The sequence below is a fragment of the Triticum urartu genome, chromosome 6A (genome assembly GCF_056163025.1).
Source record: "Triticum urartu cultivar PI428250 chromosome 6A, HENAU_Tu73, whole genome shotgun sequence".
NCBI lineage: Eukaryota > Viridiplantae > Streptophyta > Magnoliopsida > Poales > Poaceae > Triticum > Triticum urartu.
Window position 1 is genome coordinate 479,986,679 of NC_141878.1, and position 71,497 is coordinate 480,058,175.

A 71,497-nucleotide genomic window follows, 5' to 3' on the forward strand; every position below is an offset into this window, starting at 1 on the left:
GCCGCAGCGGCGTGGGCGTGAGCCGGCGTGTTCCGAGATGCCGGCGGGGATGGAGCCGACGATGATGGTCTTCATGCCTTCTTCGGAGGGAGAGCGTGGCCAGAGCAGCCACACAGACATGGTGGACCTCGACCGGGAGGTCGTGGTGGTTCAGGAAGACACCCTGCCGCGGACCGACATGGTCGCGTGGACGGGGGTTGAGGGAGGCGGCGGTGATGCTGTCTTGGAGGAGGCGCCACGGACGGCGCCAGATGGAGCGCCTCGGGCGCCGGTGGGCAGGGCACCGCTGGTGGTGGCACCGCAGGCTACTCCGGCCGTCGTGCCGGAGAGGGTGCTGGATAGGGCGCCGACGTAGAGGAGGCGGTCAGTGGAGAGTACGCCCTGGTTCCCGGGCCAGGGGGTCGCCGGGTCATCGGGTCGCAGCCGGCTCGGGCTGGGCCCCACGAGATCTTCTTCGAGCCCTTGACCCAGGAGGAGGCGGCGATGGCCGCCCTGAGCCGGCGCCTTCGAGGGCGAACGGACAGGATCCAGGCCTTCACCTAGGCCGAGGCAAAGCAGATGCGAGAGCTGGAGCGTGTCGTGTTCGTAAGTTCTCCATTGTCTTCTCTTTTGTTTTTGTTGCTTCTTTTTGGTGGGGGCACGCTAGCGCACCCGCTGGGTGTAGCCCCCGAGATTCGGGCCAACTACCACTACAAAAAAAATACACTTCCGTGATGATACGTGTTTGTCACGGTAGGTCGCTTTTTTTGTCATGCATGTACATCCATGACAAATTTATGACAGAATCAAGATAGTCATACCTGTGCTGTCGTAGAAGTGTTCCATGACATTACCAAAATTATCATCACGGAAGTGTCCACTTCCATGACGATAAATTGCTTGTCACAGAAGTGCTTTCGTCAAGGGTGACTGACACGTGGCATCCATCGTAACGGAACGCCATTAAGCTATCGGGTCGGGTTTTGGATCCGATAACCCGTTAACAGCCCCGACCAATGGGAAATTTCCACGTGTGAAATTCTTATTGGCCGGACGAAACACGTGTCAGCTCATCAGTGGGTCAGATAGGCGCCTATGATACGTCGACACGTGGCACGGCCCAACAGAGGCCCATTCCTGTGAAAAGGCCAGCCCGTTTGACCTGGTCAAAAGGTGGCGGGCCGGCCCATGGAAAGCCTGTTAACGGCATGTTCGCATATAGCCCATTTACAGCCGCTAACCCAAGGCCCATTACGCCCTATCCGAATTAGGCCCAGTAGCGTCATCTAGGTCATCCAATATGATTCCAGCCTGTTTTCACTTCTGGCCCATGTATGGCCCATGACGTCTTTCGGCCCATATGAGGTCCTATGTAACTCTTGGCCTATTAACGTCCCGTGGTGAAACTGGCCCGTAATGAACAGTGTATCACTTTACACCCATTAACGGCCCGTGGTGAAACTGACCCGTAATGAACAGTGTATCACTTTATACCCATTAACGGCCCGTTATTCCGTTGGGCCGTTTCCATCCCATGTTATCTTTCGGCCTTCTCAGAGCCCATTTATTCTTGGGCTCATTTCCAGCATTCGTTTACTTACGACCCGTTACTGTCATTTTCTGCTTGTGGGCCAAATTCAGCCCGTGGTTACAGTCGGCCCGTTTGTGGTCCGTTAATACGTTGGGCCATTTTCATAGCGTCATCAAATACGACCTATTAATGATGGCCCGTTACGGTTGGCCCATGAACGGACGATTCCAACTCTAGCCCATTTATGGCCATAATGCGGCCTGTTATTGGCCCATGTTTGGCCAATCGATCATACGGCCCGTATAAGGCCCATTGATGATATGACCCGTAGAAGGCCCATTGTTTCTACGGCCCGTAGAAGGCCTACTGTTTCTACGGCCCGTAGAAGGCCCACTGTTTCTACGGCCCGTAGAAGGCCCACTGTTTCTACGGCCCATAGAAGGCCCACTGTTTCTACGGACCGTAGGAGGCCTAGTGTCACTACAGTAAATATTAGCCCATGGTTATTGTGGCCTAGTTTTAAAAAATAGGTTATTGCAGCCACTAGTTAACCGCGGAAAAAGAACTGTAATGACTACAAGCAAACAAATAAACAAGACAACAAGGAAATAAATAAGCAAGCAACTAACGCTAGGCTATCACGGCTATTACACATATTACATCCACTGGGCATCAAAGTTCGCCACCAGTGCAAATATAGGGAACAAAGCAGCATATCATATACACTGGCCATCAAAATTGGCCACCAGTGCAAATAAACGCGGCAGCAAAACAAGAGCATAACTGAAACAACTTCAGAAGAGCTCAAGAAACGTTATCCTGGGTATCCACCATGCTGGCAATAAGCTTAGCAAGCTGATTAGCTTTGTCCTGTTTGGCGCTAAAATCCTCCAACGCTTGCTGTTGCACCAGAAAGTATGCATCTGAATGCTCCAGGGACTTTTGCAGTCCTTCCGCTTCTTGTCGTAGCACAACTGATCGATGTCTTTCAGCTTGTAGTTGAGACTCAAGAAACCGAACTGATTCAGACAGTGAGTTTGAATAGCTTGTGCAAGCAGTAGTGGCTAGTAACTCCAACACTAAACCAAGACAGGATGTGTCACTATCCTGAACCTTATCTGCATTACTTCCTTTACCGTTGCTTAATAAGGCACTCTTCCCCAATATTCTGTCAGCATTCTAAAAGAAGAAACAAGCAGACACATAACAAGTTTAGCATGTACTAGTATATGAAACTCATTTCGGTGAACCAGTTCATTAGTAAGGTGGACAGGATTAAACTACCAAGTCTTCTATTGCCAAGTACTAGTACATAATAAAAGCATCAAACAAACATATATCTATGTCCTATGGTAGCAATGGAATCTTAAATTAGAACAGTTGTTCTTCAGGTTTAGGCACTTGTTCTACATGAACAGAGTAAAGTAAGACACAAGAATATAATACTTAAAAATAGAAAATGAGCTCATAGACCTTACCACATTCTTGGTTCGGGACCAGTACAGAACAAGGCGTTCCCAGTCATTGTCCAGTAAATGTGTCTCAGGAGAACGTAAGGGAATTTGATGAGTTTCTTTGCCGGTGAAGTACGTTTTCTTTAGGTAATTCCGATACTGCCACCAAGCATTCTTGAAGATAGCAGAGGTATTAGCACAGGTTACCTCATCCCGAGTTTCCAAATCGGTCCTTCTCTATAGAGAAAAATGGGAAATTTGCTGTATTATAACCATCATGGAGGTAGGATGTATGGGACGAAGCAAAGTAATTGCCATGAATAACATTACTTACACATAACTCCTAGACAAACACTTGCAACTGGCATTTTCCTTCATCTTCAGTATAATATTTCCAAGATGGGAAGATACGCACATACGATTTAACAACATCAAATGCGATAGATGCTAAACTATGACTAGCTGGTTGTGCTTCCTCCACAGGAATAAGCGTACTAACTGGTGGAGTTGGGGTTCGCCGTGATAGTACTGGCCCTTTGGGCACTGGAGCTGCCTTACTAACTGCTCTTGTTTGGGAGCTCTGTGGTGGAGATGGTGTTGTGTCAACAGGAACTGGGTTACTATCGGCTGGGGTTGGGGTTAGATTGGGTGAAGCTGGTTCTCTATCCATCGTAGTAGGGGTACAATCTGCGAGAGTTTGGGTTATGTGTGGTAGGGCTGGTTCTTGTGCATGTACAACCGGGGTGCTACCTCCACCAAGAGGTAGCACTGTTTTATTTGAAGACCGTGTTTTTAGTCCGCTAGATACTGGCATCACCCGCTCCAATTCAAATGGCTGATAAACAGGAAACATAGTTGAATGTACAGACATTGTATGAGAGACAGATGCAATAGATGTTGTGGAAAAAAGAGGGCATGAAATAGTTGACATGTATATTGTTTAACTAAAACGGATAGCATGACATAATTTCACATATATGATGTCTATCTAAACTGGATAGCATAGCATAACATAATTCAAAGATATGATGAATAACTAAACATGATCGCATGACATAATTCACCTACATATTATCTAAGTAATCAGGATCGCATCATTTAATTCACATATGTGATTTATATGCTAAATAGAGGGCATTCGATATGATTTCTGAACTAAGAACATGGTGTTGAATATTGTGTATATGATGTCTAAACTATGCAACGCAAGACACCGTATGCATGATATGAGCAGTATAACCGTGCCAAGTTAGAGCATACACCTCAGTGGGGGAATAGGACTGGTCATCTGTCTCTGAATCCATCTCTGAGGAGCTATCGGGACCCAATAAGAGATCTGCTTCGACAGGTAGCACTGTCTGCTCTGAAGGCCTTGTTTTCACTCCAAATTTTTCCATCTCCCACCCAAATGGCTGATTCACAGGAAGAGTATTTTAATGTACAAACATTGTCGACAAATGGAAATGTAATGAAGAAAAGGATGGGCAAGATATCATTGAAATATATGATGCCTGGTTAAACAGGATGGCATTGCACATTTCACATATATTATGGCTGGCTAAAAGACATGAGACTGCAAAATTCCCATATATGATATAGAAACTAAACAGGTGGCATTACATAACATGTCTAAACTAAGCAGATGACATATATGATGTCAAAAGTAGGCACTGCAAGGCAACATATGCATGATATGACTAACATCATCATGCCAAGGTAGAGCAAACACCTTGGGGGGTAAATAGGAGTGGTCAGCGGCGTCCGAATCCGCCTCAGAACAGATATCTTCCTTTGGATTACAATCTGGAGAGGGGTGGGGAGGGTTTGCCATTGAACCCACCATGGAGCGATGTCTGCATGACATTGTATTGCCGCGCAAAACTCTTCTCTTTTTCTCTACATGTTCAGCATGACTGTGTACAATATCTGACATGCATACGAAAAAAATATGGTGAGATTATGTAAGGAGAGCATGCAGAAATTTAGAGTGATGGTAACAACCAGTGGATCAATGTTTTTCTGTTGAACCAAAATAGCCCTAATGGATCGACGTGAATGTATAGTAATAAGTGATGCAACAAGTGTACAACCTCTTTGCCGTAGCCGTGTCGACCTCAGCATCATTGGGTTGGTCGCTGAAGCAGTTGAGGCAGAGGTGGCTATCGGAGGTGTGGAGGAAGATCTAAGGAATCTGTAGAGGGCGTCCAGGGCACTGCTCTGTTGTGACGGATCGTTCTGTCGTTGGAGCAGCTCCGGTGAGCCGTAAGACGTCAAGGCTGAAGCAGCACAAGACAGACGTCGTCAATATCAAGTGGGATTCTAATAGCATCTCCAATAGATGATGTAAAATGGATGTAAAATTAACATCACCAAAAACCACCTGACTACAACAGATGAGGTAAAAACTATTGACTCTGAACTTAACTGTCGAAACTGAAATTTACTGTGGAATCTGAATGCTACTGTCGAAACTAAACGCAATGGTAGCAGAGAGGCACTTGACATGTAGTTTAGGGAGGGCCTGCAGTTCATCTTCAACCTGCACCCCCCTGAGCCGCCAGCCATCACCGGCCTCGCCGCCAGCCCCAGCGCCGCCTCGCCGCCCCAAAACAACTCGCCACCGCTGCCCGGCCAACCCTCTAGGCCCCCGCCCCACCCTGAACCCTAAGATAGATAGTGGGGTACCTCTCCGGTGAGCCCCCGTCCCCGCTGCGGGTGGTTCTTCCTTAACTCCGGCGAGCCCCCCAACCCCTAAAAATTGACTGACCCAAAAGTCGATTCAGTCGACTGAAGTGTGGCTTAATCGGAGCAGAGCAGCAGCACAAGCAAGGGGGAGAGCAGCAGCAGCAGCTAGGCGAGCGAGCGATCGAGCGAGAGCCGGAGCAGCAGCAGCAGATCCGGCTGGTATGGCCGCCGCCGCCGAAGGGGCCTCGCGCTGGGGGGAGCCGTCGTGGAGATGTCGCCCACGGCGCCGGCTTCAAGGTAGCTGCTCCATGGGGCTACGGGATGGAGCACCGTCGGCACCGGGAGGTCGAGTTAAGGAGAAGGTGCGATGCGATGAGTGTACAACCTCTTTGGTGGCACCGAGTAGGCCTCGGCTTCGTCCGAGGAGTAGGTGAGGATGATGCGGTTCCGATGGAGCAGGTTAAGGCGGCGTTGTGGGGATGGAGCAGCCGTGATAGACGAGGTGATCGTCGGAGCAGCTCCTTGGAGGTGGAGGACGGGGCGGCTGAACCGGCGGGACGACGAGATGGACGACGGATCCTCATCCAGGGAGGTGGACGAGGGACGTCGAGCTGTTGCGCTGGACGACGTCGTCGGGGAAGAGGCTCCTGCTGGGCAGTGGTGACATGGCGGACAGCGGAGGGTGGGGTTTCGCGGCTGGAGCAGAGAGGTTATGGCGGCCTGGGATTTCGAATGGCGAAAAGGGGGCGATGGGAAGGGGTGAAGCATGACTTAAGAACACGCTTGTCCAAAATGTAGGGTGTGTTACAAAAGTACCCCCCCCACCGATTTGAACTAGCGGCCCTTTCGGCTCAGGGTTAGAAGGGGGATTCCGTGTGTCGGGATTTGGCAGCTGGAGGGAGTTTTCGCGCGTGTTGTAATTTCGGGATAGCAAGGCGTGGGTTGTGAAGGCGCCAGTTTTGGGAGCACGATATCTGAATTTTCGGGATATAACAAGATGCGGGTTGAATTTTAGGGACAAGCCTAACGTGTAGTAATATTGTACTTGTACGTACCAAATCAATTCGCACTTCCCTCAACCAAAAAGAAAACGAAAAAAATAAAACTATTCACACCACACAAAGAGAGAGTCTTGCCCCATTTTACTATACAAATGCTATTCAAAGCTACTCCCTCCTTCCATCTATATAGGGCCTAATGCGTTTTTCGATGCTAACTTTGACCAAATATTAGAGCAATGATATATGACATGCAACTTACACAAAGCACACCATTAAATTCGTCTGTGAAAGGTTCTTTCTATGATATAATTTTCACATTGTGCATGTCATGTACTATTAATCTTGTCAATAGTCAAAGGCGGTCTTAAAAATCTCATTACGCCCTATATAGATGGAAGGAGGGAGTATGAATCCATGTTTTGTCCGATTAAATTTTTCCGCTTGCTGTATAATGCATGTAACCTACTCATACCAACATTTTAGTGCATTCCAAATGTCTATACTACCGCTGCAATTCGAACTAAATTTGAATTCGTTTCTCTATTTCAATAAGAATCTACAATCATGATTGTTGCCAACTTCAACCATCATAGTTTCCTTGCTATCCGCCAGATATAAATCAGACTGCCTATAATGCAGGATGGCAGGCACACCATCATCAACAACTCCGTTTTTTATAAGAGTAGAGATAAAACATATTAAATGTAGTATACCATGTTCATAACCACACCATGTGTATCACCGTTATATATATTCACACATCCATCGGTTTGAAACACTATGATAAATTCTTCAAATATCCGAATTCGCTTTTTATAATGAAGTATATATGATCTCTATTCGTCTTTTACACCCACACAACCCTCTTATCTTTGTAGGTAGTGCTAAGTTTTTCTTGTGCATGCACACGCCCGCATCCCTCTCACCCTCCCTCAGCATTCTCTAGCTCCATCACGCAAATTCGTCTTTTCACTTTAGGTCGTTCACCCATGGTGTGTGTAGGCCCCCCAGATCCTTCTTTACGGCACACATCGATCGATATGCCTCTCTAGCCAGGTGTGCCTAGCACAAACACAAGCTTCCCCTCTTCTCTTGTCACCGTCCATGCCTCACTCCCACCACTCTTTTCATCGTTCTCGTACTCGCACACTCCTCCCCCTCGATATAGTATGCCTCTCGTACCACCTCCTACATGCATCCCTCTCTCTCTATCCTTCTCCTCGTGCCTCATTTGCTTCTAACACACACATGCATGTATACCGATCGATCTCCCAACATATACCTAGATCGACTTTAACTACCCCCCCATCGATCGACGTACCTCACAAGTTATGTCTCTCCTTTATCTTACAAAGGGCGATTGATCTTCCTATGTAGTTACGTCTGCTTACCACAGCCACATCGCCCCCCTCATCATTCGTGCATGCCTCCTGACCCGTCTCTCACACGCACGTGCACAGACAATAAGCAGCCATCTCCTCTCTTATTGATATTGAGGGCGTGCCCTCCGTTTGTCTAGCAAGCCTATCCCACCATTTGTTAGAAGCAACTCCACTACCACCCCCTCCAACACTCTAGCTCTGTCTCTCTCCCAACCTTATTCATCTCCTGCACATATGCATGGATGCCGATCGATCTCCCTTAATACATGAGGCAGATCGATCTCCTTAATACATGAGGTAGGCCTCTCTCCTCCTCCACACATATACCAGCCATTGTACCTCTATAGTTAATTGGGCCTCCCTCTTCCCCCACCACACACCGATAGAAGAGCGCTGCAGGTAGGTATCCATGCAACAGAGACAAACTGCACATGTCCCATCTCACGTTCCAGTAGGCCAGCCACTCTATATCTTTGACGTGGGCACACACAAATTCGATGGCACTCTTTATCGATCGCGTGCGCGCGCACACACACACATCATCCCTCTCCTCGATTCTATGGACACCTCAAGTCGATGATACCTCCACTCTCTTTTCGTGGATCACCCCCTCTATATATATGTTATATCCAGGACTCTATTTCACACACATTGCATATGTTAAATTTTTTGATTGACCCCCCCACAAAAAAAACTCTCAAGAACCCACACACTATATCTTTCTAGGTTTGTATCTCTCACACACAACCCCACATAGGTGGTGTACGTATACAAGAAGAGAATAGGTGCACCGTGCATGTACTCACGCTTCATGCCCAGCCACACCCGCGCGGGTACACGGTGGAGCTCATTTCTCCGCAGAAGCTGAATTTGTTTTTGAAACATCAAGTGCCCAGAGACTCGAAAACTTATTTGCCCATTAGTGACTTGTCAGGGCGGTGGATTTTAGTTTGTATGATAATGCTGCATCCACCTAAAGTAACGAAAGTTCATACGTAAACTTCCTAGTAATTCCCTCTTCGTAGGTGCAGCATTACTCCTAACATTTGTAATATCAGTTTGAAACTTGTAATATTGCCGTGTCCTATTCCTGCGTTTTCAAAGTCCTGTGAATCAAACAGGCCCTGAGTTGGTGATGATGTTGTGCCTCCCATCTTTCACCAATAGCCGTCGGATCTAGATCTGATGCATACAAACCAAGCTTCTCCATTTTTGCAAAAAGATGCCCGCACTTGTTCCCTATTTACAAACAACTCCTTGTCTCTCACAATCTAGGAGTAGAAGGCCGTGGAAAAATCTGGCGCGATGGCCGCTGCCGGAGCCGTCCACCCCCAGTCTTGGTGTTCCGTGCAATGCACGGGCATCTACGCATGGGAAATTATGTCGAACAAGGCTAGCTGTAAGCAGGCTAGCTCTACAGCCATGATGATAGTGACTGCAGATGGTGAGGCTGACTATGGTATGCCGAACACGACGCCTATACTCAGGTGTCATCTCCGGCGCAGGGTCTTGTCACTTCACTGTGAGGAGCAGCACGTAATAATTTGACCAGCGGGTAGTACAGTGCTAGTACTCCTACTACTACATTGGTAGTACTACTACTAGTACTAGTAGCACCACCGTTTGGATTTAGGAGTACTACCATGTCCACCGGCACCGAGGAACGTCTCCAGGTAGTATTGCTTGAGGCCGCCAGGGCGAGGGGCCGCTTGGACGACAACTTTGTCTCCTTGTTCGACGAGGTCCTCGTCGGTTTCCTTGACAAGTTCACCATCGTCAAGAAGCTTGCGGACGACTTTGACGTAAGCCTCCAGCCGACGCGCCCAGGCTCTGCGATGGCCACCACCCTCAACGGCCACTATGGTAACAACCTCTTCGACGCACTGGTGGCCCTGCGACTGCCCGCCGTCGCGCCGGAGAATGTCCACCTCGAGGTCGCGCTCGCCACATAGCGCCTGGCGCAGTAAGACACCATTGACATAATCACCCACGTCTACGCGCAAATCGTCCACAAGGACTACTACATGCAAGAGGAGGACGATAGGACGCTGGCCTTCTTGGAGCGCAGGGCAACCTTCGACGGCACTGTTCAGAAGCACGTTGAGCTTGCCGCCAACGCCGCTGCTCCTCACACGTCGGTTGGTGACCCGGCGCACTAGGGCGTGAGGTTGTCGTTGAACGTTGATGGATCCGCATGTATTTTTATCTTTCCGTCAAATCCATGTAGTAGTATATGATACTACAGTAATTATCTTGTCGGATGGCTGAGAAAACAGGAGGGAGAAGAGATGGCTGTAGCATGGACTCCAAGAAAATTGGTGTCGGATGGGACTCGTGTGGGTGGCGTGTGCCGTACTGCTAGACGTGAATGCTACTGAGTTATGGCCCATGCCACCCCACTATATCGAGCCTACGGCCCTGTTTGGATACTCTAACACAGTTAGAGTTAGAGTAATTTTCTAACCCACTCTAACCCAAATAAGCACCTCTCCACCGGGATAGTTGGGTTAGATGAAACTAACCCACTCTAACCCTCCCTGTTTGAATACTTTTTGGTTATTTGAGCCTTCAACTAACCCAAACTAGCTCTAACCCCATGATCCAAACAGGGCCATATCGAGGTACGTAGAACAAATTTCCTGCAGTCCGTGCTCAGCCCTCCTCTATCTCTCTTCTCAGCCAGCCAGCGGACGTGCGGAGCCCATCGTCTGTTTGCTCACATGCGGCCCCGCATGTCAGTGAAAACGTAAGAGGACCCACTGAACCTTCACATCTTTCACCTCGACGTGCTGGTGATGAAAAACAAATCCAATAAAGATCTTCGGTGGCCTCTTTTGGAGTTACTGAAGAGTAGTAAGATTCTATTTGCAGTTTAACCCAAGATGCACATCTCGTGGCTTCAACTACCACTCTATTTTCTTTCATGACATGACCTGGATGCTGGATGTCCCACATGTCGGCAAAAGGAGGAAGAACCCGACCAAATCTTCGGTTCTGCTATCGGATGAGATTAGTGCACTTGTTGATACTCCTACTAGAATAGAGGCTAGACATGAGACTAGATGCGAGGAAGCAACGTCTACTTATTTACACTCGAAGAAGAAAGAAGCACGCAAGATCGAGCCTCCACAGATCAACAATGAATGCATCGAGAAGGCACTAATCCAACTTACAAGAGTAGTAAAATGTATTCTTGTGGTTCTTGTTTTCTTTGGTCTTGCTTTTCTAGTCAAAATTATCGTTGGAGTTCGTGCAAAACGGAGGTCCGTTTGGGGTCGTGCGTTGGAGTTGGCCTTACAAGTGGGACCGCAGTTAAGGAAACCGACTATCGACAAACCCCCACCTCGCCCGCCGCGCGATGGCTGAAGTTAGAGAAACGATGAGGTTGAAGAGATTGCTCTAGCACAGACTCCAAGAAATAATATGGTGTCAGATGGATGTCGTGGTGGCGGCGTGTGCCGTACTCCTGGACGTGAATGCTTGTTCTGGCCCATGCCACCCTACTACTCCTACTACTTACTCCTACTAGTATATAGTATACTAGTATCGAGGATTCGAGGTGCTGGTTACGTACAACAAACACATTAACATATGGCTACAGTAAAAACACCCGCCCGACGCGCGAAGCATGTGAAGCTAGTACAAATTTAGAGAAGCGACTCGAAAGCCATTCATAAATTTAGTAAGTTTATCACAGGCATATCATTTTATTACATACAACAGGTCATCAACCCACATCGACAACGAGGATACATTATAAATACTAAAGTTTTCACCACACAACAAATAACAAGCCATGAAATGAACTTCAACTCAACCATTCCGCGGTGTTGGAAATGCTTGCTTTGAACCATAAGTGATTCTCTGGGATGGGCCATCTGTTGTCGATCTGGAGACCAATGCAGGACCGATCATCCAGGCTGAAGCGGCCTACTATATCAGTATGAGGGTAGGGAACCACCCAAATGTCCGAGGTATAGACACAGTTGCTTCTCATAAATGTGTCAACAGTAGTTGGATCGCCTTTCACCATCACGGATAGTTTTGTCCAAGGAAGAGCGAGTTTTCTCCAAGACTATCAATTCTGTGCCAGGGAGAAGGAGTTGGCGCTAGCACACTAGTATCCATCCCGAATACCATGCAACGGGTGTTGGAATAGGTCCAGAGAGTGCGACCATGGGAGACACCTGCTTCCTTAGCAGTAACATCATCAGTGGGTTGTATACACACAAGAAGAGGTGATCCATGGGAATTAGTTGCCAGGCGCCACAGAGTATATCGGCGCTGCTCGTCCTCATGCTCTTGATCATCACCATCGTCATCCCCCCTTGGTTATAAATTTTTTCAAGTATAGGTGGTGGGATGCTCACAGGACCTTGGAAACACAAGAAGAAGGTTAATTAGTAAAGGGAAACTTGCTAACCCGCATGCATGTGGATGAAACAATTATAATTATGGTGGAAGACAAACGTAACGAAACTACTAGGATGCCATGCAAAAATAGTGCCACGAGTGGTGGCAGCAAACACAAGGCCCTCGTATTGAATTGCATCACAGTACTCATCCGTGTACATAAACCGATTTTTGAGCAATATCCATCAAGTCGAACCACGAAGGACGGCAACAAGCTTGTCGAAGATAGCAACAACTTGATAGTTGTTGTAATTCCAAGAGCGGTTGGGAACTCGACAAATTGCTATCTTCCATAGAAGACAACCACCATGATCGTATTTGAACGTGCGTACATTACCGGTGTGCTCAACCTCTGGGCAGTGTGCTGAGATTTTTGGAAGTGGAACCCGGTGACGAGTGTACACATTCACAAGTTCCCACTCGCAGTTGGACCCAATGTAAACAACCCAATCTCCATTTGCGCCCGCCCAAGCCTTGCCCTCGAGCGATGGCATCTTAACATCATACGTATCATTATCAAGCGGCATCAACTGGCACAGGGCGAGGCCTCTGTCATGCCGGCGCCAGTCATCAGGGTCACGGCGAAGAAGATAGGGGAGATCAAACCGCTCCTTAACTCTTGGGTTCTTTGTAATGATGTTATTAGTTGAGTCGACAATGGTCTTGAACGAACCTGCCATGCTAGCCGAGGTGATGACGTCGCACAGATCAATGAGTTCCTCCACCACGTCATCTTTCAGATCGGGGCAAGAATAACGGGGTCCTTTCCGGCCTGTTCCCTCCATGGAGAAGACGATCGAACAATGGCAGAAGAAGGGTGAAGGGCTGAAGGAAAATGGAGGAGGGAGAGGAAGAGCGTGCGACATCAGTTCCAAATCGAGAAGGAAAGGCGAAGAGTCGGTGGACGGTTGCGAGTTTGCCACGGTTCACGAAGAGGCGCCCCGGCCTACACGCCCGTTCGGAAATACTCCTACTACTCGCCATCGTCTCACTGATATGTTGGAACGAGACCACATGTCAACGAAGCATGGTGTGTAATTTCTCGTGCAAAATTCGATCTGGCCGCGTTGAACCGAGGTGCCGCATTAGTTATTGACCTTTATTTTTTTAATGGCGTGCCGATCAGTTTTGAAGCACGACTAACTGGTACTGTACGTGGAGAGGATGATAGCAGGGACCCGCCAAGGTCATGGCAGTATGCAAGCAAGTGCCTCCTTATTTCAAGCTAATAAAAAAATGGCTCCTCCTAGTGGATTTCTGACATCTGGGTCCCATGCCATTGTCAACGTAGTCAATAAACGAGAGAATTGCACAACGAGCGGCTGACACCAGGGACCCAGCAGCTCGTCCAGTTATTTTTGTTTTGGGTTAATTTGATAAATGCCACTCCAAATCTGGTGTATCCGAGAAATGCCACTGCAATTTCCAAACTTTGAAAAATGCCATTTCATGCCATTTCTAGTGGCATTTTTCAAAGTCTGGAGTGGCGTTTTTCAAAGTTTGCAAATTGCAGTGGCGTTTTTCAAAGTTTGCAAAAATTGCAGTGGCATTTTTCAAAGTTTGGAAATTGCAGTGGCATTTTTATGAATCGCCATAATTGGAGTGGCATTTATCTAATTTGTTTTTGAGACGGAAGCAGGGTGTCAACTGGGCTGTGCGGGACACTCTGGCCTGTCTAGACAGCCTTTTCTTTTATGTTTACCACAGACCAGCCCAGTAGTTTTTTTCTTTCTGAAAATGGCTAGCCCAGTTCTTTTGTAATTTGTCAAGTAAGTCGCTTTATCAGGCCTGCTGGGCTGCAAATCTTTCAAGACGAGGAGAGATTCATTCGGCTGGCCGAGAAAATGGCCTATCAGTAATGAGAAATGGGATGTACATTTTTAAAACACATCAAACCGGCAATTATTTTCAAATATCTTTTTTTCATTTTGAGATTTTAAATTGCATTGATTTTTATGCGTGGACAATTTATTGGATTTTATATTGATATACATTTATTTTTAAAATCAGTCTGAATGTGACTCGAAATTTCGGGATTAAAAATAGTTCAGACCGCACCGACATATGCAAAATTTTGTATAATTTTTTAACCGTGGCCACAATATGGGCTGTAATGCTAACATAAAGAATATGGGCTCCAAAAAAACCCGTAAGAATTAGCAAATGGGCTGTAAATTATTTGAAATAATGGCAGATGGGCTGTATGCTGTTTTCCACAGATTTGAGGCTTTCCACAGATGGCCTGTATACTGTTGGATGTCCATCCAACGGCCGTCGTGCTTCTTCAATCTCTGCTCTTCCTGCTCCAGCCGCTCAAACAAGCGCCGGCGGGACTGCCTGCTCCCTCCTCCTCGCGGCCGGCTGTGCTGCCGCGCAGGCCTCACCGCCCCACCATACTCCCACCGCTGGCCTAGCCATCCCTCTACTCACCCACACCTGCTGTTATTCTCCGGCGACGGCAGACGAACAAGTAAACCCTCGTATAGTCGTACTCCCCTCCGCGTGGGAAACAAAAACAACGGCCTAGTCTTCCCTGCCTCCGTGTCGTTCCCTTCCTAGGCCTCGCCGTCGTCCACCGCCCTGGTGCTATCGGCGTGGCGTGGTCAGCGTGGTCAACGACCGACATGCATCTGAAGTGGACTGTACGAGGAGAGGCTGACAGCTGGGTCCAAGGCCGCACACAAGGAAATGATTCCTTATTACGCGCAAAATAATGATTTCCTCCACCTGACATCTGGGACCCACCGAAACAGCCTCTGTATTTCACAAAAAAAAACGTTACCGCCGTTGACAGATCGGACCCACCAGCTATATCTTCGCACGCAAGGAAGTGCCTCCTTATTACGCACAAAAAAAATGAATACTCCCCCTGCTAGCTGGGACCCAGTATAGTGGGCCTACTAAGTTGACGGGGACGAAGGGCTTTGCCAACTTAGTCAATATGCACGATTCTAGGTCGACTGACCGTACGATGTCCATACAACGGCCGTAGTGCTTCTTCAACCTCTGGTCTTCTTGCTCCAGCCGCCCAAAGCAGCGCCGGTCGTGCCGCCTGCTCCTGCCTCCCGTGGCCGTCTGTGCTGCCGCGGAGGCCTCACCACCCCCATACTACTCCCACCGCTGGCCAGGCCATCCCTCCACTCCACTCACCCACACCCCCTATTATTCTGCGGCGACGGCAGCGCAGCCGAACCAGTGAATCCTCGTACTCCTCTCCGCGTGGGCATCCATTGCCGCGTCTTCCCCGGCTCCGCGTCGTCCCCTTCCTAGGCCTCGCCGTCATCCACCGCCGTGGTGCTGTCAGCGTGGCGTGGTCAATGTGGTCAACGACCGAATTCCCTCGGAAGAATACTATACGTGGAGAGGCTGACAGCTGGGTCCATGGCAGCCGCAAGGAAGTGCCTCCATATTACGCGGAAAATAAGTATTCCTCCACCTCACAGCAGGGACCCACCGGACGCCCACCAGTATATCGCGAAAAAAACGTTTGCCCCGACTGCTGGGACCCACCCGACGGGCCATCCTATTTCACGAAAAAAACATTCCCCCTGCTGTCAGCTTGGACCCACCGGAAGTGCCTCCTTATTACGCACAAAAAAAATGAATACCCCCTGCTAGCTGGGACCCACCTTAGTGGCAGGCTGACTTGTGGGCCTACTAAGTTGACGGGGACGGAGGGCTTTGTCAACTTAGTCAATATGCACGATTCTAGCTCCAGTGACCGTACGATGTCCATCCAACGGCTGTAGTGCTTCTTCAACCTCTGGTCTTCTTGCTCCAACCGCCCAAACCAGCGCCGGTCGTGCCTCGTGCTCCTGCCTCCCATGGCCGGCTGCGATGCGGCAGAGGCCTCACCGCCCCCTACTACTCCCACCGCTGGACAGGCCATCCCTCAACTCACCCACACCCCCTGTTATTCTGCGGCAACGGCAGCCTCACACCGCAGCGAACCAGTGAACCCTCGTACTCCTCTACGCGTGGGCATCCACTGCCACGTCTTCCCCGGCTCCACGTCATCCCCTTCCTAGGCCTCGCCGTCGTCCACCGCCCTGGTGCTCTCGGCGCGGCGTGGCCAACATTGTCAAGGAACGACTTCCATCAGACATGGACTGTACGTGGAGAGGCTGACAGCTGGGTCCACGGCCGCAGCAAGGAAGTGCCTCCTTATTACGTGCAAAATAATTATTCCTCCACCTGACTGCTAGGACCCACCGGACGGGCCACCGTATTTCGCGAAAAAAACGCCCCGCCCCGCTGTCAGCTTGGACCCACCAGAAGTGCCTCCTTATTACGCACAAAAAAATGAATACTCCCCTGGCTAGCTGGGACCCACCTTGCTGGGAGGTTGACTTGTGGGCCTACTAAGTTGACGGGGACGAAGGGCTTTGTCAACTTAGTCAATATGAACGATTCTAGCTCCAATGACCATACGATGTCCATCCAACGGCCGTAGTGCTTCTTCAACCTCTGGTCTTCTTGCTCCAGCCGCCCAAAGCAGCGCCGGTCGTGCCGCATGCTCCTGCCTCCCGTGGTCGGCTGTGCTGCCGCAGAGGCCTCACCGCCCGCTACTATTCCCACCGCTGGCCAGGCCCTGCGACGACGGCAGCCTCACACCGCAGCCAAACTAGTGAACCCTCGTAGTCCTATCCGCGCGGGCTTCCACTGCCGCGTCGTCCCCTTACTAGGCCTCACCATCGTCCACCGCCGTGGTGCTCTCCGCGCGGCGTGGTCAACGTGGTCAAGGAACGACTTCCATCGGAAGAGTACTGTACGTGGAGAGGCTGATAGCTGGGTCCACGACCACATCCCAGTTTTTTTTGTGATTTGCCAAGTAAGTCGCTTTGTCAGGCCTGTTGGGCTGCAAATCTTTCAAGATGAGGAGAGCTTTCATTCGGCTGGCCAAGAAAATGGCCCATCAGTAATGAGAAATGGGTTGTACATTTTTAAAACACATCAAACCGGCAATTAGTTTCAAATATCTTTTTTTGTCATTTCAAGATTTTAAATTACATTAATTATTATGCATGGAGAATTTGTTGGATTTTATATTGATATACATTTATTTTTAGAATCAGTTTGAATGTGAGTCAAAATTTCGGGATTAAAAATAGTTCGGACCGCACCGAAATATGCAAAATTTCGTATAATTTTTAATCGTTGCCACAATATGGGCTGTAATGCTAAAAAATAGAATATGGGCTCCAAAAAAAACCTTAAGAATTAGCAAATGGGCTGTAAATTATTAGAAATAATGGCCGATGGGCTGTATGCTGTTTTCCACAGATTTGAGGCTTTCCTAAAAAAAGGTTGACGCACAAGCACTGACTGTTGGATGTCCATCCAACGGCCGTCGTGCTTCTTCAATCTCTTCTCTTCCTGCTCCAGCCGCTCAAACAAGCACCGGTGGGACTGCCTGCTCCCTCCTCCTCGCGGCCGGCTGTGCTGCCGCACAGGCCTCACCGCCCGATCGTACTCCCATCGCTGGCCTAGCCATCCCTCTACTCACCCACACCTGCTGTTATTCTCCGGCGACGGCAGACGAACCACTAAACCCTCATACAGTCATACTACCCTCCGTGTGGGAAACAACTGCCAAGTCTTCCCTGCCTCCGTGTCATCCCCTTCCTAGGCCTCGCCGTCGTCCACTGCCCTGGTGCTCTCGGCGCGGCGTGGTCAACATGGTCAAGGAATGACTTCCATCAGGCGTGGACTGTACGTGGAGAGGCTGACAGCTGGGTCCACGGCCGCAGCAAGGAAGTGCCTCCTTATTACGCGGAAAATAATGATTCCTACACCTGACAGCTGGGACCCACCAGACGTACGAGCCACTGTATTTCGCGAAAAAAACGTTTCCCCCTGACTGCTGGGACCCACCAGCTACATCTTCGCACACAAGGAAGTGCGTCCGGGCAAAAAAAGAAATGATTCGCCCCCTGACTGCTGGGACCCACCAGCTACATCTTCACAGGCAAGGAAGTGCCTGACAGTCAGGACCCACCTGGTCGAAGCGTACGTAGCATTGTCATTCTGGTCGCGAACGTGTACGTACATACTGATCGATGTAGAGGCGCGCACGTGTCGTAGTAGAGGCGCGCACGTAGCATGTACACGTACGTACAACGGCCAGGGTGCAAGAAAGAAAATACGGCCATGTATGTGCACATACGGGCGGGGTCTCGAACGCCTACTCGCGCATACGTACGGTGAGGGCTCGTGTACATGGCTGGGTCGGAACAGAGAAACAACGTCTTCGTCGTGTTCATGGGGAGGCAACGGAATGCGTCGTGTTCATGGGGAGGCAACGAAATGCGTCGTGTTCATGGGGAGGCAACGGAATGCGTCGTGTTCATGGGGAGGCAACGGAATGCGTCGTGTTCATTGGGAGGCAACGGAACGCGTGGGAGCCAACCGGCTGGGTCGGAACGAAATGCGTGGTCGTGTTCATCGGGAGGTCTTGGATGGAACTGGCGATGGAAACGAGGCCTGGCGTACCGCACAACGGAGGAAATGGACCACCTACGTTTGCAACGGGGTCCTGTTGATCGGGAGGGGTCTGGCGTACCGAAAACGGAGGAAATAGACCTCCTACAGTCGAAACGGGGGTCCTGTTCATCGGGAAGGGTGTGGCGTACCGCAAAACAGAGGAAACGGACTTGCGTTGGAGCGCTACGGTCGAAACGGGGGTCCTGTTCATCGGGAGGGGTGTGGCGTACCGCAAAACAGGAGTCCACGGGATACTGTTCATCTCCACCATCGACCCCCTCCAGCCTCCACGAGCTACTGTTCATCCACCGTCGACCTCCTCCAGCCTCCACGTGTGACTGTTCATCCACGTGCTCCTGTTCATCCAGCCTCCACCGTGCGCCACTCCACCGGCTACTGTTCAACCAACCCTCTCCACGGGCTCCTGTTCAACCACCCCTCCATGGGCTACTGTTCATCCTGCCCTCCACCGTCTACTGTTCATCCTGCCCTCCACGGGGTGGTCCTGTTCATCCAGCCCTCCACGAGGTCCTGTTCATCCAGCCCCAACCGGCTCGATCGATCGGGGTCCTGTTCATCCAAAGGCAACACCACGGGGTCCTGTTCATCCACCCCCACCGGGAACTGATCATCCAAACCCCCCCGCAACGCTCACTGTTCATCCAGAGGCAGCATCGATCGGCTTCAGCTAGCAGCAGTAGAGAAGGAATCGCTCGATCGGGTTCAGTTAACAGCCATCGATCGATTTCTTGGGTTCAGTAACGCGTAGCCTGCAGTGCAATCGCTCGGGTTCAGTTAGAGCCCAACGCCTCGCTCGGGTTCAGTTAGAGCCAACGCCTCGCACACACGCGCATACGTGTACGAGAGAAACGCACATCGCTCGGCCCCCGACCTCCCACTGTAACTGGGAACTCCCCGAAATTCCCCCCTCGCTTCTACCACGGTTTTTTCCGTCATGGACGGCCCAAAGAATGTCATGCATCTGCGTCTCCGGCCCGCCTAGGACGAAAAGCCCATTTTCTGTCATGATTTTTTGTCATAGAAGTAGGAGCCCACCACATCTATGATGATACCGGGTTTTGCTACAAAGGAGCAGCTAGCAGGTGACAAGTGCCAGCACGAGGCCGAGGTGGACCTTCTCAAGGCGGAGGCGGCCAAGGTCGTGGAGGCACAACGAGCCCTTGCCGAGTCCGACCAGCAACGCGACAAGCTAGTCGACGACAAGGGCTAGCTCCAGGTTGAGGTGGAACGCCTGAAGGCACTAGGGACCATGGCGGAGGAGGCCCGTTAGGTGGAAACCCGTCGCCGCGAGGAGTCCTAGAGGGTGGCCGAGGCCAAGGACGCCGAGCTGAAGGCGGCCCTTGCCAAGGTTGCCGACTTGGAGAAGATGCTTCAGGAGCGTGACCGTGCCATTGCCAGGGAGCGGTGCGGTACGTTGCTTGAAGCGCAGCACCTTGAAGAGTCCTCAAGTAAGTGCTTATTTTGGGTTTTGCGAAGTCGGGAAGCCGTCTTGCCTTCCCTTGGTTATTGATTTGTCTTGCTCTTCTTTTTGATAGGGCACTTCCTGGAGACGCGCCGGCTGGCGGAGGAGGCCGTCCGCTTTCAGCGAGACCCGCAGGGAGTCGTGGGCTCCGGGACCGACCCCTGGATGGCTTGGACCCTCTCGGAGATCGTGACCGCCTGCGAAGCCCATCTGTGAGTCTTGGGCGAGCAGATGGGGCGGCTCTCCGAGGCCGGCGCGGCGATGACGGCGACACTTTGGCCTGGCTCCATTGCGCCGAACAGCTTCACGCGGCTAGCGCGGTGGTTGGAGGTGGGCCCGGAGCGGCTCCACATGTGGCGTGTTTCCGCCGCCCGTGCCGGCGCCGAGATGGCGCTTAGGTTCTTGATGTCTTGGCATCCGGATCTGTTGCTGGATGCGCTCATGGGCCAGTGAGCCGGCGTGGAGCGCCAGCTGCAGGCGGGGGCCGGACGGATCGCCGCTCAGGCCAGCTACATCGGCGGGTTCGCCATTCATGACGAGTTTCAGCCGGAGCGGACCGATGACGGTGGAGTCGTCCCTGTTGACAACTACGGCCTACTTCTGGACGACCTGGAGGGCAGCTCCGAGGAGACGGGCGTATATGGTGATGGGGACGCCGAGGAGGGAAACACCGGCGCCTCGGTGAACCTGGAGGCCACCGAGGGGGAGCCGCCGGCTGCGCAGCCCGCCGCTGGAGATGCCTGAAGCTGAGGCCGTCCTGCCTTATCTTAGTAAAAAATTATGTTAGGTAGCAGGTCCACCCGCCCACTGGGGGTGTTTGGGTGTAATGTAATGAACTCTGGCCTTGGGCTTGTTTAATTTATGACTTAAATATTTCGTGAATGTTTGCGCTTTTGCTTTTCGTCTTTTGAGTAATTTTCTTGTTTGCTTCCCCTCTTGGACCTCCCCCCGGCGAGTCAAACGGCCGGGCTCCGTTCCGTGACAAGGAGTTCGGCCTTTGAGAGGAATGCATGGTACTTAGGCTTTTCAAACGTTGAGCGTGAGCAAAACACCCACTGGGCCGGTTGGCGGCAATCCAGCAAAGCTAGTTGGTGAGCAGCCGATCGTGCGGCAACTTAAAGTGACGGGGCCGGGTTGGGAAATCCGGCGGTCTCCACTTATTATTCGTGGCATGTTGGCGCTTTGGTCCCTTTTTCTTGCCGGCCGACAGCCGAAGCCAGTTTTGTGGCGTAGGGCGAAGTGGGGGGCCGCGGCGACCCGAACACGCCAAGAGTTGCTAAGGAAGGCGACGGGTGGTGACCAAGCCGGCCAGCCCCCGAGCCCCCAGGTCGAGTGAGTCGAGTCGGCGGTGGGGGTTTTCAAGAGAAATTTGCATAAGTGTAGGAGACTCAATAATTTTGGTCGGAAAGGGTAGCCCCTGAGCGTCGTTCGGGGACTCCGTAGTTTCATGTAGTTCGCAAAAGGCAGTGATACATATGTGCACATAGACATAGCTAATTGTAAAACAGGAGGAGGAGTTCTGCATTTCACGTCGGGTTGTTTCTTCGCCGATAGTGTCTCTCTTGCGCTTGTTTGACTTGCGGGCGTCGATGAGGTAGTAGGCATTGCGGTCGCACAAGGCCTTGTTGACGATGAAGGACCCATGGGGAGGACAGCTTGCTGCTGGACGAGTCGGAGGACTAGGTCTTCCGCGCGGAATGCGAGGGGCCTGGTCTTCTTGTTGTGGTAGTGCCTTAGGCCTTGCTGATAGATGGCTGACCGGCTGAGCGCCAAGATCCGTGCTTCTTCGAGTAGGTCGATGCTGTCTTCGTGGGCTTCCTCGGCTTCGGCTTTAGTGTACATCGCGACACGCGGCGAGTCGAACTCGACATCAGTCGGGATGACGGATTCGGCTCCGTAAACGAGGAAGAATGGGGTGAACCCGGTCGACTAGTTTGGCATTGTGCGGAGACTCCAGAGGACGGCTGGCAACTCGTCGAGCCAGGAATGGACGAGCGGCTCGACAAGCCGTGGCTTGATGCCGGATAGGATGAGGCCATTGGCCTGCTCGACCTGGCCGTTGGACTGCGGGTGTGCCACGGAAGCCAGGTCGAGGCGGATGCCAGAGACGGAGCAGTATTGCGTGAGCGCCCTTGGCGAAGTTGGTGTCGTTGTCCGTGATGATGCTATTCAGCATGCCGTAGCACACCACAATATCCTTGACGAACCAGACGGCTATTGGCCCGTCCAGCTTCTCTATCGGCCATGCTTTGATCCACTTGGTGAACTTGTCCACTGCCACCAGCAAATGCGTCATGCTGCCTCGAGCGGTCTTGAAGGGCCCCACCATGTTGAGTCCCTAGACCGTGAAAGGCCAGGCGATCGGGATGGTTCGTGGTGCTGAGGCCGGCTGGTGGCTGCGCTTGCTGAAGCACTATCATCCCTCACACTTAAGGACAAGTGACTCGGCGTCTTGGAGGGCCGTGGGCCAGTAGAAACCATGGTGAAAAGCCTTGGCCACCAGGGACCTCGAGGCGGCGTGGTGCCCACACTCGCCCTGGTGTATGTCGAGGAGGATCTCAATGCCCTTGTCTTGCTCGACGCAACGCTGAAAAATGCCGGTGGAGCTGCGCTTGATGAGCTCGTTGTTGATGATGTTGTAGGCGGACGCCCGGCGCTGCACTTGCCGGGCATCAGTCTCGTCCGTGGGGAGAACCCCGTTCTCCAGGAACTCCGAGATGGGCAGGGCCCACGATGGGGCCGTCACCACAGCAAAGACGACCACCATGGCGGGTTCCGGGACGGCAGCCCCCGGGCTGGGTTCAGCATCCCCCGGGCCGGGTTCGGCAGTCCTCAAGCCGGGTAGAGGCGCGGCCGGGTTGTCCGGGACGAAGATGGACTCGGAGTCCGGAGACGGCTTGACGGATGGCTTATGCACGTGCTCGAGCAAGATGCCAGACGGGACGGACTGCCGGGACGAGCCGATCTTGGCTAGCGCATCAACGGCTTCGTTTCCACGCGCGGGACATGGAGGAACTCGCAGCCATCGAAGAAGCCGGACAACTACTGGACGAGGAAGTGGTAGCTCGCCATGTTGGAGTCACGGGCGTCCCACTCGTCAGAGTACTGTTGTACCACCAAATCCGAGTCGCCATATGATAGGATGCGTCGGATCCCAAATTCCTTGGCAAGCCAAAGGCCACGCACAAGGGCTTCGTACTAGGCGACATTGTTGGAGGCGACAAAGTGGATCTAGAGCGCGTACCGAAGCCGGTCGCCCTTCCGGGAAGACAACATGATGCCGGCCCCCAGGCCGAGGCGCATCTTGGAGCCGTCGAGTGCATGCGCCAGTGCGTTGAATCCGGCAGCGGTGGCAGGTACTGGGTCTCGGTCCAGTCGACGAGGAAGTCGGCCAGTGCTTGGGACTTGATCGTGGTGCGGGGTTTGTAGAGGATGGTGTGGCTGGCTAGCTCGAGCGCCCACTTGGCAACCCGACAGCCAATGATTGATACGTCTCCAACGTATCTATAATTTTTGATTGTTCCATGCTATTATATTATCAACCTTGGATGTTTTATATGCATTTATATACTATTTTATATGATTTTTGGGACTAACCTATTAACCTAGAGCCCAGTGCCAGTTTCTATTTTTTCCTTGTTTTTGAGTATCGCAGAAAAGGAAAACCAAACGGAGTCCAATTGACCTGAAATTTCACGAAGATCATTTTTGGACCAGAAGAAGCCCACGGAGTACCGGAGATGGGCCAGAAGAGTCCCGAGGTCACCACGAGGGTGGGTGATACGTCTCCAACATATCTATAATTTTTTATTGTTCCATGCTATTATATTATCAACCTTGGATGTTTTATATGCATTTATATGCTATTTTATATGATTTTTCGGACTAACCTATTAACCTAGAGCCCAGTGCCAGTTTCTGTTTTTTCCTTGTTTTTGAGTTTTGCAGAAAAGGAATACCAAACGGAGTCCAATTGGCGTGCCATTTTTTGATGATTTTTTATGGACCAAAAGAAGACCCCGGAGTAAAAGAGTTGGGCCAGAAGAGTCTCGGGCCATCCACGAGGGTGGGGGCGCGCGCACTTCCCCCTGGGCGTGTGGCCTGCCTCGTGGATGACTTGGGCACCTTCTTGACGTCATACCGACGCCAAAAATTCCTATAAATACAGAAACCTTTAGAAAATAACCTAGATCGGGAGTTCCACCGCCAGAAGCCTTCGTAGCCACCGATAACCAATCTAGACCCGTTCCGGCACCCTGCCAGAGGGGGAATCCCTCTTCGGTGGCCATCTTCATCATCCCGGCGCTCTCCATGACGAGGAGGGAGTAGTTCTCCCTCAGGGCTGAGGGTATGTACCAGTAGCTATGGGTTTGATCTCTCTCTCTCTCTCGTGTTCTTGAGTCGGCACGATCTTGATGTATCGTGAGCTTTGCTATTATATTTGGATCTTATGATGTTTCTCCCCCTCTAATCTCTTGTGATGAATTGAGTTTTCCCTTTGAAGTTATCTTATCGAATTGAGTCTTTAAGGATTTGAGAACACTTGATGTATGTCTTGCATGTGCTTATCTGTGGTGACAATGGGGTATCACGTGATGCACTTGATGTATGTTTTGGTGATCAACTTGCGAGTTCTGTGACCTCGTGAACTTATGCATAGGGGTTGGCACACATTTTCGTCTTGACTCTCCGGTAGAAACTTTGGGGCACTCTTCGAAGTTCTTTGCGTTGGTTGAATAGATGAATCTAAGATTGTGTGATGCATATCGTATAATCATACTGTCGGTTGAAATCGACACCTATGGGATCGTTGGGATCCCTTCTACGGTTGGCGGGCGCGGGGTTGTGGAAAGAGCGGGTCTGACAGGAAGAACACGGATCGTTTACCCAGGTTTGGGCCGCAAAGATGTGTAATACCCTAGTCCTGCTTTGGTGGATGTATTTGAGTGTTTTTGTGTTCTTGAGCTAGCTACGGGGTGCAACTTTGCCCAAAAGATCCGAATCCCCCTCCTGGACGCCTCAGGCCTCCTTTTATAGGTGAAAAGGGGTTGCCACAATGGCACACGGGAGGTGGAAAGGTCTACAGTAGGTGAGTCTATCCTCCGCCCCGTCGGACAAACGCATTTAATGCGCTGTCGATGTGCCCCTCTCACTTTATCGGGGACGGCAAGGAAGCACATCCCAGCTATCGCCGCCATGCCTGGCTTCCACACGCGTCTGAGCTGACGAGGCGTCGTGGCACCATGTTGGCTGGCTGCTTGGCTGGCACGGTGGTGTAGCTTTCACGAAGATCTGCATGTCTCCACGCAAGTGCTTGCTGAGTCGGTGTAGAGGCCGCTCGTCACCACGCAGGTGCTTGCCCAGCTGGTTGAGCTGGCAGCTGCTTGAGGACAGCGGTGTAGTCTTGGCAGACGTGGGCCTGGCTGCGGCCCTGCTGGTGTCCTCGGCAAGGGTCTTGCTGGGCCCCCAGCAAGGGTCTTGCCGTGGCGTCGTGGTCATCCCCGGCAAGGATCTCGCCGGGGGTCGTCTCTTCTGGTCCTCATTTGATCTTGCGTATCTAAGATCTCTACAAATATCTGCATGCCGCCACGGAAGTGCCTCCCGAGCCTTGGTTCCAACATGGTGTTGGAATCCCTTGGGCTCAAGGATGGTGTGCTCTGCTACCGTCAGGCAAGTTGCCCCGGCAAGGATCTTGCCAAGGCTGCGGAAGCCACCCCGGCAAGGGTCTTGCCGGGAAAGTCGACCTCGCCCTCTTGCTCTGTTTGCGCCTTGGGCTTGGCGTTGCTTTGGTTGTCTTATGCTTCATTTTCCCTCCGGCTTCCCTCCTCTTCCTTGTTAAGTGTGGCCGCGGGCGCGGCTATGACTGCCCGTGCACAAGTAAAGGGGTCAAAAGGAGAGCCCCTACTTTTGTACACCGACAGGAGCCCCCGGGCCTGGGCCACACATAAGCACGCCGCGTTGTTGGGCTAGGCCCAGAATGGTGCGCGGGCAGGTGGGGCGGATTTTACTGCAGTAACTTCTCGTCCGATGCGCTTCCCCATGACCTGCGTCGAACGCGCGACGTGGAGGGTCGTGCGTGATGTGGGGTTCATGTGTGGGGCGGTTCCTGCACGCATGCATCACATCATGGTAAAGAGGCAGCTCGTGCCTTCCCCATAAAAAGAGGGAGGCGCAGAGGCGCGGCTCATTTACTTGGGCGGACTTGGGTCGTGGTCTTTAAGGCTACAGTGCCCCACGATCACGGGGTGGGGAACGGTCGCCCCACCCGTCCCTTCGATTCTGCTTGCTTGCCACGTGTCCCCCATGCAGGTGGCAGGTGGCAGAGGCAAGAAACTGGGCCGTCGCTGATTTGGGCAACGGGTCAGTCCCGATCCCCTGCGCCCCCGATGGCCGGATTGGCCGAGTGGGGCGGCCAAGCCCCGATCCCGCACCTTTATAAGAAGGGGGAGGGGGATGGCATACCACATCCTTTCATCATCCATCTCCATTCACTTTGGCTCCTTTCTTCCATCTGCCATGGCTAGAGGAGGCGCCGACCCTTAAACGGTGGCGGCGAGGGTCGCTGCTCGACAGCGCGTCCCTCCTTCCCAAGAGCTCGTGTGGCGGAGTCGGCCACGAGAGGAAGGGGGAGGGGGCGAGGCCGAGGTCACCGTGGTGCTCGGGGGAGAGGGGGACGGGGCGGCGCACCGGCCTTGCCTCCGCCAGTGATGCCTCCCCCGATGGAGGGCCACATCGGGGATCAGCCCCGCGAGTTCTTCATCAGGCTGCGCCGGCCACCGCATCACCGCCTCCGTCTCCCTACCCCATTTTCTCGGGAGATGGAGCTCGATCCAACCCAGACCCTCAGGTTGCACATGAGGGGTTGTGGGAATGGCGGCACGCGGGTCGACGTCGACTTCCCCGCTCCTCACGTCATGTACCTCCGTCGCGGATGGAAGATGTTCACTCGTGTCCACAGCCTGACGGCGGGGCTTGTCCTCTACTTCAAGTTAATGGAGGGTGACCTGCTCTCCGTCAAGGTCTTTGGAGATCTTGGAACTCGCCTGAAGTGCTGCGTGGAGAGCTCCTCCGACGATGAAGATTCCTCTTCAAGCGGGAGTGACGAGGAGGGTAGCGACAGCGATGACGAGAGCGTCGAGCGAGGTCACGTCGACCTCATCTCCGACTGACCGCGTCGCCCCTCCCTACATCGTGTGGCCTGCCGAGGGCCTTCCTCGTCAAGCTCTCCATCGGCGCGTCCCTCGTCGCCTCCTTGGGTGGCTGGTGTAGGAGGGTTGGAGAAGGCGAAGAAGGCGGGTGGCGGCTGTCAAGTCAGAGTACGCGGGCACCGACACCTTCGTCGCGTATTGCCGGCCCGCTGCCTCATCTTCCAGTTCCCCTCCCGGCACCGGGACGTTCTCTTGGTGCCTTCTGCTCCTCACACCTCGCCTAGGTGCTCCTTTTTCCCTCCTGCTATCTTGTTCCACCTTCTGAGGAGAGGGACAAGAAAGGGATTACGGGCACCTTATCTCTTTTTAGTTTGTAAGCCCATGGGTACTTGTTAGATTTAAAATTTGTAATCCCCTTGCTCATGTTTTTATCCCGTATGAACTGTACCTGTATGGGACGTTTTTAATGAAAAGGGGTGCCTGCCGGGTTCTTTGTGCGTGAGCGAGGCTCATGCCAAGGAATGAATCCTTGTTATTTTTAAGATAAATACTGACGCTCAGTAACATGCCTTGTCGTCCTCTTGCTTCAGCCGACCATCCTCACGCTCTTGGCGGAGGCAGGGGAAGTAGAGTTAGGCCCCTTGTTCATTTCCTCGCCGTCGCGGCTACGACCTGGTTCTGACCCAGGGACTTGGGTACACGGAAAAAGGGGGAGCACGGTGGTCAAGGGGCAAAACAAGGTTTCATACTCCCCAATCTTCATACGAAAATACACAATAGAGGATGAAAGACTTATCTGAATCTGCAGCCCCCGGCAGCCTTGGCTCACCGCAGTTGGATTCTTGTATCTGCAGCCCCCGGCAACCTTGGCTTGCCGAGGCTGGAGCGCCAGCTCGTTCTCTTTCTTCCAAACAGCTCAGCAGAAACGTCCAAGTAGCCTGCGAACCTAAGAGGATGGAAAGGAACGGAGGAACGCACACTCGACCTCTATGCTAGGGGTTAGTCGCTGCTAAGCACTATCAACCCTAACCGGGGGAGAGACTTAACCTAGCATGCATGCTAAAACTTAGGGCGCCAGAGCTTCATTTATTTATGCTCAGGGTCTGCGCCTGGCTTTGTACAAAGGGTTACATGCCTTGTCGGCAAGGCTTGTACAAAAGGTGGTTTGTCGGGAGGCCCGGCAACCGCGCCTTATGGGTAAAACTTGAGAAGATGTTCAATGTTCCAGGAGTTACTCGCTGGAACAGCATCTTCGATCTCCAGGCGGACTGCGCCGGGCCTGGTCACTCGTATTACCTGATAAGGGCCTTCCCACTTCGGCGTCAACTTGTTGGAATTCTTGGCCGATTGAACGCGCCAAAGAACAAGGTCGCCTTCCTCAAAGTTCTAGGCATGAAACCTGCGGCTATGGTAGCAGCGCAAGGCTTGCTAGTAGCGTGCTGCTCTCACAGCCGCCCGAAGACGATCTTCCTCAAGGAGCGTTGCGTCATCTTGCCGCAATTGCTCTTGCTCAAGCTTGTCATAAGCGAGCACTCGAGGTGACCCATATGTGAGTTCCATGGGGAGAACTGCTTCTGCCCCATATACCAGGGCATAGGGTGTCTGGCCGGTGGCTCGATTTGGTGTCGTTCTGATCGACCAAAGAACCGCCAGCAACTCATCAATCCAGCGCCTTCCGCTCTTGTGCAGCTTGTCAAAAGTCTTTGTTCTCAGGCCTCGCAGTACTTCAGTATTTGCCCTCTCCGCTTGGTCGTTGCTCCGTGGGTGTGCCACGAAAGCAAAACAGACCTTGCTGCCGAGGTCTTGGATGTACCGCATGAAGGTGTGGCTTGTGAACTGCATGTCGTTGTCGGTGATGACCCTGTTGGGCACACCAAAATGACAGACTAGCCCCTTGAAGAACTTGACGGCTGATTGTGTTATCACCTTTCTCATTGCCTCCATCTCCGGCCACTTTGTGAACTTGTCGATTGCGACGTACAAGTACTCAAAGCCCCCGACAGCGCGGGGGAAAGGCCTAGTATATCGAGCCCCCAGACCGAGAATGGCCAGGAGAGGGGAATTGTTTGAAGGGCTTGAGCTAGGTGATGAAGCTTCTTTGAATGGAATTGACACGCTTCACACTTGGTTACTAGTGCCGTTGCATCCTGGAGGGTAGTGGGCCCGAAGAACTTGGTGCTGGTTGCGGTGGGTCTGTGGATCGGATGATGCTATGGAAATGTTATCACAAACATCATCACGACGGATCGACACCCGCGGCGGCTGGCGTGGAGGAGGAGAGTGCACTGTGGCCGCGGCACCTCCGCTCCCCCCGCTAGCGTGTGATGGTTCGACAGAGCGCCGGCCTGAGGGCCTTGCTGGCCATGGCTCGTCTTTGTTGGCGACGCCGACGAGGCTCCGGATGGTGGCTCTCCACTCGTTAAGCTTTTCCGCAGCAGGAGGGAAGTCGAGGACCAGTTGTGCGCCAGCCAAAGCTTCTACTGGCATGGGTGGCGGCGAAAGCTGCGTGGACCGTGGCGCGCTTCGACTTCTTACCTGTTAGAAGGAGCTCTATCATGGCCCAGCGGCTGTGTGCCATTTTCGCCAGCACTTCGGCGGGCATGCTGGCTTCCTCCATCCCGCGAGTGATTCACGGGACTCTTCCCATGGCGGCGCCCGGGGTCCCCAGCATGGTGGCACTGCTCGTTGCGCGCATCCTGAGAAGAGCGCGTCGTGGGCGCCGACGTAAGTGACTTGGAGGTCGTCGCGCCGCCCATAGGTGGCACGGTGCTGCCCTTGGAGGGCCCCGCACCGCCTGCGAGGGGCCCGGCTCCGTCTTTGTATTTGGCGGCGTGTGGCTCGTCGTCTCACGCGCGAACGACGTCGCTCGCTAGGCTCTGGTTGCCAGAGCGATGTTCGTGCTCGCGGGCCGCGCCTCGGGTTTTGTCCGTGACTGGCCCGCTGCTCACCCGCACCTGTATGGGTCGTCCAGCTCCCGACAAACTGATCACTATGACTGCCTTCTTCTTGGGATCCATGACGATGAAGAACTGCTAGGCTGACTATTAGACCAGATTTTCACAACTGCGCCCCCTACCTGGCGCGCCAAAGATGTCGGGGGAAATCGACACATATGGGATCACTTGGATCCCTTCTATGGTTGGCGGGCACGGGGTTGTGCAAAGAGCGGGTCTGACAGGAAGCACATGGATTGTATACCCAGGTTTGGGCCGCAAAGATGCATAATACCCTAGTCCTGCTTTGGTGGATGTATTTGAGTGTTTTTGTGTTCTTGAGCTAGCTATGGGGTGCAACTTTGCCCAAAAGATGCGAATCCCCCTCCTGGATGCCTCGGGCCTCCTTTTATAGGCAAAAAGGGGTTGCCACAGTGGCACACAGGAGGTGGAAAGGTCTACAGTAGGTGAGTCTATCCTATGGCCCTGTCAGACAAACACATTTAATGCGCTGCCGACGTGCTCCTCTCACTTTATCGGGGACGACAAGGAAGCACGTCCCAGCTGTCGCCGCCACACCTGGCTTCGACACGCGTCCGAGCTAACGAGGCATCGTGGAGCTACGTTGGCTAGCTGCTGGGTTGGCGCGGTGGTGGATCTTTCACGAAGATCTACATGTCACCACGCAGGTGCTTGCTAAGTCGGTGTAGAGGCCGCTCGTCGCCACGCAGGTGCTTGCCCAGCTGGTTGAGCTCGCAGCTGCTTGAGGACGACGGTGTAGTCTTGGCAGACATGGGCCTGGCTGCGGCCCTGCTGGTGTCCTCGGCGAGGGTCTTGCCGGGCCCCCGGCAAGGGTCTTACCGTGGTGTCGTGGTCGTCCCCGACAAGGATCTCGCCGGGGGTCGTCGTCTTCTGGTCCTCATCTGATCTTGCGTATCTAAGATCTCTACAAAGATCTGCATGCCGCCACGGAAGTGCCTCCTGAGCCTTGGTTCCAACATGGTGTTGGAATCCCTTAGGCTCAAGGGTGGCGTGCTTTGCAGGCGTCAGGCAAGTTGCCCCGGCAAGGATCTTGCCGAGGCTGTGGAAGCCACCCCGACAAGGGTCTTGCCGGGGAAGTCCACCTCGCCCTCTTTCTCTCTTTGTGCCTTGGGCCTTGGTGTTGCTTTGGTCATCTAATGCTTCGGTTTCCCTCCGGCTTCCCACCTCTGCCATGTTAAGTGTGGTCGCGAGCACGGCTCTGACTACCCGTGCACAAGTAAAGGGGTCAAAAGGAGAGCCCCTACTTTTGTACACCGACACATACCCACGGATACTTGAGGTGACTTTAGGGTTTTGGTTGATTTGCTTCTTAAGGTTTTATTTTACTACGAACTCTAGGGCTGTTTGTGGCACTTACAAGAATAGCCCAATAGATTGATCGGAAAGAATAACTTTGAGGTGGTTTCGTACCCTACACTAATCTCTTCGTTTGTTCTCCGCTATTAGTGACTTTGGAGTGACTCTTTGTTGCATGTTGAGGGATAGTTATTTGATACAATTATGTTATTATTGTTGAGAGAACTTGCACTAGTGAAAGTATGAACCCTAGGCCTTGTTTCCTAGCATTACAATACCGTTTGTGCTCACTTTTACCACTTGCTACCTTGCTGTTTTTATATTTTCAGATTACAAAACCATTATCTAGTATCCATATTGCACTTGTATCAACATCTCTTTGCCGAACTAGTGCACCTATACAATTTACCATTGTATTGGGTGTGTTGGGGACACAAGAGACTCTTTGTTATTTGGTTGCAGGGTTGCTTGAGAGAGACCATCTTCATTCTACGCCTCCCATGGATTGATAAACCTTAGATCATCCACTTGAGGGAAATTTGCTACTGTCCCACAAACCTCTGCACTTGGAGGCCCAACAACGTCTACAAGAAGAAGGTTGTGTAGTATACATCAGTGGGGGCGCGGCCCCCTACCTCGTGGCCGCCTCGGGGACTCCCCTGACTTGTTCCCGACTCCAACACCTCTTATATAACCCCAAACTTCCAGAAAGAAACCTAGATCGGGAGTTCCGCTGCCGCAAGCCTCTGTAGCCACCCAAAACCAATCGAGACCCTGTTCTGGCACCCTGCCGGTGGGGGAATCCCTCTCCGGTGGACATCTTCATCATCCCGGTGCTCTCCATGACGAGGGAGTAGTTCACCCTCGGGGCTGAGGGTATGTACCAGTAGCTATGTGTTTGATCTCTCTCTCTCTCTCTCTCTCTCGTGTTCTTGATTCGCACGGTCTTGATGTATCGCGAGCTTTGCTATTATAGTTGGATCTTATGATGTTTCTCTCCCTCTACTCTCTTGTGATGAATTGAGTTTTACCTTTGAAGTTATCTTATCGGATTGGGTCTTTAAGGATTTGAGAACACTTGATGTATGTCTTGCATGTGCTTATCTGTGGTGACAATGGGATATCACGTGATCCACTTTATGTATGTTTTGGTAATCAACTTCCGAGTTCCGTGACCTCGTGAACTTATGCATATGGGTTGGCACACATTTTCGTCTTGACTCTCTGGTAGAAACTTTGGGGCACTCTTTGAAGTTCTTTGTGTTGGTTGAATAGATGAATCTGAGATTGTGTGATGCATATCGTATAATCATACCCACGGATACTTGAGGTGACATTGGAGTATCTAGGTGACATTAGGGTTTTGGTTGATTTGCGTCTTAAGGTGTTATTCTAGTATGAACTCTAGGATAGATTGAACGGAAAGAATAGCTTTGTGTTATCTTACTACGGACTCTTGAATAGATCGATCAGAAAGGATAACTTTGAGGTGGTTTCGTACCCTACAATAATCTCTTTGTTTGTCTCCGCTATCAGTGACTTTGGAATGACTCTTTGTTGCATGTTGAGGGATAGTTATATGATCCAATTATGTTATTATTGTTGAGAGAACTTGCACTAGTGAAAGTATGAACCCTAGGACTTGTTTCAACACATTGCAATACCGTTTTCACTCACTTTTATCATTAGTTACCTTGCTGTTTTTATATTTTCAGATTACAAAAACCTATATCTACCATCCATATTGCACTTGTATCACCATCTCTTTGCCGAACTTGTGCACCTATACAATTTACCATTGTATTGGGTGTGTTGGGGACACAAGAGACTCTTTGTTATTTGGTTGCAGGGTTGTTTGAGAGAGACCATCTTCATCCTATGCCTCCCACGAATTGATAAACCTTAGGTCATACACTTGAGGGAAATTTGCTACTGTCCTACAAACCTCTGCACTTGGAGGCCCAACAATGTCTACAAGAAGAAGGTTGTGTAGTAGACATCAAGCTCTTTTCTGGCGCCATTGTCGGGGAGGTTAGCGCTTGAAGGTATATCTTTCGATCTTGCAATCGAATCTTTTTGTTTCTTGTTTTATCACTAGTTTAGTCTATAAAAGAAAATTATAAAAAATGGAATTGAGGATACCTCATATGCTTCATATTTTTAATGTCTTTCATGAAAATAAGGATTCCGATAATTGTGCCAAATTGTTAGAAGAAGAATGCATTAGAATGTTTGGCATTAAATCTTTGGATGATGATGAGCATGATTGCAATGTTGTTAGTATGAATTCTTTGAATATCCATGATCCTAATGATATGCAAAGCCACAAGCTTGGGGATGCTATGTTTGATGAAGATGATATTTTTTGTCCCCCAAGTTTTGATGAGCAAATTTATTTTGATGATAGCATGCCTCCTATTTATGATGATTATATTGATGAAAGTGGGTTTGGAAGAGTGCCAACTTTAGGAAATAATGATCCCCCTATTTTGGATGGTGTTGAATCCTATTGTGATGATTATGAAAGTGGGTTTGGAGAGGTCATGGCTTTAGTTAATGTAAATCCCACTATTTTGGAAGAGTGTCAACTTTGCATACATGTGGATCGTGTTAAGAATATGTTTTGTGATAAATATATTGTTAAATTTGCTTATGATCCTACATGTAATTATTATGAGGGAGGAATATATGCTTGTAGGAATTGCAATAATATCAAGTTTCCTCTCTATGCACTTAAAATCTTGAAGTTATGCTTGTTTTGCTTTCCTATGCTAATTGATTATTGTTCCCATAAATTGTTTGCTCACAAAATCCCTATGCATAGGAAGTGGATTAGACTTAAATGTGCTAGTCATATTCTTCATGATGCTCTCTTTATGTTTCAATTCTTATCTTTTATGTGAGCATCATTGAAATCATCATGCCTAGCTAGGGGCGTTAAAGGATAGCGCTTGTTGGGAGGCAACCCAATTTTATTTTTGTTCCTGTTTAGTAATAAATAATTCATCTAGCCTCTGTTTAGATGTGGTTTTATGTTTTAATTAGTGTTTGTGCCAAGTAGAACCTTTGGGAAGACTTGGGTGAAGTCTTTGCGATCTTGCTGTAAAAAACAGAAACTTTTGCGCTCACGAGATTAGCTTCCATGTTTTACTCCAGAGTGAATTTAGGTTGATTCCTTTTGAAGAGGATTAATAGACAAATTCCTCATGTCCACCAATTTATTTAAGAATTTTTGGAGTGACCAATGTATTCAAAACCTCCAGATTGCTACAGACTGTTCTGTTTTTGACAGATTCTGTCTTCTATGTGTTGTTTGCTTATTTTGATGAATCTATGAGTAGTATCGGTGGGTATGAACCATATAGAAGTTGGAATACAGTAGATATTACACCAATATGAATTTAGAATGAGTTAACAATAGTACCTAAGTGGTGATTTATTTTCTTATACTAACGGAGCTTACAAGTTTTCTGTTAAGTTTTGTGTCCTGAAGTTTTCAAGTTTTGGGTAAAGATTCGATAGACTATGGAATAAGGAGTGGCAAGAGCCTAAGCTTGGGGATTCCCAAGGAAACCCAAGGTAATATTCAAGGACAACCAAGAGCCTAAGCTTGGGGATGCCCCGGATGACATGCCCTCTTTCGTCTTCATTCATCGGTAACTTTACTTGGAGCTATATTTTTATTCACCACATGATATGTGTTTTGCTTGGAGCGTCATTTTATTTTCTTTTGCTTTACTCATTGATCTTCACTTATATCTTTCGGAGTAGTTTGTCATTTGCTCTAGTGCTTCACTTATATCTTTATAGAGCACGGAGGTAGTTTTATTTTGGAGAAATAGATGAACTCTCGTGCTTCACTTATATTATTTTGAGAGTATTTAGAACAGCATGGTAGTTTGCTTTGGTTATGAAACTAGTCCTAATATGATGGGCATTCAAGATGGGTAGAATAAAAACTTTAATATAGAGTGCATTGAATACTATGAGAAGTTTGATACTTGATGATTGTTTTGAGATATGAACATGGTAATTCATTCGAGTATCTATTAGAAATGAATTCTCCAGCATTTGATTCCTTACTAACAAAGAACTTTTTTGTACACTTGAAAGGTACCCCATAAAATCGAAGCAAGAGTTTAGAGTCGTGCTAGTTGAGTAATTGTGAAACTGAGAAATATTTGTGTTGAGGTTTGCAAGTCCCGTAGCATGCACGTATGGTAACCGTTGTGTGACAAATTTGAAGCATGAGGTGTTCTTTGATTGACTTCCTTATGAGTGGTGGTCGGGGACGAGCGATGGTCTTTTCCTACCAATCTATCCCCCCTAGGAGCATGCGCGTAATGCTTGGTTTTTGATGACTTGTAGATTTTTGCAATAAGTATGTGAGTTTATATGACTAATGTTGAGTCCATGGATTATACGCACTCTCACCTTTCCATCATTGCTAGCCTCTTCGGTACCGTGCATTGCCCTTTCTCACCTTGAGAGTTGGTGCAAACTTCGCCGATGCATCCAAACCTCGTGATATGATACGCTCTGTCACACATAAACCTCCTTATATCTTCTTTAAAACAGCCACCATACCTACCTATTATGGCATTTCCATAGCCATTCCAAGATATATTGCCATGCAACATTCCACCGTTCCGTTCATCATGACACACATCATCATTGTCATATTGCCTTGCATGATCATGTAGTTGACATCGTATTTGTGGCCAAGCCACCATGCATAAGTTATCATACATGTCACTCTTGATTCATTGCCCATCCCGGTACACCGCCGGAGGCATTCATATAGAGTCATACTTTGTTCTAATATAGAGTTGTAATCTTTGAGTTGTAAATAAATAGAAGTGTGATGATCATCATTAATAGAGCATTGTCCCAAAAAAGGCCAAAAAGGGGGAAAAGGAAAAAAGAAAGGCCAAATAAAAAAAGAAATAAAAGGGACAATGCTACTATCCTTTTACCACACTTGTGCTTCAAAGTAGCACCATGATCTTCATGATAGAGAGTCTCTTATGTTGTCACTTTCATATACTAAGTGGGAAATTTTCATTATAGAACTTGGCTTGTATATTCCAACAATGGGCTTCCTCAAATGCCCTAGGTCTTCGTGAGCAAGCAAGTTGGATGCACACCCACTTAGTTTCTTTTGTTGAGCTTTCATACATTTATAGCTCTAGTGCATCCGTTGCATGGCAACCCCTACTCCTCGCATTATCATCAGCTGATGGGCATCTCCATAGCCCGTTGATTAGCCGCGTCAATGTGAGACTTTCTCCTTTTTTGTCTTCTCCACACAACCCCCATCATTATATTCTATTCCTCCCATAGTGATGTGTCCATGGCTCACGCTCATGTATTGCGTGAAAGTTGAAAAAAGTTTGAGATTACTAAAGTATGAAACAATTGATTGGCTTGTCATCGGGGTTGTGCATGATGGGAGCATTTTTGTGTGACGAAAATGAAGCATAGCCAAACTATATGATTTTGTAGGGATAAGCTTTCTTTGGCCATGTTATTTTGATAAGACATGACTGCTTAGTTAGTATGCTAGAAGTATTATTATTTTTATGTCAATATTAAACTTTTATCTTGAATCTTATGGATCTGAATATTCTTGCCACAATAAAGAGGATTACATTGATAAATATGTTAGGTAGCATTCCACATCAAAACTCCTATTTTTATCATTTACTTACTCGAGGACAAGCAGGAATTAAGCTTGGGGATACCTGATACGTCTCCAATGTATCTATAATTTTTGATTGTTCCATGCTATTATATTATCAACCTTGGATGTTCTATATGCATTTATATGCTATTTTATATGATTTTTGGGACTAACCTATTAACCTAGAGCCCAATGCCAGTTTCTGTTTTTTCCTTGTTTTTGAGTATCGCTGAAAAGGAAAACCAAACGGAGTCCAATTGACCTGAAATTTCACGGAGATCATTTTTGGACCAGAAGAAGCCCATGGAGTACCAGAGATGGGCCAGAAGAGTCCCGAGGCCACCACGAGGGTGGGGGGCGTGCCCTACCCCCTGGGCGCGCCCCCTACCTTGTGGCCGCCTCGGGGACCCCCCCTGACTTGTTCCCGACCCCAACACCTCTTATATAACCCCAAACTTCCAGAAAGAAACCTAGATCGGGAGTTCCGCCGCCGCAAGCCTCTGTAGCCACCAAAAACCAATCGGGACCCTGTTCCGGCACCCTGCCGGAGGCGGAATCCCTCTCCGATGGCCATATTCATCATCCCGACGCTCTCCATGACGAGGAGGGAGTAGTTAACCCTCGGGGCTGAGGGTATGTACCAGTAGCTATGTGTTTAATCTCTCTCTCTCGTGTTCTTGATTCGCACGATCTTGGTGTATCGCGAGCTTTGCGATTATAGTTGGATCTTATGATGTTTCTCTCCCTCTACTCTCTTGTGATGAATTGAGTTTTCCCTTTGAAGTTATCTTATCGGATTGAGTCTTTAAGGATTTGAGAACACTTGATGTATGTCTTGCATGTGCTTATCTGTGGTGACAATGGGATATCACATGATCCACTTGATGTATGTTTTGGTGATCAACTTGTGAGTTCCGTGACCTCGTGAACTTATGCATAGGGGTTGGCACACGTTTTCATCTTGACTCTCCGGTAGAAACTTTGGGGCACTCTTTGAAATTCTTTGTGTTGGTTGAATAGATGAATCTGAGATTGTGTGATGCATATCATATAATCGTATCCACGGATACCTGAGGTGACATTGGAGTATCTAGGTGACATTAGGGTTTTGGTTGATTTGCGTCTTAAGGTGTTATTCTAGTGCGAACTCTAGGATAGATTGAACGGAAAGAATAGCTTCGTGTTATTTTACTACAGACTCTTGAATAGATCGATAAGAAAGGATAACTTTGAGGTGGTTTCATAGCCTACAATAATCTCTTCGTTTGTTCTCCGCTATTAGTGACTTTGGATGACTCTTTCTTGCATGCTGAGGGGTAGTTATATGATCCAATTATGTTATTATTGTTGAGGGAACTTGCACTAGTGAAAGTATGAACCCTAGGCCTTGTTTCAACACATTGCAATACCGTTTTCACTCACTTTTATATTTTCAGATTAAAAAAACTATATGTACCATCCATATTGCACTTGTATCACCATCTCTTCGCCGAACTAGTGCACCTATACAATTTACCATTGTATTGGGTGTGTTGGGGACATAAGAGACTCTTTGTTATTTGGTTGCAGGGTTGTTTGAGAGAGACTATCTTCATCCTATGCCTCCCACAGATTGATATACCTTAGGTCATCCACTTGAGGGAAATTTGCTACTGTCCTACAAACCTCTTCACTTGGAGGCCCAACAACGTCTACAAGAAGAAGGTTGTGTAGTAGACATCAATGATCTCGCCGAGAGGGGCCGTGCTGACCACGGTAACGACATGCTCTTGGAGTACTGCTTCAACTTCTTGGTGGTAAAATACACGTTGTAACACATCTTCTGGTAGTGCGGGTAGTTCTTCTTCGAGGCGGAGAGCACCTCGCTTAGGTAGTAGACCGGGAGCTGGACTGCTTGGATCTTGCCCTTCTCTGGTCACTCGACCACCATCATCGTGCTGACCGACCGCGAGGTGGTGGCAATGTAGAGCAACATCGGCTCCTTCTCGGCCGGTGCGGTCAGGTTGGGTGCGGTGGAGAGCATGCCCTTGAGGTCCCGGAAGGCTTTGTCCGCCTGGTTGTTCCATTCGAACGATATTGTCTTCTTCATCAGCTGATACAGGGGCAAGGCCCTCTCGCCCAGTCGGCTGAGAAACCGGCTGACCGAGGCCAAGCAGCCGGTGAACTTATGGACATCGTGCAGCCGAGCCGGCTTGCGCATGCGCTCGATGGCCTTGATCTTCTCCGGGTTCGACTCAATACCGCGCTCCGAGACAAGGAAGCCGAGTAGCTTTCCGGCTGGGACGCCGAAAACGCATTTCTCCGGGTTGATCTTAACTCGGTACTCGCGCAGGTTGGCAAAAGTTTCCTTCAGGTCGTCAAGGAGCGTGAGGTGCTGCTTGTTCTTCACCACGATGTCGTCCACGTAGACATGGATGTTGCGACCGAGTTGTGGCAGCAGGCATTTTTGCATGCAGTGCTAGAATGTGGCGCCGGCGTTCCTCACGCCAAATGACATGGTGATGTAGCAATACGCCCAAAAGGGTGTGATGAAGGACGTCTTCAGGGCGTCGGCCGGGTCCAGCTTTATCTGTTGATAGCCGGAGTAAGCATCCAGGAAGCACAGAAGTTCGCAGACGGCGGTGGAGTCGATGACTTGATCGATCCGCGGGAGGGCGAATGGATCCTTGGGGCAGGCCTTGTTCAGGCTGGTGTAGTCGAGACACATGCGCCAGGTATTGTTTTTCTTCAGGACGAGGACTGGGTTGGCTAGCCACTCGGGGTGGAACACCTGCATGATGAAGCCGGCCACCAAAAGCTTGGCAACCTCTTCACCAATGGTTCTTCTCTTCTCCTCAGAGAAACGTCGTAGGGGTTGGCGGACAGGCTTGGCGTCCTTATGGACGTGGAGTTTGTGCTTGGCGTACTTCCTTGGGATACCCGGCATGTCCTTTGGGGTCCATGCGAAGATATCCCGATGCTCACGGAGGTAGTCGACGAGCTCACCTTCCTATTTGCTGTCGAGGCGGGTGCCCACGACAACATACTTGCTGCAGCTGGGGTCTTTCGGGTTCAGCTTGACTTTCTTGGTCTCCTTGGAGGGCTTGAACGAGGCCTCGTCGGCCAGCTCCTCGGCCGGAACCGGCACGAATGACATCTCGCTGGCCAGGGCGACGATCCGGTCGAGCTGGCGCCACTCCTCGGCTATGACCAGCGACTCGACCAGTTTGGCACTGTCTCGAGCACACTCCAGGGGCTTGCGGTAATCGCCGGTGATAGTGATGAGGCCTTTTGTACACGACAGCTTCATCTTTAGATAAGCGTAGTGGGGGACCGCCGTGAACTTGGCGAGTGCGGGCCGGCCCAACAACGCATGATACACGGTGGATTGATACACGGTGGATAGATCCACCACCTCGAACCAGAGCGGCTCGCGTCGGAAGTGGTCACTGGTGCCGAACATGACGTCGAGCCAGATCCGGTCGATCGGGGAGCAGGAGAGGCCGGGAACGATGCTGTGGAAGATCGTCTAAGTCGGCTCCAGGTCTTTGGCCTCGAGGCCGAGCTTGGTCATGGTGCCATGATAGAGGATGTTGATATTGATGCCGCCGTCGATGAGGACCCAGGAGAACTTGCATGTGCACCGAGGTGAGACAATGGTGGGGTTTAGGATGAGGGCGTAGCCACCCGGGTTCGGCATGACGGCCAGGTGGTCTTCCCGGGTCCAGGTGACCGGGCACTTCGACCAGTGCATGTACTCCGGCTTGGTCGGGACGACGGTGTTTACCTCCTGCCGAAGCAGGCGCTCGCTACGCTTGTCGTCTCCGAGGCTGGTGAAGACGACGTAGGCCGCGTTCTGGTTGAGGTAGATGCCGGCGGCTGCCCCGCTCCTAGAGCCGGAGCCGGAGGGGCGGGATGTCGCCCCACATGATGCGCTTGGTGATAGCGCACTGCCGAAGCATGTGTGTGGATGGCCTCGTGCCGCTGTGGTGCTTGCAGGGAGCGTCAAGCATCTCCTTGAAGCTCATGGCGGGTTGCCATGTCGTCTTGCCGGTTTGCCGGTGTTTAGCGGCCGGCTTAGCCGCGGGTACCTGTTCGGCGGCCGCGACGAGCTGGTTGTCGTAGCGCTGAGCCGACTCGTCAACCTTGCGCTTGTTGTTCTGCTCGTTGTGTTGCTGTCGGCTGCTTTCGCCGTCTGGCTTGGGATGGGGAACCGGCTTTGCCTTGCCGACTTCGTCCAGCGCCACCTGGATCTTCATGGCGGAGTCGGCATTGGCGTATTTGTCCGCCGTCACCATGAGCGCGGCCATGGTGGACGGCTCGGAGCACAAGAGCTTGTGCTTGAGGAGGGTGCCATCCCGGCACCCATTGATGAAGTACTGGATGTCCTGGACTTCGTGGACACCCTCTTAGCTATTGCGGAGCTCGGTCCAGCGTGCGAGGTACTCGTGGCCGGTCTCCGTCGGTCCCTGCACGCACATGGCGAGCTGGCTAGGGTGACCGGGTCGCTTCTAGGTCCCAGTGAAGTTCCACACGAAGGCTTGCTCGAAGTCGACCCACGCGTTGATGTTGTCCGCCGGTAGGCTGTTCAACCACGTGCGGGCCGAACCCTGGAGCATCAGCGGCGCACAGCGCACGGAAAGACGACGGTTGCCGCTCGCGATGCCGATGGCGGTGGTGTAGTCAATGAGCTAGTACTCCAGCTTGACAGTGCCGTTGTACTTGGGGGTGTCGCAGGGGAGCGTGAACCCTTTGTGGAAGGGCTCATCCCGGATAAGATGGCCGAAGCACGCCGGCCCGATGGCATTGTTCTCCTCCAACTCTAGGGAGAGGGCAAGCTGGTCGAGGCGGTGGCGAGCATCGGTGTCGTCGATGGCGCGCGGGCCCAGCCGGCTGGCGACCACGCCACAGGGTCCAGGTCGGCCGAAGTTGGACGCCGTCCGGGTTGCAGGGAAGGATCACGCTGGCGCCGGTCTTCCGGGGCCGGCGCGTTGCCCAAGCCGCCGACAGTCATCGGGGCGGGGTTACGCCAGGTCCGGGTGTGGCCAGAGTGCGCTTCGCCGGGTGGTGAAGACGTCGTGTTCTGTTGGTCCTTGGGATCGCTGGTCTGGATGGAGCCGGATCCCGCTGGCTTGGCGAGTTGGTTGAGGCGGTCCTGCTGCACTTTGGCCGCGTTGAGGAGGTCATTCACTCGCTTCAGGTGATCCTTCACCTCTTCGCCTGCGAGCTAATCCAGGCTGACTGCGGTCGCCTAGGCGGCGCGCATATTCTTCACGGGAGTCTCATAGATGGGAGGGATCGCACCGAAGGCGCGGCCGATTGCACCGCCCCGGGCCCGCACATCGGCGACCCGGCGGGCGTGAGGCCGTAGGCGGCGTTGCACTCCAGCTGAGCGGAGTCCAGGCGGCGCTACGTGGCCGCAAGCGTCTCGGACAGATCCAACAGGTGCTGGCGGTTTTCCTCGAGCCGAGTCCGGGTCTCGGCGATGTTGGTGGCTTCGATGTTTTCTACCTCTTGAGCAAGCGTTGGTTTTCCCTTGAAGAGGAAAGGGTGATATAGCAAAGTAGCATAAGTATTTCCCTCCGTTTTTGAGAACCAAGGTATCAATCCAGTAGGAGACAACACACAAGTCACCTAGTACCTGCACAAACAATCAAGAACCTTGCAACCAACGCAATAAAGGGGTTGTCAATCCCTTCACGGACACTCGCAAAAGTGAGATTTGATAAAGATAGTAAAGTAAATATTTTTGGTATTTTTGTTGTATAGATTGGAAAGTAAAGATTGCAAAATAGTAAACGAGATGTGATGTAAATAAAAGAGATGCAATATAATAAGAAAGAGACCCGGGGGGCCATAGGTTTCACTAGTGGCTTCTCTCAAGATAGCATGTATTACGATGGGTGAACAAATTACTGTCGAGTAATTGATAGAAAAGCGCATAATTATGAAGATATCTAAGGCAATGATAATGAATATAGGCATCATGCCCGTGTCAAGTAGATCGAAACTATTCTGCATCTACTACTATTACTCCACACATCGACCGCTATCCAGCATGCATCTAGAGTATTAAGTTCACAAGAACAGAGTAACGCATTAAGCAAGATGACATGATGTAGAGGGATAAACTCAAGCAATATGATATAAACCCCATCCTCTTATCCTCGATGGCAACAATACAATACGTGCCTTGCTGCCCCTACTGTCACTGGGAAAGGACACCACAAGATTGAACCCAAGGTGAGCACTTCTCCCATTGCAAGAAAGATCAATCTAGTAGGCCAAACTAAGCTGATAATACGAAGATACTTGCAAAGATATCAAATCTTGCATATAAGAATTCAGAGAAGAACCAAACAATATTCATAGAGTAGTACATCGAATAGATCTCCAAGAACATCAAGGAGAACTTTGTATTGAGAATCAAAGAGAGATAAGAAGCCATCTAGCTAATAACTATGGACCCGAAGGTCTGCGGTAAACTACTCACGCTTCATCGGAGAGGCAATGGTGTTGATGTAGAAGCCCTCCGTGATCGATTCCCCCTTCGGCAGATCGCTGGAAAAGGCCCCAAGATGGGATCTCATGGGTACAGAAGGTTGCAGCGGTGGAAAAGTGGTTTCGTGGCTCTCTGCGATGTTTCTAGAGTGTAAGAGTATATATAGGCAGAAGAAGTACATCGATGGAGCTACGAGGTTCCCACGATGGTGGGGGCGCGCCCTCCTGCCTCGTGGCCACCTCGTGGCATTCTAGACTTCAACTCCAAGTTTTCTGGTTTGCTTTCGGTCTAAGAAAGATCATCGTGAAGGTTTCATTCCGTTTGGATTCCGTTTGGTATTCCTTTTCCGCGAAACTCTAAAATAGGCAAAAAAACAAAAACTGGCACTCGGCCTCCGGTTAATAGGTTAGTCCCAAAAATAATACAAAAGAGCATATTAAAGTCCATTAGACATCCAAAACAGATAATATAATAGCATGGAACAATAAAAAATTATAGATACGTTGGAGACATATCAAGCATCCCCAAGCTTAATTCCTGCTCGTCCTCGAGTAGGTAAATGATAAAAACAGATTTTTTGATGTGGAATGCTACCTAACATAATTATCAATGTAATTTTCTTTCTTGTGGCATGAATTTTCAGATCCAAAAGATTCAAAACAAAAGTTTAATATTGACATAAAAATAATAATACTTCAAGCATACTAACAAAGTAATCATGTCTTCTCAAAATAACATGGCCAAAGAAAGCTATCCCTACAAAATCATATAGTCTGGCTATGCTCTATCTTCATCACACAAAATATTTAAATCATGCACAACCTCGATGACAAGCCAAGCAATTGTTTCATACTTTTGATGTTCTCATACTTTTTTAATCTTCACGCAATACATGAGCGTGGGCCATGGACATAGCACTATAGGTGTAATAGAATGGTGGTTGTGGAGAAGACAAAAAGTAGAAGATAGTCTCACATCAACTAGGCGTACCAACGGGCTATGGAGATGCCCATCAATAGATATCAATGTGAGTGAGTAGGGATTTCCATGCAACGGATGCACTAGAGCTATAAATGTATGAAATCTCAAAAAGAAACTAAGTGGGTGTGCATCCAACTCGCTTGCAATGAAGACCTAAGGCATTTTGAGGAAGCCCGTCATTGAAATATACAAGCCAAATTCTATAATGTAAAATTCCCACTAGTATATGAAAGTGACAACATAGGAGACTCTCTATCATGATGATCATGGTGCTACTTTGAAGCACAAGTGTGCAAAAAGGAGAGTAGCATTGTCCCTTCTCTCTTTTTCTCTCATTTTTTTTATTTGGGCCTTTTTATGGCCTCTTTTTTCTTCCTTTTCTCGTCTGGAGTCTCATCCCGACTTGTGGGGGAATCATAGTCTCCATCAACCTTTCCTCACTCGGACAACGCTCTAATAATGATGACCATCACACTTTTATTTACTTACAACTCAAGAATTATAACTCGATACTTAGAACAAAATATGACTCTATGTGAATGCCTCCGGCGGTGTACCAGGATGTGCAATGATTCAAGAGTGGCATGTATGAAAAATTAAGAATGATGGCTTTGCCACAAATACTATGTCAACTACATGATCATGCAAGGCAATATGACAATGATGGAGCGTGTCATAATAAACGGAACGGTGGAAAGTTGCATGGCAATATATCTCAGAATGCTATGGAAATGCTAATAGGCAGGTATGGTGGCTGTTTTGAGGAAGGTAAATGGTGGGTTTATGGTACCGGTGAAAGTTGCGCGGTACTAGAGAGGCTAGCAATGGTGGAAGGGTGAGAGTGCGTATAATCCACGGACTCAACATTAGTCATAAAGAACTCACATACTCATTGAAAAAATCTATTAGTTATCAAAACAAAGTACTACGTGCATGCTCCTAGGGGAATAGATTGGTAGGAAAATACTATCGCTCGTCCCGACCGCCACTCATAAGGAAGACAATCGATAAATAAATCATGCTCCGACTTCATCACATAACGGTTCACTATACATGCATGCTACGGGAATCACAAACTTTAACACAAGTATCTCTCAAATTCACAACTACTCAACTAGCATGACTCTAATATCACCATCTTCATATCTCAAAACAATCATAAAGAATCAAACTTCTCATAGTATTCAACGCACTTTACATGAAAGTTTTTATTATACCCATCTTGGATGCCCATCATATTAGGACTAATTTTATAGCCAAAGCAAATTACCATGTGATACGTCTCCAACGTATCTATAATTTTTGATTGCTCCATGCTATATTATCTACTGTTTTGGACTATATTGGGCTTTATTTTCCACTTTTATATTATTTTTGGGACTAACCTATTAACCGGAGGCCCAGCCTAGAATTGTTGTTTTGTTGCCTATTTCAGTGTTTCGAAGAAACGGAATATCAAACGGAGTGCAAACGGAATAAAACCTTCGGGAACGTGATTTTCTCACCGAACGTGATCCAGGAGACTTCGACCCTACTCCAAGGAGTCAAAGAGGCGGTCATGAGGGTGGGGGGCGCCCCCCCTAGGGCGCGCCCCCTGCTTCATGGGCCCCTCGATGCTCCACCGATGTACTCCTTCCTCCTATATATACCTACGTACCCCCAAATGATTAGAAGAGGAGCAAAAAAACCTAATTCCACCGCCGCAACTTTCTGTATCCACGAGATCCCATCTTGGGGCCTGTTCCGGAGCTCCGCCGGAGAGGGCCGTCATCACGGAGGGCTTCTACATCATCATAGCCTCTCTGATGAAGTGTGAGTAGTTTACCTCAGACCTTCGGGTCCATAGTTAGTAGCTAGATGGCTTCTTCTCTCTTTTTGGATCTCAATACAAAGTTCTCCCCCCCCTCTTGTGGAGACCTATTCGATGTAATCTTCTTTTTGCGGTGTGTTTGTTGAGATCGATGAATTGTGGGTTTATGATCAAGTCTATCCATGAATAATATTTGAATCTTCTCTAAATTCTTTTATGTATGATTGGTTATCTTTGCAAGTCTCTTCGAATTATCTGTTTGGTTTGGCCAACTAGATTGGTAGTTCTTGCCATGGGAGAAGTGCTTAGCTTTGGGTTTGATCTTGCGGTGTTCTTTCCCAGTGACAGAAGGGGCAGCAAGGCACGTATTGCATCGTTGCCATCGAGGATAACAAGATGGGGTTTATTTCATATTGCATGAATTTATCTCTCTACATCATGTCATCTTGCTTAAGGCGTTACTCTATTTTTAACTTAATACTCTAGATGCATGCTGGATACGGTCGATGAGTGGAGTAATAGTAGTAGATGCAGAATCGTTTCGGTCTACTTGTCACGGACGTTGTCAGTGTCAAAACCGGCGGATCTCGGGTAGGGGGTCCCGAACTGTGCGTCTAGGCCGGATGGTAACAGGAGGCAGGGAACACGATGTTTTACCCAGGTTCGGGCCCTCTTGATGGAGGTAAAACCCTACGTCTTGCTTGATTAATATTGATGATATGGGCAGTACAAGAGTAGATCAACCACGAGATCAAAGAGGCTAAACCGTTAGGGTTACACAAGGTCGGTTACGAAGGAGGAGATATCCATATCCATATTACCTAGCTTGCCTTCCAAGCCAAGTAGAGTCCCATCCGGACACGAGACGAAGTCTTCAATCTTGTGTCTTCATAGTCTAATAGTCCGGCCAATGGAGATAGTTCGGCTGTCTGGAGACCCCCTAATCCAAGACTAGCACAGTAGCCCCTAAACCAGGCTTCAATGATGATGTGTCCGGCGCGCAGTATTGTCTTCGGCATTACAAGGTGGGTTCCTCCTCCGAATACACCACGGAAGGATTTGAATACAAGGATAGTGTCCGACCCTGCAAAATAAGTTCCACATACCACCGTAGAGAGAATAATATTTTCGCAAATCTAATTTGCTGACTTGTTTTGGCAGCATGACGTTATGTCATGGCCCGGTGATTATTCGAACCGTTTTTCTTCAACCAGCTCCACACATAACGCGAGGCGGTTTCTTGACACATCTTGTCAAAGCAGAGATCGTGTTCCCCCAATTACGGGATTCTCATTAATACGATCGTGGGTAACCCAACCGTGTCTAGGACTCCTAGATTATAGGCAAGTCCCAAACGGCTACGGAGAGGACGCTTGATATTCACCCTCTTTATAAAGGGACAAGGTTTTCGCTTTTTCCCTCTCGTGCTCAATCGAACCCCTCACTCGCCTCGAGTTCTAACACCCAAAGCCCAGGTCAGGTGCTCCGGATCCTCAATCATGTCTGGATCCAGCCTTCAAGGCCGATGGATGCCCTCCTCCGTCACAGAAGAGGACATCAAGAAGTTGAGGGAGGCCAGATACCTGACCGCCGGGGTTTCGCATCGGCTGCCTACTCGAGGGCAGGTCGTCCCCACTCCCGAACCCAACGAGAACGTCGTGTTCGTCTCCCACTTCCTCCGAGGCCTAGGCCTCACTCTGGATCCCTTCGTCAGTGGTTTGATGTTCTATTACGGGCTAGATTTCCACGATCTAGCTCCGGACTCCTTTCTCCACATCTCAACATTTATTGTCGTGTGTGAGGCCTTCCTCCGCACTACCCCTCACTTCGGTCTGTGGCTCAAGACCTTTGAAGTGAAGCCGAAGATGATCGAGGGGCAACATGCAGCGTGCAGAGGTGCGTCAATAAGCAAGATGGCAGGAACTCCGTGGCCGAAAGGTTCCTTTCCAGAGGTGTCCGGATTATGGCAACGGGAGTGGTTTTACATCATGGCTCCCAGAAGTGCCAAGTGGGTGGCTGCCCCCGCTTTCTGCTCGGGCCCCCACCACAACTGATGCCATGGATTAGCAGAGGACTGAGTTGGGGTCCAGCCAAGGATGTGCCTATACTGCAAAGCCGCATTCAAGATATCTTCGAGGGAGACTTTAATTTGGTTGTGGTAGTGCAAGTTATGCTGGTTCATCGAGTCCAGCCCTGCAAATGCCGGCCCCTTCGCTTGTGGGAGTTCAACCCAGAAGGACCGCGTTCCATTCAAAGTTTCCTCGGCCTGACGCACGAGGAGATGTACAAGTCATTCTTCAGACCTCAAATAGAGTGTCCGGATACTACCGAGGACGTGGGCCTGAGCAGTAACCGCGACGTCGAACAAGTAAGTGATCCTCTAGCCGAACACACTGTCTTTTATTCATCATGAAGTTATTTCTGCGAGATCGCTCTTTGACCAGGATTGGCTAACAAAGGCGAAGATGATTCGGTGTTCGACCCCCCTCCCTGAGGGTTTGGAAAATCCGGTATTGGAGAAGATGCTCGAGCTCGCATCTTGCCCGGAGCCCTCGAAGGAAGATACAGGGGGGAATAATATGGGCGGAAGCAGGGCCCCATCGCTACCAGTTCCAACCGAGGGAATGAGCGCCTCCATAAAGGAGGATAACCGGGGGAGGAAGAGGACTGCTTCCGAGGATCCGGAAGCCGAGGCCTCCAAACGAGAGAAGAAGTCTCCAACAGAGGGTCCTGCCTCGGGGGGTGCTCTTGCCACACAAAGTCCGCGGGGGGATCAGCCCTCCAATGAGTCGTAAGTGATCCAAAAAATACTTTAATAGTGAAGGTATACTACCTTTCCTCTGAAGAGAATAACCGCCGCATATATCATGCAGTTCAGGTCTTAGCCCTTCTCAGCTAAGCTCGTCTTCGAGGGATCTTCTTCCGGAGATGATGGAGAGCGAAACGCCTCCCCCGGACTCCTCCGCTCAAGAAGCGGGCGACCCCGAAGTGTCGTCACGGAGGGCCTCTCCAGATCCGGTGAGGCCAGAAGATAGTCCCATAGTCACCCGAAGTCCCCAACGTCCGGCTCTTGAAGAGAGCAAACAAAAGAGTCCGGCACCATCTGGTATGCGGTCGGACATTCTGAGGGAGCTGTTGGGGCGAGCGGCCATCTCAGAAGAACACCATACGCTGATGGGTACGGTGATGGAAAGAATTTCGTCCGTCGAAAGCGGATTACATGAAGCCTTTATGAGTCTACTGACAGGCTTTGAGGTACATGAAATAATATTTGATAGTACCACACATGTTAGGTGTGCCCTGTGTAGTTAGTAGCCCCTGAGACTCTGGTTGTCGTCGAGAACGGCGGCGAACAGAGGATCATAGTCCCAGGCAATAACCAGACTGCCTTTATGTGCAGGTGGTGGAAACTCCGGTGGCTAGCCGGACTAGTGAGTTTGCCGAATTAAAGCGGCAACCGGATGCGGCAGACGCCGACATCAAGCTTGTGAACAAGCGGCTTGACGAATCACAGGGTAAGTAATGTTTTCTGGTGAATGTCACATAATAAGAGCATCATGATGCCAGTATCTTTAATATGTTGTGACTGCAGATGGAGCTGCCACCGTGGAGACCCTTCGGGCGGAACTCGCCCGAGCCAAGGAACAAGCGAGGGTTAGTAATGCGGCTGCTTTGAAGGCGGCCGAAGAGTTAAGAGCCGAGAAGGCCGCCCATTGCGAAAGCAAAGGAAGGATGGCCAAGATGGCCATAGAATTAAAAGGCACTACCAACCTTTGCCAGTTCCTTGAAGAAGAGAACCGAGTGAAGGCAGCGGACCTTGAGAAGGCCACTATGGCGACCAAAGACAGTCGCTCTGCTATGAGGGCGAAGAAGGAGGAGCTGCACGAAGCCGGGGATATTGCGGCTGGGAAGCCCTTTCTGCTACGGAGGAAGTTCGGAGATCCGCGGTATGCCCCTCTGGATCGGCTGTGTAGTTTGGCAGACGCATATATGGACTTGGCGGCGAGCGCTGTCGATGCAGTCGAATACTTCCAAGATCAATCAGATCGTGAAGTGGACAAGCTATTCTGGTCGCAATTCAATGTTCCAGAGCGTCCGCTTCCCTTGACTGATCAGCTAGCCGAATGGGCCGAACTTAATAGGTTGTCCGGACTCGCCATGAGGTCTATTGTAGATCATTTGTGGCCGGAGAAGCCAAAGCCGAACAGCTATTTCAGCTTAGTGCAGCAGTTCCTTGGTGCGGTGCCGCGCATCAACGCGATGAAGAGGTCGGCGTGCATAGAAGGCTCGCGGATGGCCTTTGCCCGTGTCAAAGCATACTGGGCGGAGATGTATGCTACCACTGTTGCGGCGCAAGGTTCGGCCATAGGCCGAGTAGCTGCCGAGCACTATTTTGAAGATGTTCTTGACGGTGCTCGTTTGATAGAGTCCCAGTGCTCAAAGAATATTATGTTTGAATGACATGCATTCCCATTGTAAACACAATTTTTTTATGAAATATAGTAAGGCTGTATTTATACTTTTGTCGGAAAGTAATGTGATGCCTCCTGTGCGGCCGTTTATGTATATATGTATATAACCTGAAAGATTGCAGTCGTCGGCTTCAACCCCCACGCATATAATGCGGAGGTGCTCGCAAAAAACGCGTGTTCACACTTAACCCAACGTCTTGGTCCTATTAAGGAGGTGATAGCACAGTGAACGAGGCAACCAGACTATAATGCTTTAACACTTTCACTTAGCCATAGGAGTTTGACAGTGGGGCTACTAGATTGCCCCTGGTGGCTCCGCACTCTCCTGATCTCGGGGTGCGTACATGCCTGGCCGGAAAACGGCCCTTCATTAAGGCGGAGGAATTCTAACATTCCGATAGGTCATCGAGTGGTTGACCAGTCTCACGCTATATCATGACAGTCAGTTTTCGGCTTTCTCTACTGAGGTGCTCGTCCGGATGAACCAGGGCACAATCGCAGTAGTTCTCCTAGTGCTGCCTTAGCCGATAAAGCGGAACGTAAGGCACCAAAACACAGGAGTCGGGCAAACCCAACATTTGACCAAAGACAATGATTCGAAGCTGGTGCATATAAGGCCAAACTCGCGACGCCGAACACTCCCTAAGGTATTCGGTCTTTATGGTATAAACCGGGCCTAAATAGTGCCGCCCCTTGTGTCCAGGTACGTGCATTATTCTAACGTGGCCACATGCCAAGATGTCAACATCCTTCTCAATTGTACTGAGAATTCGAGGGATGTGTATCAACAAGAGATAGTAAAAAAGGTTTACGCAGGGTCTTAATCTAAAAAGAATCCTTGGAGCGGGTCCCTGCTGCACGTCTGCGCCTGTGTCTCCGTTGTGCCGTATCCTGGACGGGTGTAGCACGATGATCATTTGTCTGCGCGCGTTGAGCCTCTTGTATTTGTAATAGGGGTGTGGCCATCAATCCGGTACAAATTACATATAGCAGCGCCGGACTCGTCTAACCGCGTCCGTGGTCTTAATGACCTATCAAATGCTTTAGTTGGTGAGGCCGTTTTTAGTGTGCGGCTACCAAGGCAGTCGCATTCTCTTTGGCGCGCAAAGATCGCTTAATATTTCCATTCACTGTAATGATGCCACGTGGACCGGGCATCTTGAGCATGAGGGAAGTGTAATGCGGTATTGCATTAAAGCGAGCAAAAGCTTTGCGTCCAAGTAGTGCTTGATAACCGCTTTGGAACGGAGCAATGTGGAAGGTTAAATGTTCGCTACGGGAGTTATCGGGGAAGCCGAATATAACCTTTAGTAGCAGGGAGCCCGTGCAGTGAGCCCCTGGGCCTGGCGTTACTCCTTTAAAGGTAGTGTTGCTATGGCAAATTTTCGTTGGGTCTATCCCCATTTCGCGGATTGTATCCTGGTATATCAGGTTTAAACTGCTGCCACCGTCCATCAGGACTCGTGTAAAGTGGTATCCGTTAATTATTGGGTCTAATACCAGGGCAGCCCATCCTGCCCGCCGGATACTTGCTGAGTAATCACGATGGTCGAAAGTGACCGGTTGAGACGACCAGTGGTAGGATTTCGCGGTGATAGGCCCTTGGGCATATTTATCTGGGAGGGCCGCTTTGCTTCCCTTGATCACGTGTAATACGTTGACTGTTTTGACTTCTGCTGGAAACTTCTTTTGTTCCCCAGTGTCTTGCTTGAGAGGCTCATCCTCATCTTCGCTTGGTGTATCCTCCCCCTTGTGTACGGCGTTGAGCTTGCCGGACTACTTGAAGACCCAACATTCTCTATGGGTATGATTAGCGGGTTTACCAGGGGTGCTATGGATCTGACATACCTGGTCCAGAATTTTGTTCAGGCTGGACAGTTCATCTCTGGCGCCTTTAGAGGGCGGCTTTTGTTGACCTGGACGAGAGCTTCTGAATCCAGCATTTACCGCCGTGCTCTTCGGGATGTCTTCTTTATTCCGACACTTATTATTTTTGCTGCATCGTGATTTCCCGTTTTCATCTCTAACTTCGGATGTGCTTGGGTCACTGGTGCTGCATCTGGCTAGCCAGTTGTCCTCACCCGCGCAAAAGCGGGTCATGAGGCTTGTTAATGCTGCCATTGTTCTCGGCTTTTGTTGGGCGAGGTGTCTGGCAAGCCATTCATCGTGGACGCTATGCTTAAAAGCTGCCAAGGCTTCGGCGTCCGGATAGTCAAATATTTGGTTCTTCTTAGTAAGAAACCTGTTCCAAAGCTTTCAGGCTGACTCTCCGGGCTATTGGGTTATATGACTCAAATCGTCCACATTCGGGGGTCAGACATAAGTCCCTTGAAAATTTGCCCGAAAAGCGTCTTCGAGCTCTTCCCAGCTTCCAATGGAGTTCTCGGGGAGGCTTTTAAGCCAGTGCTGAGCTGGCCCTTTGAGTTTGAGGGGTAAGTATTTAATGGCGTGGAGATCGTCTCCTCGAGCCATATGGATGTGGAGGATATAGTCCTCAATCCAGACCCCAGGGTCTGTTGTTCCGTCGTATGCCTCTATGTTTACGGGTTTGAATCCCTCTAGAAATTCATGGTCCATCACCTCATTGGTGAAACATAGGGGGTGTGCGGTGCCCCTGTATCTGGGCATGCCGTGGTGTTCGGATGTTTGTTGTGTTGCATCGTATGTTGGGGCGCGCTTGCGTGGTCCATAGATGGATGTGGTTGCGCCGTCCTTTTGATGCGAGCCCTCGCGTGGATTGCGTATTGGCTTATGTGCGGCATTGCTTGCCGCTCTATGTTAGCCGTGAGGTCGTCTATCCGTCTAGGTGGCCGTTATAATTTTTGGGTGGTCTAAGGCCTCCTCATCGAATTTAGGTAGCAACTTCCGCTTCGGGTAGCTCTTGGTGGGGCGATTACCTCCATACTTTGCTGCTGTGTTGAGTACTTTGCTCCATATGATTTGGAGTGTGTCCTGCACAGCCTTGAGCCTTTGCTTCTGCTTTTTTAGACTCCTAGCGGTGGCAACAAGACTTTGACGGGCATTCTGTTGCTCCGGGTGCCTGTCCGGCGTTATGTCGTCCGGACTATTATCTTTGACAGAATCGGTTTGTTCGGTTTGATTCTCCATATTGTCGTGGTCCGGCAGTGGTTCGCCCTGCTCCAACGCTGGGTCTGTATGATCGTTATTTTTGCCGAGGCGGGATTTGGGGCGGCGCTTACGCCGCCGCTTTGACTGCTTCTCGAGGGGACAACCCTTCGTTGCGTCCTTCCTTTCCTCGTCGTCGTTTTCCTTTGGTGTGTCCACCATGTATATGTCATGTGATGAGGTGGATGTCCAGTGCCCTGCGGGCGGTGGTTCCTCTTCGCCTCCCGCATCATCGTCCATACCGTCGATGTCTTAGGAGTCGAAGTCGAGCATGTCGGTTAAGTCATCGATAGTGGCTACTAAGTGGGTGGTGGGTGGGCCTCGAATTTCTTCGTCGTCCGCATCCTAGTCCTGTCGGACATAGTACGGCCAGGATCCTCCTGACAAGGAGAGAGACCTTAATGAGTTCAGTATGTCGCCAAAGGGCGAGTGCTGAAAAATATCCACGGAGGTAAACTCCATGATCAGCGCCCAATCGGATTCGATAGGAACGGGCGCAGGCGGTTCGGAGTCCGTGGCCGGAGAAGGACCCGACAGTTTAACAACACGGCCCTTGTGCAAGGTAAGGTCGATGTTCAGCTCGATCGCCACTGAGGGTAAGGCCTCCGTGGAGGGGTCCATCCACCCGTCTGCGGAAGGCGCAACTGGCTCCAAATTGAGGGTCAGAGCAGCTGCCAGTGCGATCTCCTGAATGATGTCCGATGGTAGAGCAAAATTGTACTCATCGTGACCGCGTGACGCACAAGCCAGAGGCTCGAATCCGTCGAAGATCAAGTCTCCACGGATATCGGCCGTGTAGTTTAAGCTTCCAAACCTGACCTGGTGGCCAGGGGCGTAACTTTCAATCTGCTCCAGATGGCCAAGCAAATTGGCCCGCAGTGCAAAGCCGCCAAAGACGAAGATCTGTCCGGGGAGAAAAGTCTCACCCCGGACTGCATCACTATCGATGATAGTAGGAGCCATCAAGCCTAACGACGATGACACAGAGGAACTCTCAATGAAAGCACCAATGTCGGTGTCAAAACCGGCGGATCTCGGATAGGGGGTCCTGAACTATGCGTCTAGGCCGGATGGTAACAGGAGGCAGGGAACATGATGTTTTACCCAGGTTCGGGCCCTCTTGATGGAGGTAAAACCCTACGTCCCGCTTGATTAATATTGATGATATGGGTAGTACAAGAGTAGATCTACCACGAGATCAGAGAGGCTAAACCCTAGAAGCTAGCCTATGGTATGATTGTTGTTCGTCCTATGGACTAAAGCCCTCCGGTTTATATAGACACCGGAGAGGGTTAGGGTTACACAAGGTCAGTTACAAAGGAGGAGATATCCATATCCTTATTGCCTAGCTTGCCTTCCACGCCAAGTAGAGTCCCATCTGGACACGAGACGAAGTCTTCAATCTTGTATCTTCATAGTCTAATAGTCCGGCCAATGGAGATAGTCCGGCTGTCCGGAGACCCCCTAATCCAGGACTCCCACAGACGTGATGCCTATATACATGATCATGCCTAGATATTCTCATAACTATGCTCAATTCTGTCAATTGCTCAACAGTAATTTGTTAACCCACCATAGAATACTTATGCTCTTGAGAGAAGCCACTAGTGAAACCTATGGCCCCCGGGTCTATTCTCATCATATCAATCTCCATCACTTTAATCTTGCTTTGCTTTTTACTTTGCATCTTTATACCAAAAATACCAAAAATATTATATCTTTCAGATCTCACTCTCGTAAGTGAACGTGAAGGGATTGACAACCCCTAATCGCGTTGGTTGCGAGTAGCTATCATTTTGTGCAGGCACGAGGGACTTGAGCGTGGCCTCCTACTGGATTGATTCCTTTGTTCTCAAAAACTGAGGGAAATACTTACGCTACTCTGCTGCATCATCCCTTCCTCTTCAGGGAAAACCAACGCAAGCTCAAGACGTAGCAAGAAGGATTTCTGGCGCCGTTGCCGGGGGGTCTACTCAAAAAATCAACATACCAAGTACCCATCACAATCCCTATCTCTCGCATTACATTATTTGCCATTTGCCTCTCGTTTTCCTCTCCCCCACTTCACCCTTGCCGTTTTATTCGCCCTTTCTCTCTATCCTCCCTCTCCTTTCTCACTTGCCTTTTTGTTTGCTCGTGTGCTTGTTTGCTTGCTTGTCGTTATGTCTGAAATTGGGGAAGTTATCGCCAATATGGGCGATAGCAATATCTTGGAAAATTCTAATGCTCCTGCTGAAGAACCCCCTACCTATCATACAAAAAGATTTCGAATCGGTAGTGGTAATATTATTGGAAAAGGAGTTATTCAAGATTTCTTTACTTGTGTCGGTGCTTTGCCCTCTATGGGCGGTTCTATTCTCCATAGAACTAGTAGTCTTGCGGATGCTATTGCCATGCTTATCGTTGAACTTGAAAGGCAATTTATGCATATGCACCCATCTATACAAAGAGTTTTCCTAGAATTTTCTAATATCGAGCATTCCTCTGTTAAGCGTGCCACTACTATCTTTTTGGCTCATGAATTCAGATTTATAATAAAAGAAGCCAAAGAAATCTTTGCGCACTATAGGGTGGACGCTGGTCGTCCTCCCATAGAATCTATCCTCTTCGACCAAGAAGAAATTATGCGCTTTCAATCTCCTCACTATGTTGCTTTTAATGAAAACCTTAGAAAAAAGGTGCCAATCAATATTTTAATTGATAGAATCTCTGAACTTAATGATGATTTGGCTATTCAAAATAATGAGCTAGGATGCTCTCTTGAGTCTAGGCTCACAAGGTTCTGTCAAAAGAATGCTTATAATGATGAATTGGTTGTACAATACGAAGGGCCGAAAGAGGAACCTATACCTCCTAAAATTGATCTTGGGGACTTTTGTCCTATTAAATTTAGCCCTTTTGATTACTTTTGCTTGCCTCAAAGGAAACTTGCTGCCGAACAGAGAGAATACGAAATGAGTTTCACCGATCTATCTTATTACTATGGCAATACCTAGATCTATCCTCGCTTTTATGCCTAGCTAGGGGCGTTAAACGATAGCGCTTGTTGGGAGGCAACCCAATTTTATTCTTATTCCTTGCTTTTTGCTCCTGCTTAGTAATAAATAAATTATTTAGCCTCTGTTTTGGTTGTGTTTTTTGTGTTTAATTAGTGTTTGTGCCAAGTAGAACCGTTGGGAAGACTTGGGGAAAGTCTTGTTGAACTTGCTGTAAAAACAGAAACTTTAGTGCTCAGGAGAACTGCTTTCATTTTTATTTGAAGAGTGCTATTTAGTTAATTCTTTTTGCATATGATTAATAGATAAATTCCTCACGTCCAGCAGTTTATTTTAGAATTTTTGGGGTTCCAGATATTGCTCTAGATACAGATTACTACAGACTGTTCTGTTTTTCACAGATTCTGTTTTTCGTGTGTTGTTTGCTTATTTTGATGAATCTATGGTTAGTAAAATAGTTTATAATCCATAGAGTAGTTGGAATACAGTAGTTTTAACACCAATATAAATAAATAATGAGTTCATTACAGTACCTTGAAGTGGACTTTTGTTTTCCTTCGCTAACGGAGCTCACGAGTTTTCTACTTTAAGTTTTGTGTTGTGAAGTTTTCAAGTTTTGGGTGAATTATTTTGATGGATTATGGAACAAGGAGTGGCAAGAGCCTAAGCTTGGGGATGGCCATGGCACCCCCAAGATAATCCAAGGCACCAAGAAGTCAAATCTTGGGGATGCCCCAGAAGGCATCCCCTCTTTCGTCCACTTCCATCGGTAATTTACTTGGAGCTATATTTTTATTCACCAACATGATATGTGTTTTGCTTGGAGCGTCTTGTATTATTTGTGTCTTTGTGTATTAGTATGACACAAGCATCCTTGATGTACACACCTTTTGGGAGATCCATACACGAATTAAAATTTGATAGAATACTCTATGTGCTTCACTTATATCTTTTGAGCTAAGTAGTTTTCCTCTATGTGCTTCACTTATATCTTTTGAGCTAAGTAGTTTTGCTCTATGTGCTTCACTTATATCTTTTGAGCTAAGTAGTTTTGCTCTATGTGCTTCACTTATATCTTTTGAGCTAAGTAGTTTTGCTCTATGTGCTTCACTTATATCTTTTGAGCGTTATAGTTTTGCTCTATGTGCTTCACTTAGATCTTTTAGAGCACGGTGGTGGATTTTTTTTAAAGACACTATTGATCTCTCATGCTTCACTTAAATTATTTTGAGAGTCCCTTAATAGCATGGTAATTTTCTTAATAATAATATGCTTGGTATTCAAGATTTGTGAAACTTCCTTTTGAGTGTGTTGGATACTAAGAAAAGATTGAAGCATGATAATTGTTTTGAGATATGGAGGTGATAATATTAAAGTCATGCTAGTTGAGTAGTTGTGAATTTAAAGAATACTTGTGTTAAATTTTGTGATTCCCATAGCATGCACGTATGGTTTACCGTTATGTGATGAAGTCGGAGCATGATTTATTTATTGATTGTCTTCCTTATGAGTGGCGGTCGGGGACGAGCGATGGTATTTTCCTACCAATCTATCCCCCTAGGAGCATGCGCGTAATACTTTGCTTTGATAACTTCTAGATTTTTGCAATAAGTATATGAGTTCTTTATGACTAATGTTGAGTCCATGGATCATACACACTCTCACCCTTCCACCTTTGCTAGCCTCTCTAACACCGCACACCTTTCGCCGGTATCATACACCTACCATATACCTTCCTCAAAACAGCCACCATACCTACCTATTATGGCATTTCCATAGCCATTCCAAGATATATTGCCATGCAACTTTCCACCATCTAGTTCATCATGACACATTCATCATTGTCATATTGCCTAGCATGATCATGTAGTTGACATAGTATTTGTGGCAAAGCCACCGTTCATAATTTTTTCATACTTGTCACTCTTGATTCATTGCATATCCCGGTACACCGCCGGAGGCATCCATATAGAGTCATACTTTGTTTTAGAATCGAGTTGTAATCATTGAGTTGTAAATAAATAAAAGTGTGATGATCATTATTTAATATAGCATTGTCCCAAAAAAAGAGAAAGGCCAAAGAAAAAAAGAAGGCCCCCAAAAAAAGATAAAATAAATAAAAAGGGGCAATGCTACTATCCTTTTACCACACTTGTGCTTCAAAGTAGCACCATGATCTTCATAGTAGAGAGTCTCTCATGTTATCACTTTCATATACTAGTGGGAATTTTACATTATAGAACTTGGCTTGTATATTCCAATGATGGGCTTCCTCAAATTGCCCTAGGTCTTCATGAGCAAGCAAGTTAGATGCACACCCACTTAGTTTCTTTTTGAGCTTTCATATACTTATAGCCCGTTCATCCGTTGCATGGCAATCCCTACTCACTCACATTGATCTCAATTGATGGGCATCTCCATAGCCCGTTGATACGCCTAGTTGATGTGAGACTATCTTCTCCTTTTTGTCTTCTCCACAACCACCATTCTATTCCACCTATAGTGCTATATCCATGGCTCACGCTCATGTATTGCGCGAAGATTGAAAAAGTTAAAGTATGAAACAATTGCTTGGCTTGTCATCGGGGTTGTGCATGATTTAAATACTTTGTGTGGTGAAGATAAAGCATAGCCAGACTATATGATTTTGTAGGGATAACTTTCTTTGGCCATGTTATTTTGAGAAGACATAATTGCTTTGTTAGTATGCTTGAAGTATTATTATTTTTATGTCAATATAAACTTTTGTCTTGAATCTTTCAAATCTGAATATTCATATCACAATTAAGAAGATTTGCATTGAAATTATGCCAAGTAGCACTCCGCATCAAAAATTCTTTTTTTATCATTTACCTACTCGAGGACGAGCAGGAATTAAGCTTGGGGATGCCTGATATGTCTCCAACGTATCTATAATTTTTTATTGCTCCATGCTATATTATCTACTGTTTTGGACTATATTGGGCTTTATTTTCCACTTTTATATTATTTTTGGGACTAACCTATTAACCGGAGGCCCAGCCCAGAATTGCTGTCTTTTTTTGCCTATTTCAGTGTTTCGAAGAAACAGAATATCAAACGGAGTCCAAACGGAATAAAACCTTCGGGAACGTGATTTTCTCACCGAACGTGATCCAAGAGACTTGGACCCTACTCTAAGGAGTCAAAGAGGCGGTCACGAGGGTGGTCCCCCCTAGGGCGCGCCCCCTGCCTTGTGGGCCCCTCGGTGCTCCACCGACGTACTCCTTCCTCCTATATATACCTACGTACCCCCAAACGATCAGAAGTGGAGCAAAAAAACCTAATTCCACCGCCGCAACTTTCTGTATCCACGAGATCCCATCTTGGGGCCTGTTCCGGAGCTCCGCCGGAGAGGGCCGTCATCACAGAGGGCTTCTACATCATCATAGCCTCTCTGATGAAGTGTGAGTAGTTTACCTCAGACCTTCGGGTCCATAGTTAGTAGCTAGATGGCTTCTTCTCTCTTTTTGGATCTCAATACAAAGTTCTCCCCCTCTCTTGAGGAGATCTATTCGATGTAATCTTCTTTTTGCGGTGTGTTTGTTGAGATCGATGAATTGTGGGTTTATGATCAAGTCTATCTATGAATAATATTTGAATCTTCTCTAAATTCTTTTATGTATGATTGGTTATCTTTGCAAGTCTCTTTGAATTATCCGTTTGGTTTGGCCAACTAGATTGGTAGTTCTTGCCATGGGAGAAGTGCTTAGCTTTGGGTTAGATCTTGCGGTGTTCTTTCCCAGTGACAGAAGGGGTAGCAAGGCATGTATTGCATCGTTGCCATCGAGGATAACAAGATGGGGTTTATTTCATATTGCGTGAATTTATCTCTCTACATCATGTCATCTTGCTTAAGGCGTTACTCTGTTTTTAACTTAATACTCTAGATGCATGCTGGATAGCGGTCGATGAGTGGAATAATAGTAGTAGAAGCAGAATCGTTTCGGTCTACTTGTCACGGACGTGATGCCTATATACATGATCATGCCTAGATATTCTCATAACTATGCTCAATGTTGTCAATTGCTCAAAAGTAATTTGTTCACCCACCATAGAACACTTATGCTCTTGAGAGAAGCCACTAGTGAAAGCTATGGCCCCCGGGTCTATTCTCATCATATAAATCTCCATCACTTTAATCTTGCTTTGCTTTTTACTTTGCCTTTACTTTTTACTTTGCATCTTTATACCAAAAATACCAAAAATATTATATCTATCAGATCTCACTCTCGTAAGTGACCGTGAAGGGATTGACAACCCCTAATTGCGTTGGTTGTGAGTAGCTATCGTTTTGTGCAGGTACGAGGGACTTGAGCGTGTACTCCTACTGGATTGATACCTTGATTCTCAAAAACTGAGGGAAATACTTACGCTACTCTGCTGCATCATCCCTTCCTCTTCGGGGAAAACCAACGCAAGCTCAAGACGTAGCACCATGATGTTCTAAAAGACTCTTAAAATAATATAAGTGGAATATGAGAGATCAATAATTTCTATAAAATAAAACCACCACTGTGCTCTAAAAGATATAAGTGAAGCACTAGAGCAAAATTATCTAGCTCAAAAGATACGAGTGAAGCACATAGAGTATTCTAATAAATTCTGATTCGTGCGTGTCTCTCCCAAAAGGTGTGTGAAGCAAGGATGATTTTGGTAAACTAAAAAGCAAAGACTCAAATCATACAAGACACTCCAAGAAAACACATATCATGTGGTGAATAAAAATATAGCCTCAAGTAAAGTTACCGATAGACGAAGACGAAAGAGGGGATGCCTTCCGGGGCATCCCCAAGCTTAGGCTTTTGGTTGTCCTTGAATTTTACCTTGGGGTGCCTTGGGAATCCCCAAGCTTAGGCTCTTGCCACTCCTTATTCCAAAATCCATCAGATCTTTACCCAAAAACTTGGAAACTTCACAACACAAAACTTCAACAGAAAATCTCATGAGCTCCGTTAGTATAATAAAATAAACCACCACTTTAAGGTACTGTAATGAACTCACTCTTTACTTATATTGGTGTTAAACCTACTGTATTCCAACTTCTCTATGGTTCATACCCCCTGATACTACTCATAGATTCACCAAAGTAAGCAAACAACACACGAAAAACAGAATCTGTCGAAAACAGAACAGTCTGTCGCAATCTGGAGATTTTGAATACTTCTGTAACTCCAAAAATTCTGAAAAATTAGGACGACCTGAGAAATTTGTATATTGATCTACTTCAAGTGTATTGGGTATTTTATCACTCTCTAGTAAAAATTGAAAATTATTTTCGTGAGCGCATACTTTCTGTTTTTATCAGCCAGATCAAACAACAATCACCCAAGAAGATCCTAAAGGCCTTACTTGGCACAAACACTAATTAAAATATAAAAAACACAATCATAACAGAAGCTAGATGAATTATTTATTGCTAAACAGGAACAAAAAGTAAAGAACATAAATAAAATTGGGTTGCCTCTCAACAAGCGCTATTGTTTAACGCACCTAGCTAGGCATGAAAACAAGAATAGATCTAGGTATTGCCATAATAATGATAAGGAAAATCACAAAAACTCATCTCATACTCCCTAAGTTCAGTAGCAAGTTTTCTTTGTGGCAGGCAAAAGTAATCAAAAGGTCTAATTTAATGGGACAAAAGTCCCCAAGATCAAGCTCGGGAGGTGTCGTGGGTTTGTCACGGCAGATGTCCTCATGAAAGGACTTAGTCGTGGAGCCATCGCTACGGGTTACCTTAAGGGGTTAAACCGGACAAGGGACACGGGGAATTTTATACTAGTTCGGCCCCTTCGAGGAAGGTAAAAGCCTACGTCTAGTTGTGATTGGTATTGCTAAGGTTTCGAAGGCCAGGGAGCGAATCCGCTTTGTCTGGCTCTCGAGTTGTTGTTGTCTGTCCTTAAACCGCGGTCGGGTCGTCCCTTTATATACATAGGTTGACGCCCGCCGGACTACAGAGCCCCGAAGCCGGATCATAAACGTGTCCGGTTCAGTCTCTACTCTCTCTATCTTATCATACAAGTTATTTGACTAGGTCGGTTTACATTTACAGGCTATAACCCGCCTTTGGGCCTTGGGCCTTCCTTAAAGCGCCATTATCCTCACATCTTCATGGGCTTCTAATCTTCAAAGAGTCAATCCGGCTACATAAGGCCGGTTTACCTCTAGTAGTAATATCCCCAACATTAGGCCCCAGATTGGTTTGAACTTGTTCATGTCAATCTTCCATACTTAGAAAAAATCTTCTCTCCTATCTTCACTTTGATCTTGTAAACCGCCATGACGTCATATTTCAAAATTATGATAAACTGCCCTGATGTCATCCATCCGTTGATGTCGGAGATTACCTTCATTTAATATATATTCAGTCATCAAGGCGACACCTTTATTAACTTATCCATTTTTTGGGCTCCTCGATTCCCGTGCTTGCCGTTTTATCGCTTCACCTTATAAATAGGGCCGAGGGGTCATTTTCACCTCCCCCCCGTGCCTCTTCGCGTCGTCTTCCTTGCGCCGCTCAGCCTCTGGAGCTCCGCCGCCACCGTCGATCGTCGCCTCTGCTCCGACCCTGGCCGCTGCATCACCCTGAACGCACCAGAATACTGCGGCGCCTTTCGGCTTCCTCACCAGCTCCGGTAAGTTCTCTGCTTTTTTCACCACAGATCTGTTCTAGGGTTTCGACGTTATTTGCAGTTCTTCCAAAGTTCATCAGTGTTGTTCTTCCCTGTTCTTCCTTTAGTATGTAGATGAACACTTCATGCTTGACGTATCTCTTGCTGTAGCTAACCTACCATGGTCATCACAAATCCTTATGCGCAAAGAACTGATCTAGTCTGTCATAAATTGCTTCAGTTCTGCACCCCTTCAAGATCCAATTATTTTTGCTTTTCTGTCTTATCTTAGATCCGAAAGTTTTATATGTCACTGTGAGATCTGTTTCTATGTTCCTGTGAGATCCGTTTCTCCTCGCACCAATATAAGCGGTTTGACCTTGTATAAACAGTCTATGCCATTAGCCCTCTGATAAACTGGAGGAGCATTTTACCTTCATAATTATGCTCTGGTTTAACAGTGTCTGAGCAATCCTGTGCTAGTATACCCCTTTTCTCTTATTGCAAGTCTCCGGGTTGTACCATTTCACATATCAGTATGTTTCTTACTCCCTTGTCTCTTGTATATAATCATGCATAATTTATAAACTAGCCTTTCATTTTCAGTTTGTTTGCTTTGCAATGGCCAAACAATTCACTGCCTGCAACTAGGCTTGTTCCCGGGTTACTGAGGCTCAATTGAATGAGATGGTTGTCATCGGCTCTCTACCTAAGAAAACTGAGATCAAATGGTGAGTACCAGGAACAGAAAATCCTCCAACCCCAAGGCAGGGCGAGGTGCTGGTCTTTGTTGACCATATAGTTCATGGTTTCAAACCGCCAGGGTCAAAGTTTTATCGAGATGTGCTTGCCAGCTTCCAACTGCATCCACAAGATATTGGTCCCAACTCAATTTCCAACTTATGCAACTTCCAGGTCTTCTGTGAAGTATATTTACAAGAAGAACCAACTACAGAACTATTCCAGGATTTCTTTCACTTAAACCGGCGCACAGAGTTTGTAAATGGCCCGAACACAGAACTTGGTGGTGTCTCGATTCAAAAGCAGAAATAAGTGGAATTTCCTCATGCCAAACATCATAGTCACCCGAAGGAATGGAACCAAATATGGTTTTATTACAGAGACACTTCGCCTCAAGATGAAAATCCCCTCCCCGGCTTTCGTGATCACAGACTATCCAATACTCACCCAATGCCACAACGCCTGAGCTCTTCAGAAAGGGCGAAATATGCTCCTCAACTCGCCAAGCTCCGAACCTTTACGGCAAACGGTTTAACAGGCGTGGATTTTGTGCGCTGTTGGATATCCTGGAGTATCTTGCCGCTAAGCCGGCATCCCGGTTTAATGTGCGAATATACCGGTGAAGTTGACGACCCCCAACGCCATTGCAACATCCAATTATCTGAAGAAGAAGTTACTGAAGGTGTAAAGAAGATTCTGAATGAATCGGAACTGGTCTGTAGTCAAACCGGTCTGAGTCCCTTCTATGCCAAGAACAAACCGCCTGCTGTAAGCATTACACTTCCTCTTCATCTCTAATATCTTTAAATTATACAATCTGTAACCCTTCTTCTTTATATATATAGGGTGATGACCCCTTCTGGAAATGGAAATCCATAGAGAAAGCGGCAAAGCCAACTAGAGACAAAGCGGTCAAGCCATCCCGCCCAAAGACCAAAGCCGTAAAACAGACGTCAAAGCGGAAAACGGCTGACCGGATTAATATGGAGCTTGATGATGATACTGATGATCCAGAAGTTGAGGTAGAACTTGACTCACTTGGCTCTCTTTTTATGCATCTTGTTAACAATGATCTTCCTCACGAGGATGTAGAAGCTAGTCAAGCTGATGACGTAGAGGTAATTACCCTTTCCTCCGGTTCAGACTCTATGCCAACACAAAAAACTTGCCAAGCAATCCGGAAAGTAAGCTTTTCTCATCCTCTTGCTCACTTGGATACAACATTCATTTTGAAGACTCAACAGCATGAAGCTCGCCGGACAACCCGGCACAGTGGCCAACAAGTCACTTCAACCGGTTTACCTGACACTCCGGTTCGGAAGCGCCGGTCTGAGGTCTCTCCTAATTCTGACCATTCTTACCCCAAGGCAGGTTATTTCAGACAGCCTCTTAATCCGTCCGATTCAAATTATCAGGTGACACCTCCTTCCTCTTCTGATGAATCGACAGCAACTCAACTCCCCCCTTTGAAAACTGTGGCCGGGTGAGTTGTAAAAACCTTTCCTTTCAATCCGCCCTACATCCTTTGAATAGGATGTTAATCCTTTTTTATTCTGTTTGCACGGCCAAAGCCAGACCCAGTAAGAAAGCTCGGGTCACCAATCCGCCAGAAGACCCTGTCGCCGAAGAAGAAGAACCAAGAGGTGAACCGGAACAGACTGGTGAACCGGAAGGCCCCCATCCTGAAACTACTTTTGATGATCCGCCCCTTGATGGCCAACATACCGACAAACCAACAGACGCTGAGCCTGCCGCACCCGATACTGAATCGGCAGAACCAAACCGGGCCAGTCTGATGAAAGACACTGAAATTCCATCATCATCCATCAAAAATCCTAAAGGCCAAGGTGATGACGTTATTATTACTGGAATAGGTCACAACTCTCCTGGCCATCCCGTTATTTTAGCTCAGCATAGTGCCAAAGAAGAGCAAATTGCTAGGGATAAAGGTAAATGGAGCGGCGACTTATCAAACTATGCTCATCTTAACGCTGATGAGCTTCATTCCGGCTTCTTGAACCGTCTGCACTCAAACTGGGATTATGAAGCCGGTCTGGTAAACTTGATGAAAGAGCGATATGAGGTAAATTCTTCTCCCTTTGTATATTGATTTATAGCTGAAACACTATCCCAAGTAGCCCCCAAGGGCCGTTTTATGATTGTTAATCACAAAACGGGTCTTTGTAACACTTCAAGCATCCCATCATTGATCCTTGCAATGGCGTGTCGCCAATAATGATAAGACTCATCTTGAAAAAAATAGATAACTTTCTGCAGCATAGCCTCCAAAGGCCGGTTTAACATGGCAGGTTAATCCGGTTTTTAATCCACACAGCCGTTTTAGAACAGACGCACATTAGCCCCCAAGTGTCAAGGATAATGCTTGCATTGTTCTGGAGACTTGTATAGAGTATAGTATTTGAGAGCAAATAGGCATTAGCCCCCAAGTATGAAGTGTATAACTTGTTATATGCTTTATACTTAGTGCATAAATATGTTGTGTGTTGAATATACCTTCAATGTTGCAGGCTGAACTGAGAAGCAAAGATGCCCGAAATTCTGACTTGCAAGAAAATGTGAAATCTCAACAAGCTGAAGCTGCAAAAGCCAAAGAGGAGCTGGCCCAGGCCCTGGCCGGAATGGAAAAGCTAAAAGAATCCTTCAACCAAGATCGTGCTGAATGGGAAACCAAAAAAGCCGGTTTAACCAAGAGAGCTGTAGACGCCGAGGCAGCCCTGAAATCAATGGCTGAAGAACTAGCCGGTTTGAAGCGCCAAATCAATGCTATGACATCTGCTATCTTTGGTAAGTGTCTGCTTATGTATGGTGCGCCAGCCAATGAATCTTAAAGCTGACCAAAATGTTGATAAAATCTTTGGCAGGCACTCGGATCACTCATCTTGGTGCAGATATGCGGATGAAGCTCAAGGCGGCATATACATTGGTTGAGCAGCTATACTCTGGGTCTCAGCGGGCCATTAGTACGACGGCTTATAACAAACCGGCTCCAACTTTGATTAAGGAGACCCTTGAGAAGCTGGGCATGTTACCAGCCCGTATTGCTGAGTTGAAGAGAGCCGCTGCCAGAGCAGGAGCTTTAACCGCCCTTATTCGAGCCAAGGCCTGGATTCCAGACCTTGAAGCGGAGGATATCATTAAAGGATATCCAAGCGTTAAAGAAGACGGTTCAAACTTCGACAATGATGATCTTCGGCGGCTGACCAAACAGATGCGGCCAGCGGCCAGCAAGTTGGCGGAGGATACCGATTTGTCCCATTTTCAACCGTTTTATGATGCAGAAGGGAAAAGACAGCTGGCCGACATCCATGAAGTCGAAGAACTTGTGCCTCCGATTCGTAAGCACACTTACGCCCCTGATATTAAGCCTTCTGATCTTATCCATGAGGAAGCAGTGTTCCAAGCTTTAACCGGAATCGATTGGTCAACGGCAGATTTCCAGCGTCTAGGGAGGGATGAAGAAGTGCCTACATCAACTGATCCGCAACCATCAAACTGTCGTGATGAAGAGTCCTGATCCGGTCACCGGTTTATATGGCTACTGTGAAAAACAATGGCACTGTTTGAGCCGCTTTGAAGCTTCATGTAATAGGATAGCTGAAACTCTGTTTATCTGCCATGCCATCGAGCATGTTTCGTAATGCTTTGTGACAATTTGTGCCGCCCTTCAGGATATATTTTATGCATAACCCATGATGAATTGCCTTCCTGGGTACAAAAAACTTAAAAGTGTCTAGCGGTTTACCGCTAGACATGTCATAATATCCAAGAAGTGTATAGTACTTTAGATGAATAATCAAGTGTTTGTACAAAAAATAATGTACAGAACATACCTAATTGATTGACCAAACATGTATACAGCAAAGGTGTTAACACCAATCCGGGACGTTTGATAATTTCATCTTCATAATGCTGGTCTATATATTAAACCGGACCGGTATAACTACCAGATTTTCTTTATAACACTGGTGATTTAGTCAAACCAGGCCGGGTCAATGAACACCGGTTTATAATTGATCATGTGCCAACAACTGGTAGTTGAAAAGCAAACCGGGTCAAGGATGCCGGTTTATCAAAAAATACTTATGATGTTCAATAAACAAAATTCAAATAGGAAAATATGCGAGGCTTTTTACGAGCTGCCAGGCTCCAAATCGAGGCTTTTCATGGGCTGCCAGGCCTCCGAGTTAAACCATTTAACAAAGCCTTTTAAGATGGGCCTCCAATTAACCAATCATCGTTTTAACTGTGACAAGTTCAGGGTCTGTAAAAGATTGACTTGTCAAACATTCGATGGGTCATACCAGGATTACCTGGATAGGAGTGGCTTACTTGATGAAGGCAGGCTAACCCGGGTTTTTAGGTGAATACACCAGGCTTCCAAGCCGTGGCTTGATAGCCAATTACGAGGGTCCTTTCAAACTCTTTGCTACTTTGCAAAAAAGAGCCCTCGAGTAACTTTGTGAGCGATGCTCAGTGTGCGCCTATGTTTGAGTCTGTACTATGTACAACACTCTCTTTGGCTCCACAAGTTTTTCCTTTTGTGGCTGAAACGCCTATCAAGAGGTGTAGCTGTGGTTCAAACATGACCAAGCCCCCTAGTGATTTTCTTTATCTCTATGTAGCTGCTAAAGCCGGTTTAACAAAGACTCCGCTTTGTCAGTTAACTTGTAAAAGCACACACATGATATAAGAAAGAACAGATACCCCGCTTATAACGGAGGCTCCGGTTTATTATATGATATATACACTGTCATAAATATGTACAGATGAAGAGCCTATGGCTTCAAGTATAGTAAGGCCGAAGGAGAGCTATGTTCCATGGCCGCTTTGTCTCCTCCTCCGATTGACATGAGTCTTCATGCTCTCGAACATCAATGAGGTAGTAAGATCCGTTGTGCAGATTTTTGCTGACCACAAAGGGTCCTTCCCAAGGGGGGATAACTTGTGCATATCAGTCTGATCCTGGATGAGCCGAAGCACCAAATCACCTTCTTGAAAGGTTCTAGTTTTAACCCGGCGGCTGTGATAACGTCGAAGATCTTGTTGATAAATCGCCGAACGTGCTGCTGCAAGATCACGCTCTTCATCCAACAGGTCCAGAGAGTCCTGACGTGCCTTCTCATTATCAATTTCAACATAAGCTGCCACACGGGGCGAATCGTGACGGATGTCACTAGGAAGAACTGCCTCTGCTCCATAAACCATGAAGAAAGGTGTGTAACCCGTAGACCTATTGGGTGTGGTGTTGATGCTCCATAACACAGAAGGTAGCTCCTCAACCCAACAACCCGACGTCTGCTTTAAGGGAACCATAAGCCTTGGTTTGATACCCCGTAGAATTTCTTGATTTGCCCTTTCCGCTTGACCATTAGATTGGGGGTGAGCCACTGATGCTAGATCAAGCCGGATGTGCTCACGTTGACAGAATTATTCCATCTCCCCTTTTGATAGATTAGTACCATTATCTATTATAATGTTGTGTGGAAAGCCAAACCAGAATATCACCTTTTTGATGAATTGAACCGCCGTGGCTGCATGACACTTGCTGACTGGCTCTGCCTCCACCCATTTAGTGAATTTATCAACTGCTACTAACATGTGGGTTTTCTTGTCGTTAGAGAACTTGAAGGGTCCAACCATATCAAGCCCCCAAGTTGCAAACGGCCACGTAATTGGAATCATCCGCAACTCTTGAGCCAGAACGTGCGCACGGCGGGCAAATTTTTGACATCCATCACATCTCTTGACTAAATCCTCTGCATCAGCATGCGCCGTCAACCAGTAAAAACCGTGGCGAAAAGCTTTGGCAACCAATGACTTTGAACCAGCGTGGTGACCGCAATCCCCTTCATGGATTTCTCGCAAAATCTCACGACCTTCTTGAGGAGAAACGCAACGCTGAATTGCTCCTGAAACACTGTAACGATGTAACTCCCCGTTGAGTATGGTCATGGACTTGGAACGCCGGATTATCTGTCGAGCCAACGTTTCCTCATCTGGTAACTCGCCCCGGTTCATGTAATCCAGATATGGGATCGTCCAATCCGGTATGGCATGCAGAGCTGCCACCAACTGAGCCTCCGGATCAGGAATAGCCAAATCTTCTTCGGTTGGTATTTTGACTGACGGATTGTGCAACACATCAAGAAAGAAATTGGGCGGAACCGGTTTACGTTGGGAACCAAGACGACTTAAAGCGTCCGCGCTTCATTCTTCCGCCGGTCTATATGGTCCACCTGATAACATTTAAAGTGACCAGCCACTGCGTCCACCTCTCGCCGATATGCAGCCATGAGTGGGTCCTTAGAATCCCAAGTGCCAGACACCTGCTGAGCCACTAGATCTGAATTGCCGAAGCACTTAACCCAGCTCAAATTCATCTCTTTAGCCATCCGAAGACCGTGGAGTAAAGCCTCATATTCAGCTGCATTGTTAGTACAAGGGAACATTAAACGGAGGACATAACAAAACTTGTCACCTCGTGGGGAAGTTAATACGACTCCAGCCCCCGAGCCCTCCAACTATCTAGACCCATCAAAATGAATAGTCCAATATGTATTATCTGGTTTCTCTTTAGGTGCCTGTAACTCCGTCCAATCGTTGATGAAATCCACGAGTGCCTGGGACTTGATCACCGTGCAGGGTATATATTTGAGCCCATGAGGTCCAAGCTCAATGGCCCACTTGGCAACCCGGCCAGTTGCCTCTCTGTTTTGAATGATGT

The 71,497-nt window shown here is 48.5% G+C and overlaps 4 protein-coding genes and 1 pseudogene across 4 annotated transcripts; 2 read left to right on the forward strand and 3 right to left on the reverse strand.

The window, feature by feature from the left end:
* LOC147965786 (uncharacterized) overlaps positions 1-21 on the forward strand; it is a 1,245-nt pseudogene extending 1,224 nt beyond the window's left edge.
* A 22,319-nt stretch (positions 22-22,340) lies between these two features.
* Positions 22,341-22,707, reverse strand: LOC147965787 (uncharacterized). The gene is made up of 2 exons (XM_087530605.1): positions 22,534-22,707; positions 22,341-22,475 (listed from the first exon to the last, which is right to left on the reverse strand). The coding sequence occupies exons 1-2, from the start codon at positions 22,705-22,707 to the stop codon at positions 22,341-22,343; spliced, it is 309 nt and encodes a 102-aa protein (XP_087386731.1).
* A 120-nt stretch (positions 22,708-22,827) lies between these two features.
* Positions 22,828-23,178, reverse strand: LOC147965788 (uncharacterized). The gene has a single exon (XM_087530606.1). The coding sequence runs from the start codon at positions 23,176-23,178 to the stop codon at positions 22,828-22,830; it is 351 nt and encodes a 116-aa protein (XP_087386732.1).
* A 17,324-nt stretch (positions 23,179-40,502) lies between these two features.
* Positions 40,503-40,955, reverse strand: LOC147965789 (uncharacterized). Its single transcript, XM_087530607.1, has one exon. The coding sequence runs from the start codon at positions 40,953-40,955 to the stop codon at positions 40,503-40,505; it is 453 nt and encodes a 150-aa protein (XP_087386733.1).
* Positions 40,956-65,900: 24,945 nt separating this feature from the next.
* On the forward strand, positions 65,901-68,287 carry LOC147965790 (uncharacterized). The gene is made up of 5 exons (XM_087530608.1): positions 65,901-66,235; positions 66,316-66,835; positions 67,281-67,557; positions 67,635-67,808; positions 68,205-68,287. Exons 1-5 carry the CDS (start codon positions 65,901-65,903, stop codon positions 68,285-68,287), a joined length of 1,389 nt encoding a protein of 462 aa, XP_087386734.1.
* Positions 68,288-71,497: the final 3,210 nt, after the last annotated feature.

Excerpts from the sequence above, each read along its gene's own strand:
- LOC147965789 (XM_087530607.1), bottom strand. The coding sequence starts at position 40,955 with ATGTTCGGCACCAGTGACCACTTCCGACGCGAGCCGCTCTGGTTCGAG.
- LOC147965787 (XM_087530605.1), bottom strand. The coding sequence starts at position 22,707 with ATGACGCATTTGCTGGTGGCAGTGGACAAGTTCACCAAGTGGATCAAA. Across the intron at positions 22,476-22,533 it reads ACTTCGCCAAGGGCGCTCAC|TCCAACGGCCAGGTCGAGCA; the intron begins GCAATACTGCTC and ends GCACACCCGCAG.
- LOC147965788 (XM_087530606.1), bottom strand. The coding sequence starts at position 23,178 with ATGGTGGTCGTCTTTGCTGTGGTGACGGCCCCATCGTGGGCCCTGCCC.
- LOC147965790 (XM_087530608.1), top strand. The coding sequence starts at position 65,901 with ATGCCAACACAAAAAACTTGCCAAGCAATCCGGAAAGTAAGCTTTTCT. Across the intron at positions 66,236-66,315 it reads CCTTTGAAAACTGTGGCCGG|GGCCAAAGCCAGACCCAGTA; the intron begins GTGAGTTGTAAA and ends TTCTGTTTGCAC. Across the intron at positions 67,558-67,634 it reads TATGACATCTGCTATCTTTG|GCACTCGGATCACTCATCTT; the intron begins GTAAGTGTCTGC and ends AATCTTTGGCAG.